Consider the following 70,974-nt stretch of genomic DNA (forward strand, 5'->3'; position numbering starts at 1 on the left):
TTGAGCAACTTGATGGTTGGGTCAACAGAAACCTCTGGAAATTTCATCAAGAAGCGTGAGGCACTTTGCACCTGGGTCAAAACAAACCCACTCACTGTTACAGGCTGGGAACTGTCTGGGTGAGTAGGGACCCACTGAAAAGGATTACAGCGCACACCAAGCTGACCTTAAGCCAACAGAGCACTCTCATCATGAGAAAGGCAAACTGCACGCTGGACAGCATCAGAGGGATCTTGAGAAAAGTTTTTATCCCCTATATTCAGCCCTGGTGAGCCCACACCTGGGGATATAGTCTGAAGTTTTGGGCTCCCAAGTTCAAAAGGGATAGGGATAAAATAGAGAGGGCCTGCAGAGGACCTGGTGCACATGGTCAATGGGAAGAGGTTGAGGGAACTGGTTTGTTTACCCAAAAGGATGCTAAGGGCAATCTAACACCACCCTACAGCTACCTTAAGGGTAGAGAGAATGGACCAAAAGTCTTTTCAGGCACAGCAGACAGCATGACAAGGGGCAACAGCCACAAGATGTGGTTTAGGCTGTTCAGGCTGGACACTAGGAAAAGCATTTTTGACCAGAAAGGTGGTGCAGCCCTGGCACCAGGGAGGCTGTGGCACCTCCATCCTTGGAGGTTTTCTCGGTCAAGTCAAAGTCATGGCTGCCTTCATCTAGTGTAGGTGATGGTCTTGCTGTCTAGATGACCTCCAGAGGTCTCTTAGAACATGTCTGTAATCCTGACCCTCAAGACAGGACAGTTGAGCTCCTGCAATGATAGATCTAGTGACTGCTTAAACTGGAGGCTGCATTGTACTGGAGAATGGCCACCACAGCCACATTAAAAACATCTGTATAAGGAGTGTCAGCATATGATCAAAAGATGCTGTAGGCCACAGATGAATTTGCAAGGGATTGACATGAACAGGATGATTCTAAAGTAATAAATCTGCACAAAAGCAGTTCCCAGCCTGGGAGACACTTCCCTGCAGAGCTATCTGTCTCTGCTAACCAGCTTGCTGCCTTTGCTGGAACTGGTGCCACCCACCCAACCTCCCTGCACTTTGCAAAGCTTCCTTGTAAGCTGGGGAAATAGCCTTCCCTCCTGTTTTGATTCCTGGGCAATTCTTACCAGCTCTAAAGGTGTTGCTCCATCTTCAGGTCTGTGGCCCCTGGTACTACAAAGTGCTGCGCAGAAACATCCAGTGCATTCAGTTCCTGGTCTGGACGTCTTTCTTATACCTGCCTTGCTGTAAATTATCTCCGTTAGCCTCCCTGGAGCACAAAGGAACAAGGCTGAAGAAAGTCAATGGAGTTATGGCTCAGCTGGCTTCATGTTAACCTCCCCTATGCAATTTACGGCTGTTGCCTGAGGCGTATCCTTAAGTGCTTTGTAAATTCTATTTGAAGCTGTCTCCAGAGGGGAAAATCTGGCAAAGCACAACAGCACAGGGTAGATTTTGCTGATGCTACACCTTCCTTTGCTTCCTTTTTTTTTTTTTTTTTGCAATCCTCCTACCTACCTGCCCCTTGCTCTCCTTCAAACCCTCCTCCTCCTACCTTGCTGCTGACAACCTTTTCATATTTCCTGGTTTTTTATCTCCTTCCCTGCTGACAGTGGGAGCTGGTCTTTCCAAACTGTCTCTCTTTTTAATCTTCTCTTGCAAGTCAGTCCCTTTCAACAGTGTTCTTAAAGAGCACAGAGGAGAGGGGAAGGGGGAAAAGTGGTTTTATTTCCCTCTATAAAAACTCCAGACCAAATTAATGGAAATTACCACAGCAAAAGCATAATAACAGGCCTATAGCTGACCACAAAGCTAAGACACACGATTTGCAATTGCCTCGGATGCTTACCTGCAGGGAACTCTCCTCTGCTGGAGAGGTAATAAGGAAAGGAAGAATTCAGGCTGTACCAGCTTGTACATTGCCTGAGAAAAATCTCTATACGATGTGATAGGAGTTTACCAAGTGGAAAATGGATGTAGAGTCCCAAGCCCAGCAGTGAGAACAGGCCATGCTGGGAGTGACCTGGCCAGGCTATCCTGCAGGTTTCTCCTGCATCCATCATGAGCCCAGCAGACGATTGAGGAACGGGGCAGCCCCCCTGCTGCCTGAAATAGCACTGCAAATCCAAGGGAGGTAATTAAACTCACTGGTTATTTTTGCATGATGCTGTTTGTGAACCAACTTACAAGACAAACTGCTGTGGAAGGGGTTATTTTTTTTTTTTTCCCTTCTCTGCTCTCTATAAGCAGCACCACTGCTTTGGTAATCGTGAGGATTAAGAAACAGCTGATGCAATCCAGGGGGCTTTCAGAAAGGCTGCACAGTCGTGCCTCTGAGGGTCTCACTCTGATTTATAACAGAAGTCTAGTGCTATGCCATCTGCTTTACAAGAACACAGCTACCCCCTGAGCCTGAGCCCACCACTGCTCAACGGCCCAGAGAGGCAGACCCAGCAGCACAGGATGAGCAAAAGGTCAGTGGCAATTTTGCACAAGGATTGTGCTGGCAGACCGTAACACCAAGCCCAGGACTCCAGGCTGTGCTGCTGTGGTGCTCCAGCATGGTCTGATCCCCCTCTGAAGTCAGCTGCCCTGATGGTAGGGAGGTGCAGGCTTCCCGACTTCATAAAGTCGTGCTGCAGCCCCATCCAAGGGGACTCCTGGCAAAGCACGTTGCAGCTCTCGAGTGTTCACACCATACAAACCCAATTGTGTTGTTATGAGTTGGCTCTGATTTGGAAAGTACCCTGCAGCAACTTGAGGTTGTGCTGAGGAAGGCAGGAAACGGCCTGCGAGCCGAGGGCTTGTGCTTATCCAGGAAAGAACCTCCTTCACCAGATCCAGCAAGGGTGCCCCGAATTCATGGGCTGCCCAGAGCTGGAAGGACCACTGTGAACATGGTGGCCTGCCTCTTCCCTACTCCTGTCCAAAGAACCTCACTCCTCTTTCTGTTTTAGGAACAGATACTACCTAGTCATGGCTTGAAAATGGAGAATAGTGCAAACCTCGCCCAGGTTTAGCCTTCCAATGCTCATTGTTAGCATATGCTACTCATCCTTTCTTGAACAGATCCACCTGTATCTCTTCAGCATCCACTCTCACATCTGTCTTCTAACATCTTCTTTTAAGCTAGAAGTCACTTCTGTGTGTAGGTACCTGTGAACAGGGGTGTAGACTCTTAACCATCTCCTCAATGAACAAAAGGCCCTGCATAAAAATATGCAACCTGCCCCCCCCCCCCCCCCCCCCCCCCCCCCCCCCCCCCTACAAAATGAGTCTCTCACTCTGAAGTTATGTTAATTTGGTCTCTCAAAATGGCTGGGCAAACAGACTGGTGAAATATCTAAACCAGCCACTTAACCACTGGCCTTTCTACCCTCCACCACCGTACTTCTCTGCACACCCCAGATCTTACCATAGGACTATTTGCCAGGGTGTGAAGAGTTAATGAATTTTCTCCACTGTGTATTTCTCTTCTCTTCTGCATATTTGGGCTGAACTTAGAAGTTTTGGTTTCATACCATTCCGGAGCCAAAAATTACAAGTTACCCAACAGTCTGTGGTTGCACACTGATGGCATGAGACCAGCAACACAATTTGTGCCTGGGTGGAAAGGAGCCCCGAGATGGGAAGAACGCAGAAAATAGAGGCAGCTACACCAAAATAACACCAGACTCAAGTTTCACCCAATAATTACAGCTGCATCTGACAGTAACCCCTTCAAGGAGCCCAGCAAGGCTGTCTGGCTCTGTGGTCAAATGGCTTAGCCACGAGTTCTGCCCAGTCTGCAAGAGGGCTGGGTTCAACCTTCCTTTCTGGTCCTGCATCCCTGGGAAAAGTTCTGCCTTTCTCAAACTGGAAACTGAAAAACACTCACATGCTTCAGTAAGATCGCGTGACAAGTACTGACAATGCAAAAAAAAAAGAGAATTATTATTACTATTGCTGCGAACTGTGGCTGTGCTGCCAAAGTGCTACAAGCCTGTGGGCATTGGAGTGTCTCTCCTCGGCTGGACCTGTGGTTTATTTTGATGTCCTCCCCTCCCCAGCATCCTCATCCCTGCCCCTCACTGCCAAAGCAGCATCTACTCAGCAGCTGGGTGAAGTGTGTGAGTTGGTCCTTGCAACGGTCCACAGCCTGGGACAAAAATCCCATCAATGTCAACGGGAGCTGGATGAAACCTTCAACGAAAAGAGACCATCTAACACTGCAAGAGCAAAAGGAACAAGCACAACTGACAGTTTGGGGGCAAGGACAGACCATCATTCATGGAGATGTATGGGTTCAGTACAAAACCATTTCTTAAAAATGATTTATTAAAAAACCCCACAAAACTCTTCAGCTATATGGTTAATGCTCAGTGCTGGCATCACCAAGACTGTCAACAGGAACAAATGCTTTGGAGGACATAAATCCAGAAGACTGCAGTGTCCAAAGGTTAATGTGTGTGGACTCATCCATGTGAAGGAGCAAGCTGCACCATTGAGGTGGAAGAGGCAGGCGTAGAACAGCGTATGGACAGACTCCCACAGCAGTACAGAAGTAGTACATCCCACCCAGAAGATGAGGAAGCAGCCCCGTCGTCCATCGCTCCAAGCATCCGTCCTTCACAGTTCAAGTGTGGGGTGATTCACATGGCTTCACCTCCCCCAACAGGGATCGCAATTCACATTTTTGGTGTCACACTTTGGATTCTGGGGTCTTTATGGAGTTCCCAGCCAGTTTCTCCTTCTCTGGGTCTGCCTTTGTCTCTGCTGCATTGCGGGCTTCCCTCTCCTGCCGTCTGAGAATGACATACACGGTCACGAAGCACAGGAAAGTGCCCACCTCAAAGAAAAACTGGAGACCGAGATACCTGTGGTGTGGAAACACAATAAATTAGGGTAGCAAGGGCATTCCTCTGTGCATGAAGCACCAACACACGATGTCCCCAGGCACCCAGGAGACACTGAATATGGGGATGGGCTCCCTGAGCACATTCAGCAGTGGGCAAGCAACTGCTGCAAGCCTGGGTCCCAAGAAGGGTGGAAAAAAGAGGAGGAGTAGCTGTCAAGATGCACTTCTCTTTGGTGTTCCATTAGGAGATCATCTCGCCTGGTAAGAAGGAGGCACATAAAAACATGTCTTGGGGTTGAGGGTGAATAGGACTTGCTGCAGCTACTGGTCAGTGAGTCATTCAACAACAATGAATTTGCAATGGGGGTGGAAGACCACCTACAGCTCCCTTCCAGCCTCCCCACAGTGCACAGGCTGCATTTGGTGTCTTCTGTGTGTTGAGCTGGGCCATTCTGTTGGAAGATGAGCCCCAGGTTGCAAGGCACCCTGCATGGACTCTGCACCACCCCACAGGCAGCTTTGAGGCTGGGGTCACCCCTGCTGCTGCATTCCCTCCATGGAGAAGGTGTCAGGACAGGCTGCTTGTGCCTACGCTGGTCAAATGAGTAACCATAGCATCACACAACAGTCCGTGTTGGAAGAGAGCTCAAAAGATCACCTAGTGCAACCTTTTGTGGGAAAGGGAGCTTGGATGAGATTATCCGGCACTTTGTCCATTTGCACCTCGAAAACCTCCAGTGATGAGGACTCTACCACGTCCTTGGGTTCCAGTGAATGACGGTTCTCACTATAATGCAGGGAGGGCTTCTGGAAGTGTGCCTCTGTGGTCTATAGCAGCAAGCTGGCATGGTCCTTGGCAGGGTTTTGGCTTGTGCCAATGACTTTCCAAACCATTCCTGGGCACTGCTGGGAGTCCAGGGGTCTGCGAGTGACCCTGTTTGCCTACCACGGTGTTTACAACAACTCCTCCCACGTTGGAGACGCCACGTTCCCTCTGGGTTTCCCTCCACACCCTCAGCCCTTATCCTGACCGCTCATCCCTACCTTTGCCTGAAGAGGTTGTTGTCGTAGTATCTGCAGGCTGCCTTCCTGTCGCACTTCTTCTCCCAGAGGATGCAGGTTGTGTCGATGGCGCTGCCGTACAGAACAGGCCCCGGCATCCATGCTGGAAGGAGAGGGTCAGAGGGGGCTTTGTTAGGGGAGTGCCTCTGCCAGGACAGACCTAACCCTGGTTACTTTCCTGGGGGCTAAGCGGGCCGAAAGGGGCTGGGGATGGTCTTCTTTGCTGTGGCCCAGGGAGCCATGGATCCTGCACAGCACACCAAGGGCTGGCTCTGTGTGCCTGCACCCCACCAAGATGCAAGGCTGACCTTCTTTCTCCTTGCTCTTTGATCAGGGACCATCGCTCATTCCAGGGATGAGGCCCACCTCCTTCATGTATGTTCCTTCCCACAACTACAGTGGCGTGTTCTGGGGGCTTCCAGGTGAATGTGAATTTTCACTACAGGAAAGATAACTAGTGGGATCGTAGGACATGGTTTGCAGCCACCCTGATACGCTGGAGGCAGACAGGGCAGTATCTGCACACAGCCAAGGGCTGCCCTCCTGGACCTAAACTTATTTCCTGCGTCCTTTTATTTAGCCACATAGATATACCCCAACAGATATAGCTCATCTCCTCCCCGCTGTCTGCAGCCCCCCAGACCCTGCAAGGCAGCATCTTTCTCCAGCTTAGGACAGGCTTTGGTCAGTCTGAAACTCTGAATAAACAGTACTTCTGCAGCCCTGGGGCTGCTCAGGGATGAAATCCTCAAGAGCTGCAACGATTTTCCAGGACGGCATTTCACCACGTTTTAATTTACCTAAAACCCTCAGCAGCATGAACTGTATCCCAACCGCAAACGATTTGTCTTCAGGCTGGATGCTCCTGAAAAACAAACCAGAAACTGTGTCCCGTGGCATTTTCGCACAGATGGATCTTTCTGGCATTGCACAAAGCCTTACGGCACCTCACCCAAAAAGTCACCCTTCAACCCAGCCACCGAGGACCCCAGGCAGGTCCTGTTTACGTCAGCAAAAAGGATGAAGTTTCATTCATTAGAGCTAGAAGCTTACCACAGCCTTTTCTTGGCCTGAAAAACCAACCAAACTCCGTAAGAGACAGGGAGGAGCTCAGCTACGTCTTTTTGCTTTTAATGTAAAGAATCCGTACGAGCAGAACGCAAACAGAAACCAATAGAGCTGCTGGCTCTGCCCAACACGAGCAACACAAGGGATGCTTTTTGTAACTGAAAGAGAGAAGTGATTTACCCATTGAGGAAGTGGCTTTTTTTTTTTTTTGAGGTGGGATACCTCAGTGTATATTTTGGTGGTACCCCAGTTTTCTGAAATAAGTGTTTCAGGCTGTGGTTCCTGCTGGGGTCACACATGGGAGAGTATCAGGTGGCGGGGGACCCCCAGGTCAGCACTCCTCAAGGGACTCAGTTTCCCTTTCCTCTCTGACTGTCTGGTGTACGCACAGCTCGCTCTTGGCATCAAAGGTGATTTAATAATGCCTCGGAGTCAAGGTAAAACCAGATTTTAACCACGGCTTTTCCCTAAAAAGCAAGTGTTTGGAGCGCTTCGACAACAGAAATGTGCTTGGAAATACCATTCATAGACTAACACAGAGATTCCCCCATGGCTTTCCCCCAGCCCCAGTCTCAGCCTCTCCCGCCCATCCCAGGCTCCAGCCCCACCAGCCTGGGGCTCATGTCGAGGCTGGCTCCAGCCTGCCACGGCCTGCCTCGTAGGCACCTTTCCAAGGGTGTGGGAAACTAGAGTCCTGATTGCTTCTCTGCACTGGGAAGGGAGGCTGTGCTCAAGCGAGATCCATCAGAAGGAGGGAAGGTAATTAAATTCCTTAACTTAACAGGGAGCTGCATTAAAAAGTGCCAAAGCACCGCCGTGCTAAATTAATGCTGAGTTAATGGTGCATCTCATTACTGAGGTATCAGCCGTGGGTGGGGAGGAGGAACAGGACGGCTGCCAGATCTGAAGGTTGTGCTGAGACCAGGAATGGGGGGTGCTGAGGGCGATGTGGGGTTCCTGTGAGCCCCACAGCCCCGTCGGTGGGTGGAGGTGCCACGGGGGCCTGGTGTGGTGTGGCCACCACTCACCCACCGGCTGGTCCTTGCCTGAGGCTGTTGGTGAATACCACGTTGCCTGCAAAAGCCATTGGCCACGCAGCACTGGTGGCTCCATGATAAAGCCTGAAATCTCCTGCTTGGCTCTGCAGGGATCAGCAGCAACAGGCAAAGAGACCTTGGAAGAGCCTTGGCAGTCTTAGGGCAGCAGGAGCTTTGTTAGTACAGGGTCTTCAAGAGCAAGCCCGAAAGGTCTCTCCTGCTTCAACATTTAAGACTGGAGATTGCTCAATGTTTCTGTCCTGCCCAGCCATGCCAAGTCTTTGCTAGCAAAGCACAGCCTGCTCCCTAGCCAGACATAGCCTGGAAGATGGACAACCACATGCACTGCCAGATGACAGGAGCAGGGAAGCCCCGTTCCCCATTCCCTGCACCAAACACACGAAAAAAACCATCTAAAAGCAGTGGGAGGAACAGGGCACGAGGTGCAACAGGGGGCTGATTTAACCCTCCCGTTACTCAGCTGAAGAAAATCTTCCTCCTCAATTCCAGGATCCCTTGGTTTTCCAAACACCACCTCTGGATGCCTTTTCTGGCTCCATCTAGGCCACGTCCAACCCAGTCTGCTCACCGGAGGATTAGCATGAAGGACGGCGTGTGTGATGTGCTGGCGAGGATCCCCGCCAGGCAGGACAGGACCACAAAGGGCAGGAAGAGGTGGGAGCAGCCGGTGCCACAGGTCCCGGGCTTGGCAAACCCGTTTTCAGAGATGCAGCTGCAGTTGGTGTAGTTCTGCAAAGAGGAGAGAAAACCCAGGGGCTGCTCATCTGCTCAAGGCTATGGAGATACCAGGGACAGCTGCCAGCTGTCATACGGAGGGAGGGTGTTCAGGTTTTGTCTGTAAATAATTAGCAGTAATTAGCACTCAACACTTCAGTGAGCAAGGGGGAAAAAAAAAAGAAACACATACAGTGAAGCTGGCTGGGGATAACAGACTGAGCAGATGAGGAAACACGTATTCCCACCCCTACTTCCAGCCTCCAACATGCTGCCATCTCTGAAAGGAGGTCCCAGTCCCACCAGGTCCCACGGGGCGAGCACGCACAGCTGATGGGAAAGCTGGGACCACTGTGGTACCTTGGTTCATCTCCATGGGCTTCCAGAGGCACCTGGAAGTGCTCCCAACACAGAGGCATCCTCACGTTGTTGGTGTGAGCCCCAGCAATGCCTCCCTACCCCCTGCAGAAACCCATGTTTCACGCCTGTTGTGCCCTGAAGATGCTTACAAACAGGTTTATTTCAATGTCATCGTTTGCCAGCTGAACGCTTTGGCATCCTGCAGAAATCCGGACTCTGGGCATGGAAAAACCTCACCCACAGCTGATAAAACATTCAAGCCTGATGTAAGCTTACTTGCTTGCGTTATATTTTTTGGAGGAAATCTCCAGGGGAACAGCCTGGGCTCCATCACCTGTCCCCAGCTTGTCTCCTGCTCTGAGACCCTTCATCCAGGGGCTACGGGTAGAGCAGAGCTGGCAATCAAAGCCAGAGCCCAAGCTCAGGGGAGTGTTAAATCAGAAAACACCTTCTAGGGGAAAATGCAAAACCTCACCTTTGAGAGAGGGTCATAAATAACTAGCACAGCGTTAGCAAAGGAGAGATGCCCCGGGGCGAGGGATATGGATGTTTTTTTCCTCCAGATTTTAGTCATAATTCTCTTTTTTTTTAAACAAGAAGCCTCTTTTTTTTTTTTTTTGGAACAGACCTTTAAATAAAATGAACATGATCTTATTGTTACTGGAGGGGGAACAGATTCACAGCAGGATGACAGTTTGCAGAAGAGTGATCCCAGAGGCAGGGGCATCCCAGGGTCTCCCAAATCCCCGTTCCCACATCACTGCCTGGAGATGTGGCACGCCTGTTGCCCATAAAAGAGACCCACAAGGAACTGCTCCCGACTGAGAGCACGGGGGGAGATTTAGGATGAAAGGGGACACAATCCCTCCTCCCACCCCTAGGAAAGGGGATTTAATATTGTAAATCAAGACTGGGTTTTATCGTCTTCAGCCATCTGAAACGAACTAAACCAAACTCATCATCTGGGCTCCTTCTGCAGTCAAGGAAGGAGAGGTGGGTCTCCAGAGGACCCACCACAGGGAAGTCCCTATGATAGCTGAGATTAATTCGGGCCAAAGCAGTTAACAAAAATGCAATTAGATAAATTAAAACTCGCTCGATCTGCGCGACTGCCACCTTTTATAGAGAATCAGAGCCCCGACATTGAGGGGACTTGCACAAAGCCAAATGGAGACAAAGGGCTGGAGAGGCACGCAATGGAGGCACGAGGCAGGGCTCTGCCCCTTTCATTCAAAACCTCGGAGGATTTTAGAGCAGGGGGCACGACCCCGGCTGCAAAACCCTCCGAGCAGCGGGGACAAGCCACAAAGCTGCCAGTGGCCCATCTCCGTGAGACGCACCGTCTCGGCAGCAGCGCCACGAGGCTGATGCAGCACCAGGGCTGGGAAAAAAACGTCTGGCAAAGTGGGGAGAGGAGAATAACCTAGAGCAGCCCTGAAACTGGGGCTGTGGTTTCCAGGCAGGACAGGCACATGGCCAGCCCCAGGTTTTTCAGGGTTGTGCATTAAACATCCCCAACAGCACCATTTAGCGATTGTTTTCTTAAGAGAGAAAGCCTCTCCCATCAAACTCCGCCTGATGCTGTCTAATTTCTTCTTTTTTTTTTTTTTTTCCCCAGCTGGGACCTTCCAGTTCCCTCAATTTTGAGGTGTGTGCTGACCAGCTCGGATCCAACCTGGCTAGCAGCACAGGGATGTCCCTGCTCCCACCCGTGGCCATGCACGATGAGAGCAGAAACTCAGGAGCCCCATGGCACAGAGATTCCTGCAGTCCTGGGAGAGTCCCCACGGCCACTTCACTTCAACAGGTCGCACTGGACCTGAACAAATAGCAAAGCACTAAAAGGTTGTCACTGCAAAGTCCTGCTCTTGGGCAAAGTTTATGGGCTCCTGCTGTTGCCCATGAAATTTGGGGGCATTGGGCGATGCAAAGAGCAAATTGCTTTCAGTGTAGAAGTTAAAATCAAGCTTGCACTTCGCAAGCCTCCTCTGGAAGTGCTGCAGCAAAGCTGAGTGAAAATGGAGGGTTTTCCTGTGTGCTGGGAGGGTTTCTAGAAGCCCAAGCTTTTGGGACATGGAAAGCAGTAAGCAATGAGCACCACAGGCCCCTGCATTGGCGAAGAGATGCTGCAAATGGTACAAAAAGTGTAATAGAGCAGAGAAAGCAGGAGCTGGAGGAACGCCACAAAATGCAATAAACTCATTTTTCCTTTCCTGCAACAGGTAATACCCAAACCCAGAGATGAACTGAGGTTGCTCTGCAGACATCTGAGCTCAGCTCCTAAGCCCAGCATGATAAAGGGGCAGAGCTCAGCGTCTGTTGCCACATCACTGTGTGCCCCGAACCCCCTGTCCCAGGGAGATGCAACATGCTGCGGTTACTACGTGCTGGAACATGGCTTGGCATTTATAACAGCGTGCTGGGTTACAGTCCCTGTGCAGAAGAAGCTCTCACACGACTTAAATTGGGTCAAACTGCATCAATAGGTAGAAAGGAGATTCTGTAAATTATCTCAGGGCTAAAGGAAGGGCTAATGTTGGTTTTGCAAAGCAGCATTTGCACGGCAAATGTGAAAACCATGATTTCGTTGTAGCTTGTGGCTACATCGATGTATAACAATAGATGTATAACAAAAGCAGGCGTGGGTCAGGGGATGTGAAAAGGCTGGAGGCACCTTTGAGGAGGAAGAAGCAGTTGAAAACGATCTGCTGTACAAAAGGCAGGCACAGGGATGCAGAAAGGCCCATTTGGGACTAAGCTCTGGCAGAAAACGTAGTTGTTATTAAAATGAAGTGTTGTTAATTAACAAAATGCTGCTAAAAAGTGCCCAGACAGTCCCATGCTGCCATTATACCCTGTGCCAAGAACACAGAGGAAAACTACTCACCCTGTATGGATTGCTAACATTTTTCAGGCAGGTATTCGAATTAGCAAAGATTTTCTTGCTGTTTATTTGTTAAACTGTATTGCCTGGAAATCCAATAGACAATTGGCACTGGGAAAACTCAGTCCTACCGGGGTTTTAGTGACAGGCAGGGAGCAGCAGAGGAGAGAGAAGCACAGGGCAGCACAATAACCCAGCCAGGTCTGCAAATCAAGGGAAAGGCAAGAGCAAACCCTATTTCTCTAGCCCCTCGCATTGGGACTCCCCCTCTAAATTATCCTCTCATGCAGACACTTGGCTTGGCAACCGCTGCTTATGGACAAAATGCAGCTAGATCACGACTTTTTAACCTGCAAATCTGCAAGCTGAAAGGTGCAATAGCATTGCTCTACCGAGGCCCTCTCAGGGCATGCAGTGAAGGTCTGATAAATGTCAGTGCTAAGTGTATTGGGCAACGGTTCCTCCAGGCTTGGCTGGCCCAGAGCATACAGCATGGCTCCATGAGGCCCCAAAAGCAGGATTTACCTTCCTTCTCTTCATCCCTATATATGATCTACAGGTGTAACAAAACTAGAGCAAGTTCCATGATGGAAACACCCAGGCTACTTCTGCAACTGTAGGTACCAGTTGAGAGTTTTCAGCTGGTATTTCCCTTGACTCTGCCGGAGGCCAGTTTAGACCAGTTGCCGTTTTGCACTTTGCTTCAGCAAACATAAATAAAGAAATAGTTCACTCTAGGCTTTGAGCAGTATTTTAGGTGAAGCCCAAGCAAATACAATTGGGTGAGAATTCTGGGTGATACCTGCTGCCAGACATTGAGGTATGTGAAAATGTGTACGACCTGCGTTGATATTTTGCCTTCACAGCCCTGCAAAAATGGGAACATTTGAACTCCATCCAGTTTCAGAGCTCTTCAGGCATCTGGTACCTAAATGGAGACCCTGGTTTTGGCAGGTCCCTATTCAAGGAACACAGATGGGGCAATTCACAGCAGGAGCCTGGAGGTGGGCTGACCCATCCTGTGGAGAAAGCATCCCTTGAGTACAAGAGGCATCCACGGACTTGGGTTCATGCTAGGTGCTGTGATTAGCCCTTCCCATACTGCATGTCCTCCTGTCCCACCACAGAAAACACAATTAAGAAAGGTGAACTTGTTGGACATCAGCTCAGGGTGGAAAGAAAGCAGAAGGTCTTTGCATCATCCACTCAAGCTGCTGGGTAGCACGGGAGATATTGAAGCTAAGGTTTGTGGAGCAAAACCTGACCTGGGGTGGAGCAGTGGATGGGGAAGGACAACTTGACACCCTAAGGAGGCCGGATACCTAAAGGTTTCTGCTTGCTGCCTTGGCCAAGGTTCTGTTCTGGCAAGGGCTGTGTTATACTGGAGAGTGCTAAGAGACATCATCTACAAGGGGTTTTCCTGGGATGTTCCCAGCCTTCCCCAGCTCATCCCAGAGGGTCATGCAGAGCTTGTCCAACACTAACCAACATCAGGAAACCTAACTGCCAGCCTTGAGCCCTGCATTGGTCATCCCTCCTTAGACATCCCAAGCCAGGACACTAGAGCATGTGGGAGTGACTCACCAGGACGGAGTTGTTGTCTGCATCGATATGTACAACTCTGCAGCCGGCAGAACAGGGTGAGATGTATTCAATGGCGTTAGAGCCGCAGATGGGGTTATAGGCTTTCTCGGGGCAGTCACACTGGAGGTTACACTCCAAGGCGTGGTGTCCAAATTCAGAGCTACAGCAGGAAGAAACTATTAATGCACGGTACTGAGCATCATTAATATGCATCTTACACAGAAAACACACTGCATGTATCTTGAAATTAGTAAAGAAACATTTGATTGCTTAAAAAAACCCTGTCCCGTATGTAAGTGAGGACCCACAGAAATTCCGCTATAACCCCCCAAGCCTTTGCTCTGCCTGGGCAAAGCATCCTGACCACACATGGTCAAGGGAGTCACCCACTTCCTTCACATTTGGCCCCAAATGTGGGGTCTTGGGGTAGTGCAACAGCACCCTGTGGGAGGTGGTGTGCTTCCCGCTAAGGGTTCAGACCAGCTTCCACCGAAACCACAGGAATGTGAATTTACAGCAGCTTGGATCAAGCCTTGAAGGAAGACAAGGTCCTGCCCATGTTTTGCTGCGTGGGGAAGCAGCCAGGGCTTTGAAGGTGTGATCCCAGGGCTGGCTCCTGCCCAAATTATTCACCTATGAGTAACGCACTGCACTTTCCAAGATGAAGGTTTAATCTCATGCTGTTTGTGCCAAAAACGCTTTCACTTCAGGTTTCACAACCAGTCAATGAAGTTAGAAGGAGTAAGGACGCAGTAGATTCAGTGCTTATTCACAAAAGCATTACTTTCTAGCCTTATTTTACCACCATTAACTGTTTCTCAAGAGGGAATAAACCCATTTCTGGATATTCTGCTTAACTTCCACCTCCGCCCCAAGGAGTGCAGCTGGGGATGGGGGGTAACCCCAGCCCTGGGAACGACCCACCCGTGCCCAGCCTAGCTGGAGCTGTCGGTACCTCTCGCTGTAGGTAACGCCCGCGACCTTCTGCGTGGGGCATCCAAGGAAGAGGAGGGGGAAAGCCACGAGCAGGCAGAGGAACATGCCGAGGACACACATGGCGCTGCATTGCCTCAAAGACATCTGGAACCTCTTCAGGATGGCACCACCCACCACGATCCCAACCATCGCCCCAGGGATGTTCACAGCACCTGGGGAAAGGCAGGTCCTTGTTTTCCATCCTCTGAGCCATATCGGTCCCTTTAGAGCAGTGCCATTATAGCAAAGGCCCAGGGGATTGGTTGTTGGATTCCTGTTTCTCAGCATCAGTGATCTGGAGGGCACCAAGGTTTTTTGCAGGACTGGTGGAATAATGCTAAGAAAGAGCAGTTTTGCAAAACCAGTGGGACCCCACATCAAACTGGCTCTTACGTATCCATGCATGGAAGATGTCGAGACCACTGAAAAGTTAACCTTAATCCAGCAAATGTGATTTTTTTCAGTGTAGACAGGAGAAAATATCAATGAAACCTGGAAAGGACATTTCATTTCTGTGTAATGCAGTAATGTGCCCACTTCTGTTGTCACCATTGCGACACTGTGAAGGTTTCCATGACAGACTTGGAGTTTTGCAAAAGCCACCTTACAGTGGGATACCAAAGAAGTGCTATCTGTTTAATTCAATAAAGAATCAACAGGGAGGTTGCTTTCAGCCCATAAATACCCACACAAGGAAGGGGTTTCCAACTACAGAAAGCTTTTTATCTAATGGAAAAAGGCAAAGCAAGATTCAGTAGCTGGGAACAAAAGCAAGATAAATTCGAACAAGAAATATGGTGCACGTCTCTAACAGAGAGGGTAAATCAAGCCTGGGAACAACTCAACAGGGCACATCAGTGGAGGACACCACTGCTTCACCATTTAACCTTTCTGCCTGTATTTAGCCTGGGTTGCTGGGCTTTACCAGTCTGCTCTGCTCACTTTCTTCTGATTTATTTCTGGCAGACTTCAGAAGACTCTTTCTCTGAGGACGCGTGCTGTTTGTTCAAAAATACACTTAAAATACTTCTGTGTCTAGATCTCTGAATCCTCCAACTGATTGTAAGAGTAGGGCTTTGTTCTTAATATTTTTATTACCATGACAAGCTCGCACAGGGAGACAGGACATTCTGGATATTGCAATACAAGCAAAAGCCATCTAATCTCATGAGCACGTATCCTGTTTAACACTCCTCCTAACAATACCAACAGCAAGCAATTAGCCTGACAGTTATAAGCAATTAGTCTAACTACAGCAAACATTTTGAAGAGTTTAAGCATGATTATTACACCAGCCTGACTGGCTTCTTGCTCAAAGTGTCTTCCAAATGCATGCATATATTACTGCAGCTTTAAATTTTATTTACCGTCTTCTTTTACAAAGACCCTTAAACCAATGATCGATGTAAAGTAACCCCTGCTACAGAAACGTGCACAACTCATATCTGAGGTTTCTTTGCTCCCTTGATGCAATGAGTGGGTTTCCTCTCCTTGATTATAGTGAACAGCTTTAGACAGCAACTATTTCTCCAGGTCTCAAAAGTTGCTATTCTAGCAAGCTCAGGCTGCAATGTAAAGGAAGGAAAATAGATAGCAGCTGAGAAATTGTATGGGCAAGGACTTGGTGCCACGTCTGTCCGTAGGTAATGGAAGGAGACTGGCAGCTCCAGAGGGAAAGCTGCCTCTTAGTAATCTCTAATTATTTTCTAAGAGGTGCTCAAAAGCCAGCAAGCCTTGATAGCAACACTTACCGATGATCATGTTGGCCAAGGATGCTGTAAGGGAGAATTGCCTCTCCAGGAACTTCCCCATGAACGTTGCTAAACCAGCAACCATGGCAGAGAGATTGACCTGAGCCAACACCACCAGCAGGTAGACGGGATGACGCAAGTTCCTCAACAGGACCAGAGGAAAATCTGAAAGGAAAAAGGGAAAGTTGTTTCATATAGAGGAGGTGTACAGCAAAATACACAGAAAGTGGCCAAGCTTTGAATTTTCTTTCAATTTTTGTGCAAAATTAACTCTTTAGGAGTGGTGAGCTCTTCTGAATACTCCATTTACGAAAGGGCAGAATGTGTGCTTTCAGGGTTCATCATTTCAAGGCTTGATGGCATGACCATTTGGATATTAAAAAGTGGGGATGAAGCATCAGGACTTGCAAAAATTAAGCACCTGAACACTGAGGTTTGTTGTAAATAAAGTCGATTTCATCTCAGCTAAGCAGCCGTCTAAGGAGACATGTCTTATTTAAGTTGTCCAGGGGGAGAGAGGGAAGCTGATGACCTTCATCCCACCTACCTCAGGAATCAGCCATAGGGTGGGAGAATCAACAGCAGAAGTGAGTTGTTGCAAAAGATGGAGCAAAAAAAGCAGGGTTTTCAGTGCAAAGCATGCCCAGCCTCAAAGTGAACCTGAGAAGACAGCAACTCCTCTCTGGACACGTCCCATCCCTGCAGAGCTCACCTCCGTATCTGTTAATTCTTTTGATTTGCTATCACGGTCAGTCACGCTTAATTTCTGCTGAAGCCCGTGCAGTTGAGACTGGGAACTGCTCTAAACACATGTGCACGCAGGCAGTGTATAAAAGGTCTGTGCCAAGGCAATGGCAAACGGTTGGAGGCATCAGCATCAGCAGAATAGAATAGAACAGAACAGAATAGAATAGAATAGGATAGAATAGGATAGGATAGAATAGAATAGAATAGAATAGAATAGAATAGAATAGAATAGAATAGAATAGAATAGAATAGAATAGAATGGAATGGAATGGAATGGAATGGAATGGAATGGAATGGAATGGAATGGAATGGAATAGAATAGAATAGAATGGAATGGAATGGAATAGAATGGAATAGAATAGAATATTTCAGTTGGAAGGGACCTACAAGGATCATCTAGTCCAACTGCCTGGTCACTCCAGGGCTGACCAAAAGTTAAAGCGTGTTATTAAGGGCATTGTCCAAAAGCTTCTCAACGCTGACAGGCTTGGGGCATCAACCACCTCTCTGGGAAGCCTGTTCCAGTGTTTGAGCACCCTCTTGGTAAAGAAATGCTTCCCAAGTAAACTCTAAAAGAAGCATCTTGACCCAAGAAAACTGATACCTCACGTCAACACTTGGGTGATGTGCTCAGATGATCCTGAACATCTGCTAATGGAGAGGACAAACCCGCCACCTTCTGCAGCAATACCTCCTGCTGAGCTCTTCTTCAGAGCTGCCGGGGTCTTATGGCGCCTCAGGAGAAACACAAGTGGCTCTGCCATAGCTTTTCAGCCTCAGCTGAACCTCTGTAAACACTGTCTGTATCTCCTGCCTTCAGCGGGTGGACGGTACCAGGATGGTTGAGCGCCAGATCGAAACCTGCGTGTCTTCCCCTAACACCCGTGGGCTGAGGGCTGCAGCACTGAGTGATTGTCACAAACACACGTGGCCAGAGCAAGCATGCCCTCAGTTCCTTTCCCTTTCCTTTCTGGCAAGGCTTCTGCTAAAACAAATACAAAAGTAGCTGGCAAGTCATTACAAGTTAATTTATTTGTTTGCTGCAGTTGCAATTTCAGCGTCCTTTTTGTTTCCATCATAAAAATGTATTTTTTGATTGCAGGCAAGAAACACTCCAGCAAATTCCCCTCTGGCCGAACCCTTAGTGCTTGAGAAAAAGATATTGTCAGCCTGCTTAGCAAAACCAGCTGCCCTGCTCCCAGTGCCTCAGAACTGGGATGCCTGACGCTGACACCCGCCAGCTGGGAGGCTGCAGTTCTCCAGCCTGGAGAGATTTCTCCTTCATGATAATCCCAAACCCATTTTCTGCTCCCCCCTGAACCATCACCTTTCCCCATGCTCTTCCTCCAGCTTTGCAGCACTCAAGCAAAGGGCCTGCATAAGGGCAACTTCCAGACAAACAGACGATGAGTTTCCCAGATGAGGGCTCTGAAAGCCAATATGCTGAAGCAGAGATAAGGAATTAACAGGGAGGATTAACGCAAGAGCCTGCCACAAATTAATGGTGTTCATTCTTAGCAGCTCACAAACAATCGGGACAATCTTTATATCTGCTCCAGCACAGAGGCGCTGGGAGATTGCAGCTGGGAGAACTATCTGGTGCTTGTCTAGGAATTGCCCCAAGCTGTGTGTTTGTTTTAGCTGTCCTAAAAAGTTACGGGAGGAGCAAAGTTCCCTCTGTGGATGCAAGTGGGACCCCCCTATACAAAGGCAAAGCTCTCACTCATGGGAGTACTGCCTCTCTAGCCTAGCACTCTGCGCTCAGGGTTAGGCAAGCAGCTAAAGACTTTGGGGAGCAGCAAATGCAGGGCACTGGAGAGGGTGCAAGCATGCAAGGCACGCTCAAAGACCCTGAAATACTGGCATGCTGAAGAGCTGGGAGGCTAGCAGTCAAGTGGAGAGGGAATGAGCTGTGATGGTGTCTCTGTGCTAGACCAAAAGAGGGGAAGGTGGTTTTGCTCCCAAGGGTCAACAGAGGTCTTGCTTTTCGAAGTGTATTTCTGCCTCGGTTACACACTGGAATATTGCAAATATCCACTTGCTCGCTAAAAGATCTCCCAAGATATCTAATCCAGCCTTTTGTGGGAGGTAGTGGGAATCTTTCACCCAAAAGATTTCTTTTCCCTAGAGTTCTTTTGTCTTTTCAATCAAACTACACCCCCTCTGCCACCCTAGATCAGAGCTATAAAGCTATAACAGCAAGAAGGTCTCCCACTTCATGGTGGGAGGCAGCAAGATTGCCATCCTCTGCAATCACCATCTCATTACTAGTTTGATCTTCCTTACAGCTCCAGAGAGGAAGCTGGGCAGATACTAAAAGCAAGTGGAAACTTTAAAATAATAATAAAAAACTATCCTTGAAACCATCTTTAGGCACCACAGAGAAACAAACAAGTCAGTGTTTTAATTGCTTTGAAGATCACCTTTAATGGATTAATTCTCAGTATGTGCAACAGAAGCTGCACATCCTCCCAGGTGTTTTCAGCAGAAGCCTAGAAATTAGCAATGGAAATTACTTCGGGCTAGCTAAATCCTGCTTTCTTGATTACTGTGAGCAGCTCCAATGCCTGCAAAAGGAGGACTCTGTGAGTAGAGGAGCAGGGTGCAACCCAATGTCACGCAGAGCATCTGTGCAAGAGCCAAGATCATTCCCCACAGTGCTTTGACTTTCCTACTTTTGAATAGCTCCAGCGAGTGGAGCCTGCTCCCTTCTTGGGTAATTGACCTCATTGTTTGGAAATGTCCCCAGTGCTTTGCCTGAGTATTTATCCTGTACACAGCTCCATCCTGTTATTGCTGATTGTGCATGGAAAAGCTCTTCCTGTCCTTGAAGCAGAGTTTCCAGGGCTTTGCAAACTGCTTTCTGCTCATCACACCTTGCTCCAGAAAGATTGAAAGCCCGGTGGCTTCCAGAGAAAGGAAGAACATGAAGCACCTCATGGGATGGGCTCTAACGCATCCTTATTTTGTTCCCAATAAGGTAAATGGCAAAAATTCCTGCAAGCCTTATTTTGCTCTCAGTTATCCCCATTGTGCATTGAACAGAACAAATGACAAAATGCATTTCCTTCTCCATAATCACGCTTCCTTTTGCATCATTTCAGCTGAAATAAATGACTGAACAGCATTTCTGAACACCTTCCTCCTCCAGGTCGGCTTAGTAATTGAAGGCTTGCCTCTGCCAAGCCCTTCAGAAAATGATGAAGCCCTAAAGGCACTCTTCAGCCTTACTCAGCTCAAAGAGCAGCCTCAAATGCTCTGCTGAACCGCAGCCTAACCAGGCAGTGCCTTTCTCACCCGGAGTTTCCCCCGGGCTTGTGCCAGGTTTGGAGCAGGAGCTGCATTTTCCCCACGCGTGAGGGACAGTCATCCCTGTTCCCTGCAGCTGATGGGCAAAGGGACACTTCCCAAGGGGAGACGTCGCTTTCCTCCCCCGTGAAGCGTTCCTGGTCCCAGGCTGCATCTGCAGCCATCCTGTACGGGTGGCCCCTGCGCACGTACGAGGCCAGTTGGCAAAATGCTCTAACACTGGTGATGACCCAGTTGTCCAAGTGTTGACTCAGTTGACTCCAACCCCAAGTGCTTTGTGTGGGCAGACCCAACATCCATGGTGCAAAGCACCTTCTAACTGAAAGTGGATGAAGACCTGCACATGAGTCAGATGCCAAAGTACAGCCCTAATCTCCAGGGCCATTTTACAACCTGCTTGAGGTATTCAAACACCCCAAGTGTGTTCCAACACCTCAAGTGTGTTCAAACACCTCAAACAGAGGGAGGGCTCTGTCTTACAAGGGATGAGGGAGGACCAGGACTGAAATCTGAGATCTTGTGTGATCCCTGTTCGATCCATTCCCTGCTGGCATCCTAATGCTCTCCTTCATTCCACGCCAAACAAGGGACCCATAACCACCAGTGACCTTCATCCCACCCTGAACAGAGGACCCACAGCCATGGGCAGGCCTGGGGCTGCCTGTCCTAGGGACAGCACCAAAGTACCAGGCAGCTCTGGGAAGGGGACCATCTGTAAAAGCTCCCCTTGAGATGCAGATGGACCAGCAAGCAGATGAGGTCCAATGGACTTCTTGCCGATAGCCATCTTCAGCATAACGCTTAGCCCCTTGCCCATAAAACTACTGTATTTTTTTACAAGCAAAAGGCCGAATTAATACACAGCTTGCTATTTCTCTTGTAAGGTGCTACAGGAATCTGCTTTGTGTTGTTTCTGCTGGTGGATTGTCACTGCCCATCTCCTAAATGCCCATCTCCTGCCTTTCTGCAGAGTGGGCTCCTGCTCCCCACACCGTGTGCAGAGATGCCAGATGCAATTCAAAAACCAAGTAGGAAGGACTTAAAGATTTCACAGCACAACCCCCTCAGTTCCAGCCTCCTGAGACCAGCAAAGTGGGACCCCTCTCCTCCAGGAGCCAGGTCATTCTTTTGTACTGGTGTGTGGTGTAAAAAAAGGCTCACTATGAACATGGTACGGGGACCACGCTGTCCTACAGCATTTCTCCATCATGTGTGCTTCATTCTGCCTCCCTTTGTAAACAACAGAAGGTATGAAATTGCAAGGTGATTCAGGCTGGAAAATCTCCAAATGCTGTTTTCATAAAGTATTGTACAGAAAAGAACAGTAAAAATAGAGAGGAAAGAATGCTTGGTGACAGAAAGAAGAAACAAAGTAAGCAGGACAGTCACAAAACGGGAGGTAAAACTCTCTTTCCAGCGACTTGTAGATGAGCTAGCACTAAAGTCTTCAGACTTCACCCAAATTGTCCCCACCTACAGCAACACACACTAGCTACCATCCAGTTTCTGGCTCTAAAACCAGTTTTGTAATAGAAATCCTGATGATTTCAGCAAGATTGCTCTTCTGTCAAAAAATACAGACAGTTCATTTCTTTCAGAACTGGGCTTTAGGGGATAAATCCTCAGAAATAATGAATTTATTAGCACAGCTCCTGCAGCCCTGACAAGAGCAACCCTGATGCAAACCCCGAGCCAAACCTGCAGCTTGAGCAGAAGTATGATATTTCATTCTCTCTTCACCCAGGAGCAAGGAGCTCATTTTTATTCTTTTTTCGGAGGCAAAGAGCAGAGTGTTGGTGTGAAAAACCCATCCGAGCGCTATAAATCTGTTCCCACGCAACTGCTTCCATCATGCAAGTTTTCTAAATGACAGTGCAACAAGGTCAGAATAAACCCCCGACTTGTTCCTCTGATATAGCATCAGGCTAGCAGGCAAATGGTGCAACGAGCAGAATAAAAACCTGCCCATGCTTGTCTGGCTCTGCCTGCTCTGCACTGACCTTAATAAAACAGAGAATTTCCAATAAATTAAAGGGATAATATTCAGGAAATATGGAGGAAGCTGACACAGATTGGCCTCAGAGCGTCACTTTTCTTAAGTATTTGCCAAAATGCAGAGTATTTCCTTCAAAAAAAAACAACCTTGAGAGGTAACTTCCACAGAATAAAGCCCAGCTGATTCCCTTCAGCACAAAGGGCCTACTCATTTCTAAACAAGGTAATTGCACTGGATTAAGATCAGCCTGTACAAACATGCATCTGATTTTAATTGCTCAGACCCTGGCTCCAGGCAGCCCCGTCCATCCTTGGTGGGACAGGGAAGGCAGCTTGCTCTGACATTGTCACCAGCCTTAAAAGAGGGGCTTTGAGGAGGCTTTTGGGGACGAAAAGCTGCCGGGGGTCTGATTCCTGCTATGACCTGGGAGCTGAGCAATAGCAGCCGCATGCACCCAAGCTGCAAAGCCCCCTCTAACTGGGGGACTCTTCTCCTTCCCATGGCTCTACTCCCGGTTCACACCTTTCACTCCTCTTTCCTGCCTGGCTTTGGGCTCCGATGAGGTTTTGGCCTCTGTTTCCCACTGCCCAGCCGAGCCGTAAAGCCACGCAATGGTGAGAGCTACCAACCCCAGATGCTTTGATCAGCGTGAGGTGGAGCGGGGTAGTCTGGACGTGATGGCAAGCATCTGCTGTGAGCAGACCAGGAAGAAATCTGCAGATCTGACTAAAATCCACGGTACGCCTAAGTTGCTTCTCGAGGGCTTATCTAGGGGGTAGGCTGAGCACGGGGAGGAACATCCTTTTTTTCTTACCAGCGTTGCAACCCACTGCATTGCCCCTCGCCAGGATGTATGTTTGTATAAGTGGAGAAACCCCATCCAAGCAGGAGGTGGAGGATGCACACACTTACGTTTGATGAACTGGGTTAGAGAGAGGTTTTGCACGTGGTCAGATGTTGACCTGAGCTGGCTGAGCACATCTTCACTCTTCTTGCTGCTCTTCTCCTTCCCACTCGCCACCTGGGGACAGATGAGAGGTTGTCACCGCAGTGACCATGCCAAAGTTGCCACTGAACTCGCTTTTTCTCTCCCAAATCTTGTTGGACGGCGGCCTATGCTTCTTGCAGACAGAGTCTGCAATGTTTCTGGGCTTGGCCAGCACTGTCCATGTCCAGCATGCTCTCCTGCCCACGGCTGCTGCTCTGTGCCCACATCATTTGGTCTCCAGCGGGGCCAAATCTCCAACACAGATGTCTGTGCTACAGGAGTAAGAGCCAACTTTCCCCTCTTGTCCCAGCAGTAATGAGACACACTTTGTAATATCATGCTGGGCCATTACCCAGGTACAGCACAGCGTGTGCCCAGTGCCCAGCTCACATGAATATGGAAATTCAGGAGGTGTAAGAGTCTGCATCAGGAAAGACGGATACCCTTAGGGAGATGCTTTTCTTCCCCAGAGGGTCTCCTTCACCCCTGTGTGCGGGGGAAGCAGGCACAAGGAGCGATGCACCTAGACCTCCACCCAAACCAGTTTTGGACACTGGTTTTGGATGGAGGATGAGCCTTTCCCCTGTGTCTACTTGTGTGAGAGCTGCTGTGCAGGGGCCTTTTCCCCTGTTACCAGCAAGGAGAGCAGGCAGCAACTGTAGGAGGAGATCTAGGTGAGGAGGGGGGGTCTGGGATGGAGGCAAAGTATTTTTCACCTCAGAGAATCACAGAACGGTTTGGGTTGAAAGGGCCCTTAAAGACCATCTAGTTCCAAACCCCCCCGCCATAGCAGGGACACCTTCCACTAGACCAGGGTGCTCCAAGCCCCATCCAGCCTCCTAAGCCAAGAGGGACTGACCCAGAGCCACCCGGAGCAGGAATGTACTTGCGGGCACAGGCGGCAGCAGCCACACACCCCTCACCCCTCCCATCCCCTTTCCAGTCTCCTCCTGCTCCTGGAAATCCCAACTGAATTCCTGCCACTCCTACTCTCTTTAATGCTTTTGATTTCTTTCAGCCCCATCTTTCCCACCGAACAGCAGCAGTATGGGAGGGCCATCCTCTCCCATCCTGGTCTATGGAAGGGGACACATCCTGCAGCTCCCCCTTTTACTCCTTCTCTGTTCAGGGGAACAACTCTTTGCAGGTGGAGGTCAGAGGGGTCCAGGCATCTCTGCTTAATACAGCCTCAGCTGGTGCTGACAGCTCTGCAGGACGTTAATCCAGGTGCTTGCAGGACCTGCGCCCTGGGCGTCACACTGCCACCACTGACAAGCAAAGAGGTCCTGGCAGAAGAGGAGAGGTGGAAGATGGAGGGCTTGGATCATCTAAGGTCCATTGCAGCCTCATTAGATGACTGCATGTCCAAGGCAAGTGTCCAACATCCCATCAGCAAGCAGGAGGCCAAGGGAGGGGAGGATTTCTTGGATGTGCATCCCATCCCCTGTCCTGCTGGCTTTTGGGGGAATCACTGCACGGAGGGCATTAATTAGAGTAGATGTGCCACAGTACATCTGTAATAGCAGAAAGCGTTCAGCAGGAGTGCGGTTTTCATGGAAAACCACAGCGTATTTTTAGCCAGAAGGACAGAGCCAGCGACCCCGTCTCTGACATCCCACCTCAGCTCAGCAGCGGCGCTGTTGCAGCTCTCGACACAAATTTAATCTGAGTCGGACAAATGAGTTCGTTCAACAGGAGTCAGAGGTTCTTAATTCACAGAACGAACTGGACAGCTCTTTGGCTAAAATGATCTCTTTTCCTTTGAAACCCAGACTGGTTATTGAATATCAGAGAAGTCAAAATGTCCCGTGCTGCGAATGCCACGTTCCCTTTTTGAAGAGCCACTACAAGGCAAAAGCAATAAAACTCCTTTCATGGTTTTTGACTGGTAGAGCTCAGAGATTAATATATTTTTCAAATGTAAAGATAAAATCCAGCTTCCTTTCACTTTTCAATTAAGTGACAGGGTCTGTTCTCCCTGCTCTAAAACTGCAGTGTTTTCCAAAAATACATTCAAGCTGTTACTGACTGGGGCTTTCTCAGCTCCCAGCTGCTTGTACTTCAGAGAGGTAACAGTCTGCTGGGCACTGTCTGCACAGCCAAAAAAAACCAAAAAGCCCCAAATCCCACCAAATTCCCCAGTCCAGGCCGCCTCTGTGTGAGTGTGACCCTCACACGGGGTGTTTCTGTGCACATCTGCTGGCTTAGCACCCACTCGAGGAGCAGATGCTGCCTGCACAGGGAGCAAAGCTCTTGAGGGAGGAAGGAAACTCTCCCCGTGCTGGCTTGGTCCCACGATATATTTTTTTGCTGCCTGAAAGGATCAGGAAATGGATTCCTCTGGGATGAAGCGAGCACGTTCACACGCCGGGAAAGCGAGGCTGCGGAGGGACCAGCACAAACCCTGCCTGCTCAATGTGGACAGGGAGATGAAGGATGCTGGCTTTATCATCAGAGATGCTCAAGCCCTGCCGGTGACGCTGTCCTTCTGCCGCAGGGGATTTCAGCATTCCTCGGAGCAGAGAGTTTTGCAGTCTGGAGTCGGTAGGTGCAACAGCACCGGCTGGTTGCTCAGCACTACCCCAGCTGTTTGCCACAGCATCGTGCCAGGGAAAAAACAAACCACTGCAGGAAATACCTTGCAAAGTGCCCCCAGGCTTGGATTTTTCAGGATGATTCCTTCAAGGACTCAGTTTCCTGGTACACGAATGGGCTCTCTGTTGCACCTCATAATTTTGCAACAAGATTTTATCTATCATCATCACTTCTAGCCTCATGGTGGGGTGGAAGGCTTTGGAGGAAGGAGGATGAAGCGTGAGAGCATCTCTAACCTGACCTCGACCTGGGGAAACCCCCTGTTTCCCTGCATGGATATAAATAAATCAGGTATGACTGAGCAAGGTTGAGACCCGGTCTGGCTTTGAAGGAAAGGCAAATGAAGGCAGCTTGCCTGCGGGCTGGGCTCCTGCTTCCACCCGCCTGCTATCACACCTGCGAGAAGGGCAGCCAGAGGTGTTGCCAGTCTGGTTTTATTCAAATACACCCCTGGAAAAAAAAGGATAAATGACCTGCTCTGGGACACAGAGGTTTTCCTTGCTTAATTTGAGGCTTCTGCAGAGTTTCCCTCTGGCTGTGCAGAACCTTTGCTGCTGAGCTACCAGCTCAGTGAAAAATAAGGTCAGAGAAGTTATTTTCATATTAAACAAACAGGATGTAAAACCTCATAGCTTGAAAAAGAATTATATCTCCCCTGACAAGGTCACGCTCCCTACAAACACTTCATTATGGCTCTTGCAGCAAGTGTGGGTTCCACCAGGGACTTTATTTCCTAGAGTGTTAAAATAACCAGCTGACAGGCACCTTACTCACACCAAATGGAATGATTATTTTTAGCCACTGTTTGTGCCCATCTTTAAAGCTCCCTGGGGAAAATCTGAATGTAGAGACCAGCCCATTCCTGTAACAGGCCAGTGGCACCACCACACCCTGCTACTTGGCTCCCAGTTGCTCCCCAGTTAATGCCTTTAGTCTAGACTGCCTTTGCTGGTGCTTTAGGAGCTTTAATGAGGCAGGCTCAGAGCATCACAGCCCCAGGAGCAAAGGCTTCCAGACAAAGACCTAGATTTCCCTGTCCCCACCCTTTAACCTTCCCCCATTAACTGATAACCCATCTAAGAGAGGTCCCCCTTGATTATCTTCATTCCAGCTTTTCACGTGCCCTGGAAGGGCACCAGGTCACTGCTGAACAAAAGTGGGAGGATTTGTATAAATGCAGGCAATCTGTCCTGAGACAGAACCTGGAGAACTTATTTTTCACTTCCCCACCGCTGTTGCACAATGTCTCTGCCTGCACAGAAGGGTCAAGCTGCTGCCCCAGTGCCATCCCACCATGCTGAACCAGGGATGTCCACTGGGACCCCTGGGGACAACCCCAGACAGAGCTGTCAGCTGTTTGCACCCTGCAAATACCCTCTACGGGTTGGAAAGTCCCCAGTGACCCCGGCAAAGGCCAAGAGGCTCCTTGCAGGTTCTGGCATGCTGGTGCAATCCCGTGATGTCGCTGAGAGCAGCACTAGCACCCATGGGGCCTCCTCAGGGCAGGGCAGGAGGATTCCTCACTGCATTTTACCTGCAGGAGCTTCTCCTTGTCACAAACCCTTCGGGACTGGAGGGACAGGCGTTGCCTGGACCTGGCCAAGCAATGCCACCTCCAGCAGGAGCAGCCATACCCAAGCATTTGAGATGGACATGCACAGCACAAACACATCTCTTTCAAGGTTTCTCCATGCTTGCAGCCCCCTCCTGCCATCATGCACCAGGTGCTTTTGGGGATGAAACCAGTTGATCCGGTCTGCAGCTTGTGGTCCCAATTTGCCAGCTCTCCCTGCTCCACAGCTTGAGGCACTGCCTAGACAGATGGCTTTTGTCCTGGGAAAAAGGGGGTGACTTCTTAACCCCTCTGCTCTGCCAGGTACATCTCCTCCAGGATGGAGCTGCACCTCCAGCTTGGCATTTCCCTCTTTCCTCAAGCGTCTGCTCCAACTATCCAGCACGGCAATTGGAAGTAAAATCTGGAGATACTGTACAGACAGCAGGGGACATGTCCCCCACCATCCCAGCAGAAAATCCCAGCAGATGCACTTTGCCAGGCCACCACAGAGCCGTCGCATTGCTGCACACCGCGAGCACTCCCACAGTTCACGTCCCTCCAGCCCTGCTGTGAAACACTCCCAAAAATCCAGCTTCTCTGTTCTGCAAAGGATTCCATCTTCTGGCCTCTCCTGGCTTCTCCATCCCACCCCACAGAAGATGACTTTGTCCCTTCCACCTCCTCCATTAGCAGCACTGAGGAAAGCATGGTTTCTTTCCACCCCATTTTTGCAATTCTCCTAGCTGAAGTGCCACATGTGAAGCTTTGAGATGAAGAAGGACCCAACACGAAAGAGCCATCATCCTCCTCATCTCTTCTTGTTGGCACCCACGTCTCCCCCATATGGATGGGTACCTTGGGTTAGGGGCTGATGGATCAGCAGCAGCCTGTTCTCTCTCCTCGACAGCACCGGTGTTTAAATAAACAAAGGGAAGGCAGTAGGTCTAATCTCTACAGACCTGAGCAAAGCAGAACACGCAGCCCCAAATGAGAAACCATTAGCTAAACATCAAAATTAGAAGAGTAAACATGACATGGCTAAATAGAGGCAAGAGAACGGAGCATCCCAGAGGGATGTACTGAGCTGCTGGGAGGTGATGGTGGCTTCCTTGGCAGTTTGGTGGGGAAGCCCCAGCTAATATTTTCAGTAACCCCCTTGGCATAGCAAGAAGACATGTACTACTTAACCTGCAGAGGAGAAGGAAGGTGGGAATTGTCCATACAGAGTGGGCAGGACATCATCTGGCAAAAACTAAGCAACTAGAGGGCTGAGATAACAGAACTGAGCCAAACCTAGTGCAAAGGGCACAGCCAGGCACTTAGGGTTTAAAATTAATTTTCTGCTGCACAGCTGGAAACGTTGGAAATGAGAGGAGGAGAATGACAAATAGCTCCAGGTCTGACTCTGCATGAGCATATGGTGCAGCCATGGAAGGAGTAAGTACGATGTGAGGAAGAACTGAGGACGGTGTTTCCAGGAGAGCTTGGGGAGTGCAGACCCTGCTGCACCACCACTGGAGACCAGACTCGGACCAGTGCAGCACCAGGAAAACCAGCTTGTGGCTGGGATGGGTGGTGAGCAGGGCTGCTGAGATGGAGAAGATCTTTGGCAGCAGAGGACTAGCACCTAGCAAAAGGGAGGCTTTCTATAACCACACCAATACAGCAATGATTAGGAAAGAATATTTAATCAGGATTAGGGGCAGAATAACCAACTAAAGACTAAAATATAGACTGGAGATTAGACAAAGCTTTGCAACACGCAGGAAAATAAGTTTCTGAAACCTCCTAGCAGTGAGGTTTAAGAGGAAACACTGATGAGACGGACTGATATCCGGAGAGGATTACATGGCAGCGAACCGGAGCCGCCAGGGCTTGGACACGACCAGGACATGTAGATCTGCTTCCCATAAAATCCATCTGAGCTTCCTCACAAGGTGTCTGTTTGCAGCCGACATGTGCTGACATTGCAGGGGAAGCTTTGTCAGGGCGAGGAGGAAGTGTCACTCACCCCCTTTGTATGGCATTTGGGAGATGTTTGGTTCTGCGTGACTTTGGAGCGTCACAGAAAGAAACCTGAACTGGGAGATAACCGAGTGTACAAGACAGATCTTGCACACAAGAAATGCTGAGCGAGGGCAACGCTCCTGCTTTTGTTTAAGGTGCTCCTGAGAGCGCCTTTCCCCTTTTCAAACACTTTTCACGTCACCCGCGGAGCTGCAGGGACCGGGGAGGTGCTTTACCAGCTGCAATGCAACAGCCAGGAAGCCTGCGAGACAAACAGGCACTGTGCCCAAGAAATGGCTCAGGTTCATGGAGGCAGGATTAAACTGGAGTTATCGGGAAAAAACTGGTCTTGCCTGGGAACAGTTTGTCCGGTTAACAGCCTCATCCTCTCATCCCCTGCCTGAGATCATGACAACTTTATAGCTTTGCTGTGATCGTCCCTCAAATAGGATTATTCAGGATGCTTCGGTGCTAGAACCTTACTGACAAGTATCAAAGCAGAGAAATAAAAATGTTCCGGGTCTGGAGTGATTGATTTATGGAAAAAGATGAAAAGAGCAAGCTGTTATTATCATTAATGTTAACATTAAGTGCACAAAGTCATTCCAGGAACTTCAAAGAAAGACGCTATCAAATAAAGGTACAGCTGAAATGCAGTTGCAGAATAAATAATCTATATCTGCCTTGGCTGATGGGAGAAGGCAAATAAGTCCAAATAGACAGAGGGCTGTGCTGTTATTCAGTGTTTGCTGGATGATGCCTATTGAGGAGGATGGTCCTTAGTCTGGAGAAACCACCAAGGGCTCAGAGGAGTTGTGTAAAGTGAGGCAAAAGAAAGAAAGGAAAATGAAGGCATGATGAGAATCAGAGAAACTGTGCTTTCATCAGCGAGAAGGACTGTTCCACATGCCAGTCTTTGCTGCTGTGATCTCGTTTGATGGACTCTCCAGCAGGGAAACATAGCGACAGCTTGGTGTGGACACATTATTCGCAGGCAGCTTCATCACCTACTGAGACATGCGTGGTCCCAGGGGCCTGCAGACACCAAGTGGCACAAGGACAGCTCGGCCTCGGGCACCTGGAGTTCCTTTTTGGCCTCCAGAAGTGAAGCCCACAGCTGGTGGTGCAGAAACATCTCTATGGACAGAGCAGATCTGTGCTGTTCCCACGTGTTATTACGGCTGCCACGCCTGGAGGTATTTGTTGTGAGTAAGACATCGTGCTGGGGCTTTACAAATATGAGGGAAAGCCCAGCTGATGCCTTCAAGTGCTTGCAGCTTGTGGTTGCTCTGCTGTTGATTGCTTTTTTTCCTGCTTCGGACAGGCAGAAACCCAGAAAATGAAGGCAGCCAAGGAAACGCCGACCGTCTTTGAAGCTGCAGCTGTATTTAGACAGGGGTGACCCAAAGGTTATCACAATGTCCATTCTTGCTGATCTGCTCGTCTGTAAAACCCTGTGCTGACCCCATCCCTCTCTTCCTCTCTACAGTGTGTCGGGGATGGGGCTTTGTGCTGCAGAGCTACCGTGGGGGTCCCACCTTTCCTCGCTGCAACGCTGCATCTCCCTGTTTCTATCCCAAACCGGAGCCAAGCACAAGAATAACCAACAGCTTTGCTCTGTGCAGTGAGAGGAAACCTGGAAGCAATCCTAAAGCCACAGCGTGAGGCACCACGGTGCTGGAAAGGGCAGCTGCTCCGGCTGGGGCAGAGGAAGGCAAAATTGTGGTCAGAGCTTTACCAGAGGTCAGCTTTGTGCCTGGAGACGCACATTTCCTTCCTGCCTTGCACGTCTTACCAACTCTGACCACCCCTTCTGCAGGGTTTTGCAACATATCCCTGGCTGATGCTCTTTTTTGGGGGGGAACCATGGCTCTAATGAGCTCAACAGTGGGTGCAGCAATTCGGTGACTTTAGGGACTCTGCTCTCTCCAGCTCCCTGGAGATGAAAGGGGGCTGCCCTTTGTGATGGAAAAACGATCGTGCTCGTATCCTTAGCCAGACACCAATTTACTCCAAGAGCAAGCAAGAGAAAATGAATTTTTGCGGGTTTTTTCCTGCTATACCTACAGAAAATCACCTGTGATAACGCAGATTTGCTACAAAGCTTCACGTGCTCCCACACCAGACAGATGTTTTACCCAGAATAGCATCTGGTGAAGTTTCTAAAGTGGTTTTTTGGTTTGGTTTGTTTTTTTTAAGCAGGGCCCCTTACTGATGGTGGCAATGCTGATACCCCCATGGGACAGGCATGAGTTGGCTCGGCCGGACCCAGCATCTCCTGTCCTGCAAGGGGGGAAGAATTTTGCCATCGCTTGGAATATTTTCCTATTATTATTTTTTACTATAAGCAGTTTCCAAAAGCTTTCTGGGGGAAATGGTAAAATGGGGAGAAATTCAAGAAGATCTGGGCTGCACAGGGATAAATGGGTGCTCAGCCGTGTGGGAGCATTCCTTAGAGCTAGCAGCCGGTAGAGCAGGGTGAAATCTTCCTGCTGCTTTTTAAAATCAGCATCCAACCAATCCTCCCTTAAACTCTTCAGAACTGCTCAGACGGATCCGAGTGCAGCACTCGCAAAAAAGCGCAGTTGTTTTAGTTCAAAGTACATTATTTTCTCTCAAGAGCCATTTATGAAATTAATATTCCCATCAGCCCTAATAAAGAACCTTCCTCCTAAGATGTAGTGTGCCACCCTTGCACACTGAGCAGGTTCTGCTAATATAGATCATCCGTAATGACTTCAAAGCGAACCAAGCTTCACGAGGATCAATCAGGCACATTGCGTTCAGTATCGCCCTCATCCTGCAAAACACCGAGCAGTTTCCACACCATTACCTTGCAGGACCACAGCACTTTTGCAAACCGCACAGCACACATCATCCAGGAATAGATCATTATATCCCCAGAAGTGTAACTGCCACAACAGGTCACATTTTCCCAGGCAGGTGAACCCCAAATCTCCCTAAGAATCACTCATTCCTGCAGAAATTCAGGTGGTGGCAGGAGAAATGAAGAATTACTCTGCACCAGACAGTGCATGGACTTGTTTAGACAAGAAAGTTTCGACGCTGCCCCAAGGTAAAATATATGTGACAGATGATTACACAGGCTAGAGTATGGCCAAGACATTGAGACGAGTGCAATTTCACCTACTAAGTGCATCCCAGAAACTTCAAAAAGTTTCAAAACCATAGCATGATGCCTCCTCTAAAAGAACAATTTGTTTTGTATTACTCCTCATGACATGCCAGTTGCCAAAAAGAAAGGGATCTGAAGCCAGCGAAGCGCTTGGGAAGCCAGCGAAGCAGTTTCACATCTTGGCATGAGCGCTGAAGCACTCAGGAGGGCTCCAGAGAAGTAAAAACCCTGGTAGTAAACACAAAGCAAAGTACTGTCCCACCAGCAGGCTCCAGCAAGAGCCAGGGACAAGCATCTCCTGAGCAAACTGCAGGCAGACGGACGTCAGTTTGGCTTGCGATAACAGGTTCAGGCTGCTAAAGGTTTTTCCCTTCCAGTTGTCTCTGAGGACTTTACAGAGCGAGGGTGTTTAGGGGCTGGAAAGTGTCTACAACCCTTTTGGCCACCAAAAGTCACAGTGAGAAGAGGTGGTGGGTGAAGCTGGATGCTGGAGCAGCAGCTAACCTGAACCCTGCGGACAGTGAGTGGTGAAAAGGGGCTTTTGCAGCAGAAACGAGACAAACCACCCTCCAGCCTCCACATTTCCAACACCCCCAGGGTGCTGAAAGGGAAACAAGGGTCATTGGCCCAGCATCTCCCACCAAGAGATGCAGCAGAAAGAGGAGGACCATTGCTTCCCTAGGGAAGGCAAGGAGTCCCATGTCCAGGTGAGCCAGAGGGGGGCTGCAAGAAGGACCTCAATCCGCGTAGAGCTTGCCCAGTGCTCTGTGTTCTTCTGCAGAGGAACCAACACGCAGGCGCTACTTCAGCGCCCCACCAGGGAAATTATCACGTGCGCAGCGCTGGGTTTCACTAAGCATCTGCTCAGCACACAGGAGCCTCTCACACGGGAGGTGAGAGCAAACCACAGCTCACATCCGACTTTGGGATGCAGCTATAAACTGCACGACCACTTCCACGGTCGTGTTTCCCAGCTAATGCTGGTGGCGAGGGAGAAACGTGCACAGAAATACATGAGGTTGGTGGTGTGCAGCACCAAAAGGGCGATCTGCAGCACCTCTCCTACCTCTTTCGGCATTTCCCGTGGGAAGAAGAAATAAGGCACCGCAGACAGGGCCACGAGACTGGCTGCGACCAGGAAACCAAGCCACCAGGCGCCGACCCACCGCGGGTCTTTGTTCGTGAGCTGGACTTCGTCTGCAAATGGAGAAACGATCGTTAAACCAAAAGTGAACAGAGGGACCCCAATGCACCCAAGGGATGGTGATGGGTGGCCTCAGTCACCTCAAATGTCAGCCAGCTCCAGCGTGGTGGCTCCCAACCTGGGGACCATCAGTTTTGGGGTCTGAGCGGCATTTGCCCCTGACTCATCCCACGGTGCTAAATCACATTTCATTCTTTGTTATCCCCAGGGTGTCTAAAAACCCATTCAGCCCTTTGGATGGAGATAACTGGGACAGGGATGTCCCAGAGCTGGAAAAGCAAAGGAAAGCATCCCCCTCATAGCTCTTTCAGAGGAGAGGTACCCATGTTGTGAAAAAAACTTGGGAATACTCCCTCAAGGGTATTAAGTCATAGTGTCTGTCAATATAGAAGGAAAAATCCTTTCTTAAGGTTAAAATGGAGTTAACTACACTCAATTTTTGGCATTAGTTCAGTTTTTTAGTCTGGCTACCCACACAAGGACCCCCTGTTCACAGCAGGACTTGGGCCCCGGAGCTGTGCCCACCAGTCTGGTCCATCAGCCAGTGCCTGGTTTGCAGCTCGACCAAGGGAAGCCAATCTTTAAAAATGCTTTAATAAGGATTATATCCCTTTCTCCTGCCTGTCTTCCTTCAGTCTACCCAGCCTCCTCTCCTGTCGCCCTCAGGGCACTCTGCCAAAGATAACATTTTCTGTGGGGAGGGTACCTGGCATAAAGAAAGTGGGATACGCAGAAACCAGAATGTAAATTCGCAGCAGGGTGAGTCTGAACCAAGAAATGTTTCTACAGAAAAAGGGGATGTCTGTGGTTAGATAGTGTTCACGAGCAATCCCAGGAAACAAGTCCTCCCAGAAACCTCTTTCTTAATGTTGAGGTTTAACACAAGTGAGCTATTCTCACTAAGGGGGTGTGCAAATAAAACTGCAATCAGTTTACTGGATTTTGGTACAGCAGATACTACAACATCTAATCTCTCACCTCTGGAAATAACAAGTGATAAGTCAAAGAAATTTGATAATCTCCTCCTTGCATGATGCATTTAGCAAGTTGGAATTTTAAATCCCTTCCTGAATAAGCGCCAATTTTTCTGGGAAACCATGAGGTTAGATTAGCAGCCACAGCTCACTAGCTTTCCCCAGTAGGCTGAAGACATCTTTAGGCTGAAGGTAGCTCTAAAACTGAGTGTTCTCCAGTTCTGGCTACCCAGGCACATTTCTCTTTCAACATCTATCTGCAGAAGAACTGAGCACCAGGGAGCGCAGGCAGACAGCAGGTCTTGATCCCATTTCTTCACCCTTCAGAGGCTGATAAGCCAAGACTCCAGACACCTCGCCAAGGTTAACCCACTGAGGAGGATCAGCAATAAGCTTGGACATCGCCTGGAAGAGGCAGTGTCAAGACTAAAGCGTGGTCTTGTGTTTCAAATATCATAAATGTATATAGTGACAAATTCCAGGTGAAAAAATGCCCGGTGAAGTCAGCGAGCCGGAATAAGCTGGAGGCTCTGAGAAGGAGCCAAAGCTGATGCATCTGTGGTGTCAACACCCGCTGCTCATCCAGCTCCACACCTGATGCTCTCTGGTCACCGCCCAAAGGAGCCTGTCCATCATCCTTTTCCTCACATGAGGACATGCTCAGCTGTATAATGTGTGTCTGCTCTGTTAATAACTGGGAAATAGCCTCTTGTTTTCCAGGCAAGAGCAGCCAAAAAGGAGACGACGACAAATGCTTTAATAGCACAGGTCAGGAAGAGATATTTGACAAAGAAATCCTTTTCATGCTCTTTTCTTGCCCTACCCAGCATTTCTCTTCTACTTCCATCCTACCCTTCCCTCTACTTCTTCATGTCTCAGGGTCCTGGTACCTGCTCTCCATTCTTTCTCTCTTATTGCTCCATCTTCCTCTTTCATGTTTCTCTCTGGGTTCTGCTCACCCTCCACATCCCCACTCTTCCCCAGTGCTGGCTGGCAGCAAAATGCTCCCACTGCTGCAGCTGGTGTACGGCAGAAAATTCATAGAAGAAAAAAAAATCAGGTCTGCCATAAAAGCACAATGCAGACGGGCATCCCTCTGACCAGACGAGGCAGCAGCCCAGGCGTGAGGGACCCCCAGGTCTGAAGGGTGATTAAAATAAGGGATTCCAGCAGCCACAGGGCCAGGTTTAACCCTGCAGATGTGTGTGTGACACTGAGCCGGGTGGGAAGGACGCATTTATTTGGGCCATCCACCTCAGCAATGACAGGACCAGTGTCCCAGAGCAGCCCCAGGTGATGGAATTGATTCAACAAGGGAGACAGCGGGCAAAGGGAGCCAGCCTCTGCCCCACAGGCTGCACCCTCATCCCTTGGAGGTTGGGATGTCTAGAGAGGGGCTGGACCACAGCTGGTGAAGGATGCTGGCTGGCTCGCCCAGGGCACGTTCACTCACCTCCGGCGACTTTGTCAATGTCAACGTAAAAACGCAGCATGGCAGAGCCCAGCATGAAGGCCACTCCCGGCCCGATGACGGTCACGGAGAACAAGATTCCTACAGAGGGGTGAGAGTGGAGAGAGGCTCAGCCCTGCACAAAGGGACCACAGCGGACAGGAGGTGCCTTCAGGCAGGAGGACCAGGGTCCACCGTATCTGCCTCCAGCACCAGCTGTTTCCCTGGCAGCTTTCTTATCTCACACCTTTCAAAGGATAACAACCCCACGCTTTCCATGCTCCCTTCATAGGAAAGGTTTTACAAAACTCAGGTCTTTCCTGTCAATTTTCTTCAGCCTCCTAGAAAGACTGAAATACACCCAGGAACAAGTTGTGCCCCTTGGCATAAGAAATCCGGGAACTGCCAAGTTTTTTTACAAGGTTAGGGAGATAAAAGTTATCAGCAAACTCTCCTATGTGAATTACTGATAATAAAATTAAACACATGTTAAGATTCAACTCCTATCTAACAGGTGATCCTTTCAAATATGGTTCAGAGGTTTGGAGGATCGACCAGAGCAAATTTTGATGCAGTACTTCCAGTTTCTTGACAGTAATGATCTGCTTTTGAGCCACCTTTGCTTCCCATTCAGTTCAAAAGGTCATCACAGATAAAAGCTGGAAAAGGGCTAGAAGGACCCTTGTTATCCCACCACTCTGGGACATCCCTTTTAGGCACGTACCCAAGCTGTTCTCCAGCCTCCCAGAGGGCTGATCCTGCTTTTTTAGCTTCCTACAATTTTCCCTATATCAAAACAAAGTCTTCATTGATGCATCTTAAGCCCACAGCTGCCCCTTCTGAACAAAGAGATCAGATTATTCCTCTTCTCCTCGTTGAAGCCTTTTTGGAGGAGGACATGGTTATTGTGTCTCACTCCAGCTTATCACTCTTAGGCAAAAAGTCCCAGCATCTCCCCTAAATCGCATTTTCCAGCACTCCTGGTCTATCTGCAGTTTGCCCAAGCTTGAAGCAGAGAAAATATTTTTGCAAAAACCTTCTTAGCACTGGGGAGAGCAGAAGGGCTAGAGCAAGCTCAGCTCTCATGAACGCAAATTAGTACCGTCCGACCTTGTCATCATCATAATTCTGGATTCCCCTCTCCCCACAGCAGCCCCAGCCTTACCCAGATAGAGGGGGGAGTTCCTCTCACTGGCGAAGTCGTCAATGTAGGAGATCCCGAAGGGCTGGATGGGGACGCCTCCGATGCCCAGCAATGCCTGGGCGATGAACATGACGAGGAGAACCTCGTGGTTCTCCTTGGCAGCATGGGGGGTGCAGCCAGCATCGCTGAGGTTCCCGCGGGACCCCGGCACCCCAGGCTGGCACAGGTCAGTGGTGTTGCTGAACATGCCTGTGATGACAAGGGGAGCAGGTCTAAGGAGCCTGGTCTGGAGAAAGAGTTCCCCTACGATGGCAGCAAGCACATAGACGTGAGCTCGGCACACGTCAGGTGGGAAACGTCGGTGAAAGAAAATGCAAAGAAAGTGCAAAGATACTCTGCAGATGTTGAGAGTGAGACGGATGCACATGCCATGAAATGGGACCTCTGTGGAAAAAGCAGAGCTGAGATCACTTCCAGGACCTTCGCTAGATCTTGCGATAAAGGTGAGTGAGCAAAACTGCAGATTTCACGAATAGCTGCTCAGGTAATTAGAACGCATTTTACCCAGAAATGGATTGCAAAGCTGCCTAAATGAAAGCGCTGATTCTAGCACTTATCTTCCTTAAAATAAAAAAATTAAAAACCAAATTTTAGAAAAAGCACTTATCAAGCACCCTTATCTTCCTTAAAATACTGGGGGAGGGGGTGGTGGTGTTTACAGCAGGATTTCCACGGTTATGCCCCAAATGATATGCAACTCCGAGTGCTTGACACAGGCCCACCTGCACCAGCACTCCTGAAATGCATGGCTAATTGTTTCCAAATTGTCATTAGCACCTGACCCCTGTTTGCATCCGTGAATTATTCACCCATGAAGTCTTCCTTTGGTGGCTGCAGCTGTGTGAACCAGCTGTGTTGTCTCTCATCAGCCAGAGAAAAGCTGTTTAGAGGAAGTTTCTGAAAGATTTACTGGAACTTCATGGCAGTTTTTGGGAAGGTAACAAGAGAGTGGGTTTCTCCTTTCTTTTCTCATCCCTTCACCTTCTTTCAGGGAGAAAATCCCTAATCCACGCTGACCTGTTCCTCCGTGAGTGATTTACACCTGCACATTTCTCATAGGAGGTTGATTTTCTGGTGGGGTCTAAAATCTCAAAGCATTCCCTTAAAGACAGCTCAGCTAGCCAGGGGAAGACAGGTGAGGTGCCCCACAAGAAGGAGAAATTAGGTGTGAAACCAATGCTCCCTCATTGCAGACAACAGCACTTCACCCCCAAAGCTGCCCCGTTGGGTTGATTCAAGCTCTTTGCTGTACCTCTTGTTTCCTTCCCATGAAGGGCTTCAGTGTTCATGAGACCTTATCTTGCCTACGTTATGAAAATAAGGGAGCAGTTCATGTGCATGAGGACAGTTTGGCTCAACGCATGGAAGATGAGAGCCCTGGTGGCTGGGGAAGACCTTCCTGCTACCCAATGTTTGTCTCCTGCGTGGATGTGCAGAAGACAAGGGGGGTCGGAGGCACCGCCTACGTTTTGATGGTTTTCACGCCCTTTCTTGTGGTTCCAGCTGTCCCCTGTCTCTGCTTCCCACCATCAGCTGTTGCCTCTTGGGACTAAGATTATTTCATTCTCATAAAATTAAAAATTCCTTGAGGACAAACGTACAGCTTGCAGCTCCCAGCCCCTTGAGGGAAGGTAATTTCCTTTATCTGTCCCAAAAGGCATAAAATAAGTTCCTAGAGTACCTACTGGCAACGGACTGGTCATACTCGTAGGGTCCGGTTATGAAGTGAGGGAGAGACATGAGGAACCCGGCCAAGGAGACGAGGATGGCACCACAACCGATGAAACGGGGCCTGTGCACTCGGCTCCCGAAGTAACTTATGAAGACGATCAGCAACGTGTTCCCAACCTGCAGCAGGACACACAGACCAAGAGGTCCCACAAGGGAATGACAGGAGCATGGGGAGAGCATTTACCAGATAGACTAGGAGAAGCAAGCTGGTTTTCACCTCATTGAAGGAAGCGAGCAGCCCTGACGTCTGGCTGGAAAGGCCGTATCGTCTCTCGATGGTTGAGATGGAGCTCTTCAGGTAGCCAGAAACCAGGAGCTGGGAGAGCTGCAGGAGGCCATGGCAGAAAACGAAGAACTGCCAACACAAAAAGAGAGCACCCAGCATGATTACTGCGAGCTGCAACATAACAAAAGGCATCTCCTACATAAAGTCACGATTATTGAACATGAACCTTCAACCGTGAGCCTTTGAAATATTAGCCCCACTCCTGCCATCAGTGGTCTTCTGAAATTAGGTCAGGGCCATTAAATAGTCCTCTGCCAAAAGTGACAATAGGGTTAGTATTTGCAAGGAGAGCGTAGTTTCTTCAGCTGAAGACAAACAGATCATTTCGGTTGGGATGTTGCTAGTTTGTGTTGGCCTTGGCCCCGAGATCTAGCAGCAGAAGTGGGAGATTGCACAACCTTCCCGTTCCCGTCCAGCCCGCGGCAGGCAGCCATCCCCAGTGCTGGCAGGAGCTCTTCTGGGACAGGAAAGAGCCCTTCCGAACACAGCAACAAATAGCTTTGTTAGAGAAAGTCAGGAGAAGGTCAGGGAGAATAATTCAGTCTTTCTGTTTTCCTCTCCTTCTTGCAAAGCCCTGGATGTAAAGGACATATCTCCTTTGGGAAAACGGGATGGTTCTTTTCCACTTCCAGAAGGAAACCTTGTCAAAGACCATCATCTCCCAGAAACTCATCCTCCAGAGTTTGGGACATACTGGTGCTCGGCTGCTCAGGCGAACATGTGGCTGGAGCTGCCCCACTGTTACGGAGGGCAGCAGCATCCCTCTTCCTGCTCCTCACGCAGAAGCATTTTGCAAGTGCCAAATGAACTGTCCCAGGAGAGATGGAGACCACCTCCCCTTCACCCACAGCTCTGCAAAGTGCTCTGCAAAAGAAAGCAGCTGGAAAGCAACCTCCTTCCCTGCTGCCACATGGCTTTCCACAGGAATCCTTCCAGTCCCCAAACGCCTTAAAATAAACTAACCAACCCAAACCGTCGCATGCCCTAAGGAAACGGACCGCTCATCTCACTGCAGGACAGGCTGAATATCCCTGGGTCCTTGCAGAGCTGCTGCCTTCAGCCCTGGATTCTGCCCAAAGCCACCGGGTACTGATTTTGGCAGACATTTTCCCAGTCGCCGGCCAGAGCCGGGCATGCTTTGGCTCTGCGTGTTTTGCAGCCAGCTCCCACCAGGCAGGAGTCTCGCCCGGAGGAGCTGCTCAGCCTGGCCTGGGTTTCTGCTATGCCTTGTTCTGATCCAGGGCTGAAGTGGGGTCACTGCCAAACTGGACTGCTCTTGAGCAGAGCGACTATTTACAGCACAAAAAGGGAAAAAGACAATGGTCAAGCCCCCTCGGCTCCCTGAGAACTGGAGCACCGGGGTATGAGTACCCCCACCAAAAGTGCTGCGTTGGCATCATGCAAAGCAGGACGCAATCCAGGACCTTCCCACTTCCAGGCTCATGTCACCACCGAGGGTTGCAACCGTGTTTGGACTAGGAAAACGTCACCAGCCAAAGCAAAGCTTTCCCAGAGTCACCTTTGCTAACACTCCTATGCTCCTGCAAGACACACTGGCTATGTCCAGGCACTGTTTCCTGAATACATGAGTTCAGATGGAAATGCTGAAGCCAGACTCATTTTTTTCCCAGGAACACAAAACAAGCAGCCCAATGGGTATCCAAATCCAGGACTTCATGGCATGTTGGTTTACATCAGCTCAGCAGCTGCCCACCACTGCCCCGCATCCTCTTCAGAGCAGGAGATCAAAATGGGTTGGGAATCTGGTATTTTGTTATCCTCTGTCTGGGCAGACTAAAGCACAGAAAAGAGAGATGGCCCTGTAAAGGACTTGCAGTGGCTTGGTGTCAGCACCGGGCAAGGACCCAAGTTCTTCGGGCTCCAGGGGCTGTTTGCTGTTAGCCATCAGATCACAGCTCGGCTGGTGATCTGCCAGAAAAACAACGAACAGATTCATGGACTTTAGATCTTCTGGAGTGTCTCTCTTTGTTTTTGGCTGGACACACGATGCTGCATTTTGTCCTGCAGCAAAAATCACTTGTTTACATTTCTGTATCTGATCAAGACATCTGGCTCTCTAACCTGCATGGTCCGGAAAGATGCTCTTCGCGCCTGGAAGGAGAGACCATTACTGACACCAGCGTGACCCTCATAAACAGAAGGTGAGATTTCTCGGAGGACCAACTGCCGGAGAGCATAAGCTCAGCTCTGCTCCAGAGCCGCAGCTACAGCATCTCCAAGATGCCAGAGGTCATATGGACATGCACACCAACATACGCTCCTCCTGCCCCAGGAGATCTCAGCAGAGCTAACCCTACAGACAGAGCCTGCTGCTTTCATCTAAATCCTTCCCTGCCAGCAGAGCCTGCTTCTTCATACTCCCAGCAAAAGGAGCAAAAAGGCAGCAGACAGTGGTGTTAGGCAACACACTAAAATCAAATTACGTCTGCTTATCAGCTCCCAGGAAACAAACCTCCCAATCTAGAGCACTCCTTTCCATCCTCTCAAAGTACAAGCTGTGAATGCTTTCCACATTACAAGCGTAATGTGGGCTTGAAAGAGAGGGGTAACACCAAGAGGCACAATTCAGGTCTCCATGCATTCAAATGCAAGGCTGCAAGCCTAGGTTGAGTCTCAAAAGTTGAGTCTATACTTGTAGATGAAATAGGATGGGGGCTATTCTCTGATGCCAAGGCCAGTGGGAACAGAGTAGCCTGCATCCATCCTACCAAACTCACTGGGCCTTCAAAACAGAGCGGTTTCACCCAAAATGCTTGCTGGGAATGGTACCCAGTCCTTGTCTTCCCAGTTTTTGGGGAAAGTAGTAGCTGGGCCAGGGCCAAGTCGTGGAGTAGGTGATAATTCAGAGGTACAGCCAGATGAGCTGTAGTGCTGAGGTCTGTCGGGGTCTCACTTTGCAAAATGTCTCCTCCATCCCTGGAGGAGCTGATCCAGGGGCCGCTGTCAGCATGCCTAGCCATGCTTCCCCAGCCTGTGCTGGGGTGAAGGTGCAGGGCAGGCTCGGTCCTGCCTTTGGGATGTGCCCAGGCAGGCAGCCACACCACGATACTCATTGTGAAAGGGTTTTGGTTTTCTCCTAGCTGCTGCTTACAGTTCCACTCATCCAGAGCAAAACCCTACACTGGAAGAAGGATCCCAGTCTTCCTGAGCAACCCACAGAGCAACCACCACCCGTGTCACGCCAGTCTGCTCAGGTTTGGGGGATGTCCTCCGTGCTGCGGCCTGGAGGGCAGGACTTCAGGGGATGAACATTCAGACTCGGAGTGCAGAGAGCTCATTCCCTGAAATCTGCAGTGTGTTTTTATAGGCTTATCTTTCCCTTTTCTGGAAGAGAAAAGCATTACTGCAAGTGCTGGGGAACAAGGAGAAAAGCAAAAGCCTGGGTCAATGCAAGGGTATGAGGACATCATTGGTGGCAGGACATCCTGAGGGGATTGCAGCAGCTTAAGGAAAAGAGAGGTGGAGGGCAGGAGGCCTGGGTTACACCAGGAGCTGGTGGGGTGGTTGAAGACAGCCCAGCAAGAGTCCTCAGGCATGCACCGTGTCCCACCAAGGGAGCAGGGGCGGTGAAAGAGCTGCAAAGGCATCTGACCACAGTGCAAACAGCAGGATGAAACGAGGGGAAGGAAATCCCCATGGGCTGCCCGGCAGAGCTTCCTAAGATCAAGCTATCGATAGCCATTTTTAATTAAACATTTTCAATCTCTTTTCTTCAGCACGTGCCTTTTTAAAAAAAAATGACTGCTAAAAACTGAACAGAGTGAAGGGGCCAACACCTAACATTTCTGCACTCTGTGTGTTGAAAGAGCAAAGACCAAGACTTACAAAAACCTGGATACCCAGATGGTAACTGCACTAGTTGCTGCACAGAAGTTTTTAGACACAAGTCAGAACCCTAGATCAAGCAAGGGAACATTTAAAAAGTCCAAATCAAGACAGAAATGATTGAGAAGGAAAAAAACAACAGGAATGTGAGGACCACTGCCTGCATTTTCTCCAACTTCTGCACTGATTGTAAGTCAACTAGTTCTGGAAAAACATAATAGAAAAACTCATCTTTTTTCAGGAGCTGCCAGATTTTCTGTGCTTTCCGTTTCTCCATGATGGTGATTTGCTTTCCCAAGGTAGCAAAGTGGGAGGTCTTGCAATTAAAGCTCTGCAAGGCCAAGTCTCCTTCTTGCTCTTCAGGGAGTCATTGCGGGCAACCACCCTAACCATGGGGCATTTTTAGGCTGGGGAATATTTTAATGAGTGACAAATAGAGAGCTGGTAATTGCTAGTGTGTGATTTCCAGTTTGCCCCATTGTAACTGTGATGATGGTGGTGGGTGGTCGAGCCCCAGCAGTGTGTCTGTCATGGGGCTCCTCTGTGGTCTCCCATGATATTTGGTGCAGGGCTGACCACGTGCAGACTCAGATGCCACCCTCCACCTTTCTCAGCTAGTTCTGGGAGACAGCCCATGCCACAGGGCAGGCAGATCCTTTGCATCATCTTTCCATCTAGGACTTGAGGCTGGGGTCCCTCCTCCACACTCGGCCATGGGACAGGTGGGATCAGCTGGCCTGGGTCTGATGGGCTACCCCAGCAGCAGGAGAAGACCAGAAGGTGACCTGGGTCTGCAGACACCAGCCTTTTCCCAAGACCTGGGTCCTGACAGCGGGACGCACCCACAGAAAGTCAGGAGCAGCCCCAAAGCTGGGTGCTCCCAGAAGCAAGCCCAAGCCCAGCTGTCTGGCACCTTTTTCCCACAAAGGGCCAAGTCACGCTCACATCCTTTCCCCTCTACATCGGTAGAAGTAAAACAACTCAGAAAATCCAAACAAGCGCTTGCACATGCTGAAGAGGAAGGAAGGGAGAGGTTTTTTAATGGCTTTTTTCTTTTTATAAACATCTGTGAAGCATTATTATAAGAGACTGCTCAGGCTGTGTGTTGGGATAACACCAAACATTGCACCAGACCAGGGACAGAGAGTGATAGGTACTGATGTACCCCTGTCAAAAACAACCCCCTTGCAGTGCCAGGGTACGGAGCAACCTTCCTTCTCCAGAGCTGTGCCACCACCACTTCCCACCACCAGTGAGGCATGGAGAGTGCCCAGGACATCTTCCCAGCACCCCAAAGGGAAGAGCAGCATCCCTGACAGGTCTTTGGTGAGGTGCCCTCACCCACAGGCCGTGATGTCCCAACCCAATATCTGCACCCTCCACAACCAGCACTCCACAACCACCACCCTCCACGCTCATCCACAGATGAGTGTGTCTCCGCTTTACCACACGTTGCAGGAGGAGCTTCTCTGCAATCGTGCACTCTTGGAGGAACTTGCTGCTCTTCTGCTTTTCTCTATATTTTTTTAACATCTTTTTGCAGGCTTTCCTTTACTAAGCCTTGCACGTGTCGGCAAGGTATTGCTGCTCCCACTCCATATGTGTAAGAAAACAGAGAAATGTACTCAGTCCTAAGCAGCCCACAAATTGCAGACCTGGGGATTAAACACCAGTATCTTGTCTCTCGGTGGTCTGGGAAAAGCTTCTTACAAAGCTTCCACTGTGTTTCTAGTGTTGATTGTGCAGTTTGGCAACAAATCCTCCCTATGAGGACTCTGAAAGCTGCACACGCAATCTTGCCCCAGTTGTCATAGGGAAGTCCCTATCACGCCATTTCCATGTGTCTGGGAGACTTTTGCTGCTATTTTAAGAACGAGTTTTGTGCCTTAGCATGTGATAAAATCCCCTGCACTGGGCTGTGCTTACAGAGAGGAGAAAATGGGTCTGGGAGGAATCAGCTTGTTCCAGTCTAATCAAAACCAGTCGCATGTAATTGGGCACAAGTCCCTACCACTGCACAGAACCACTTCTCATAAAGGCACGGGGCAGGGGCAGGTCTAGCTTGTTCTTTGTTGAACTAAAGCACAGACCAGAAAGCTCCCACAGACCGTGAATGTCCTCAGCCAGTTCCTCGATAGCTTTAGGAAGTAGGAATGTGCATGTCATCCCTTCAGGAGGGGCGTTGGATCCACAGTTGTGTCTGCAAACGAACCTGGAAGCCACTTCTGGGGCAGGAAGGTCATGGGGCACATCCTCAAGGTGCAGGATGGCAACAGGCAGGGTCTGGCAGGGATGGGAAACGTGTGTCCATGGGACCACAGCATCCCCCCTGGGGCTGCTCACCTTCCCACACGTGTGACTACCAGGAAGGGTCTCACCGCCCTTGTTAATGGCACGATACCTGAAAACACATGCACCTCAAACAACCCAGCAGTGACTGCATTAGCAACCACAGTCTTCAGATGTCCAAGCGGCCCTTCAGGTCCTCCAGGTATCCCAGTTTTATTGGACAAAACCTCTTTATATGGACTACAGTGGATCACGCTATGGACCATGCTTTACTGCCAAGCAATTAATCGCTCTCAGCCTGCTTCCTCTTCATCTGCAGGAGAGCTGTTGCCATAACACACATTATCTTTCCAAGAAAGTTTCTCCTCCTGTAGCAGTCTCTATCAGAGGATCCCAAACTAGTTGTCCACCTCTTTGCATCAGCAGCTCTTTGGCAGAACCGCTCTTCCCAGACTCGTGTGTCCAGCACGGGATATTTGACGCTCCTTGAAGCCCAGACAAGATGTTGGAGTCTAATGGAAGCCGCAGCAGACCTGATTTAATCTGCTCTGATGGACTGTAGGATTTCATACCAGGTATCTCTAAAGGCTCAAGGACCATCAGCCCCAGGAGCATTCCCCAGAAAAACAGTTTTGAGTTACGCCTCTCAGTTGCATTTTGACACGTGGCAACTAGTTTTTGTGACATGCTCTCTCCCTCTCTGGAGATATAGAGAGATATATATTAAAAAAAAATTGCAGTGCTGTGATTTTGGTCCTTCAACCACTTTAAACACATAAACCACATTATGCAATGGTTTTGTGTTTCTGCAAGAACCATCCAAACCCTGGTCTCAAAGTTATGTTTTCTGAGGAAGTCATTTAGAAACCGGACAGGGTGACTTCTTGAAAGCAAAAAAAAAAAAAAAAAAAAAAAAAAAAAGAGAGATCTGGGGAAAACATCCTGTACTAATTGTGTGCTTGGTGACATGCACGGTCAGGTCAGGTCAGCTCTGCCTTAGGGATGCAAACAAGTCCTTCAGCAGTTTTGTGTGAGAATTGGAAGAGAGGATTTGCTGCCTCCAGGGTAACGCCTGGCAATGGCTTTGCTGAGGTTGGTCCCAGTCTGCTGCGATTGCAATCACCCCTGCAGCCTCCTGCAACGCTCTGACCTGGAAGGATCAGTCAGGGTTTCCCTCCTGAGTTTTCCAAGCAGCAACCCAGCAGTAAGGTGTCCATCAGGAGCAGAACTGGTCTTCACCAAAATCCCTTACTTCTGCTCTTCTCATGGGGGGCTCCAGGGACCCATCAGCAAGTAACAGACTCCAGCGGACATGGGCCATTTCAGAGCTGCCCTTGCCCTGCCCAGGCCTGGCCTGCAATACTCCCTGCCAAGAGTCTCGACATCTACCTTCACAGGTACCTTTGCTCAGCAAAATAGATGTTGATTCTGTGCACAGACCCGAGCTGACTTTGCACCTCAATGGCTTTAGTCTTTGAAGTTTCAAACCCCTTTGAAATACATCCACAAGGAAAAATCTATGGCATTTTATTTTTAAAACTAATCTTGCTGGCAAGTAAAAAAACCCGGCTGAAGAGACTGAAAAGGGGACCAGGGGAGAAACCTCAGGACTGTGTGGCAATGAGCTCTGTGGCCCTCCTGTGCCTCCAGCCTCTGCAGCTCTGGTAACCCTCTGCCTCGGTGACTTCTTCTGAGCTCATTTCCCCTCTGACACAAGGGATGAGGGTGATTAAGTTACCAGCATTTGTAAAAAAAAAAACAAACAAAAAACAAACCCAAACCCAAAATGTTCCCCACAAAAGCGACAGGGAAATCTTAAGCCTTTAACACTTTTGCCTTACAGCCTGGTAAGAGTCTCTTAACAAGTCACCTAATTGGCTTCCAACTACACTGAATGTAGCAATAGACTGATGGTAATGTTTTCATTTCTGATAAAGTGCAATTATTCAGCTGCAAGAAAACAAACCAGATGCTGCAGGACAGAGGGAGCCACCCTAGGTGCAGCCCATGGTTCTGCAAAGAGGTCCTTAAACATTCAGCTGGGGAGGAACTGAGGTTGCACCGAGTCCAGCAGGACACTTACAGCATGGCATTGCCATAAGACTTGGAAGAAACAAGGTCTACGTTACTGGCTCTGGCTTATGTTAAAATTAAATTAAAAGAGAGAACGGGGAACCTGGTCTCCCAGCTTACCAGGTCACTAGCAACTCTCTTAAGCAAATAAAAACATCATTTCATGCAGTCACATGCTAAGAAAAGCCGATGTTAAATCGTGTATGTATGTCCCACAGGCATACAAAGAAAATCCCAAAACCTGTTGCTGCCGCACAGTAACAGCAAAAGCGTTTTCCATCTGGTTCTCAATTTATTCACCCCACAGTTTTTGGTCTGCTCTCACTTCACACGGCCTTTGGCTCCCCCAGACCTCCGTGTCTCAAGCTCCCACTTCACAGTAGTCTGTTCCTACAGCAAAACACTCCATACTTGTCAGCTCTGGTTGTTTAAACAAGAGTGTCTTGAAAGCTGATGTTCACAAGCCAAACGACATGCTCCATTGAACACAGCAATTGCCATCCAGCTAGACCAACAGCTGGCTTAGTTTTAGTTTCCTGCTCCCTTGTGACACGTGAGAAAAGGGCACAACACTTCCAAAATGTCCTTTTTGTAGAAAAGAAGATGGAAATATGAACTTGATTCTGATGCAAGATGAGCACTCGCTTTTTCTGACATCACTGTGGCCAATGCTGATTATTACTTCCACTTTGCAGATGCTTATCTAAGTGCTTATACCTTTTTTTTTCTTTTGAGTGTTGCTACACTTCTCTAATAGTACTTTGCACAACTGGTGTTACCATCATCATTACGGGCAATTTTTTAAAAATGCCATTAGCACTATGCAAAGAGAAAATGATTCCCCACCACCTCCAAAGCCAAGGGTCATGGATCCTCCTCTGCAAACAACTGAGCATGCAAATAACAACCTGAGGAGCCTCCCTGGCACATGGATCCTCCTACAGTCACGGGTAGGAGGCCATGTGTATCTGCAGGCAAGCTCAAGGTCAATGTGCTAATCCCAAACAGGCACCACTAGAAGATCTCAGATTCTACTGCATCCAGCCTCATGCCTCTTCCCAGCTTTGATAAGGGGAGAAAAAGAGATCTTCACCCAGGGTTCCCTGTGATTTGAGTGCTCCAGGACAGAGGAAATGTGGCTTCACACGTATATTGGCAAGTCAAGCCAGTCCTCTGCTTTCCCTGGGCAGCCCTCTGACGCTCAGACTGCCGTGCAGAAGTGACCACCACCTCCTGCTGTCCCCACCACAACCAACTTCTGGGGCTTCTCCAAAAGGCTTCACCAAGTCCACTCGTCTGGCTGCCTGCACTGCACCTGGTAGAGCTCTTTTGGGTGAAGGTGTGGAGGAAGCACCTCCCCGCATCACCCCAGACACCCAACGGCAAAACGAGGAGGCCCCGGGTGAACTTACCTCAGGGACAGGCGGCATTGCAGGCCAGATGGCCTCAATCACTGCTTAGGATATAGGTTTTCAGTGAATAAATTCAAGCAAAGGCAGGGTTTAAGCCAACTAGATGCAATTCCTTGCCTAAATGGGGACTAACACCCAAAGCTTTGCAGGCTGCTGTATGCCAGGCTCCCAGATCGATTCCCCGTTCCCTCAATCTCTGCTGCTCCCGTTACATACAGGCATTTATCATGGATATCATAAAAAACTTATTTCCATGCAGGCTGAGGCTCATAGCTGCTTCAAAATCTGGGATTTGTTTTTCTTGAAGGTTTGCTTTGGGCTCTGGGAGTTTCACTGACAGAAGCTAAATGCTGCAGAAGCTGAAAGTTAAACTTGCATTGCGACATTGCTGTCCCACTGTTTGCTTTTGGATGGAGACGGCTGCACATCCGATGGCACTTCTGCCATAGGGAGCACCCGGAGCATTTTCTAAATGCATTCGGTAAACAGAAATCCTATCAATGCCTTCTGCAGAAAGCTAAACTCCTCTTTACCAGGCCAGTAATCCAAGGTGGGATTATAGAAAGCGGGAGGTGTTTACCTTGATACTGAGAAATGGGTTCCTGCAGAGCGTTTTCCGGGCCTGATCCGGGTAGCTGCTCTTCGTAGCAGTACTCGTCATCCTGTCAGGTCTGCTTTATCCGCCTGCCAAAACAAACCATTCAGCACACTGCCAAGTTGCTCTGCCTGTATTCGCCTTGCTCAGCACAGCAAAATCCTGTCGTGCTTTGCCGACACCCACACAGCAGGCACACGGTCGTTGTAAGCAGCTATTCATTATTCCTGGTTTTCGTTTCCTCTCAGCACTTTGCTTCTGCAAAGCAGCAAAGCGGCATGCAAAACACTGAACGTGCTAATCACCAGGGCACCTGAGAGGTTAAAAATTATTAATCGTTTCACCTCAAAGCAACAAAGCAGTGCTTGGCCAGGCTCCTGGTATTGCCAAATCCCAGCCATACCAGAGCGTAACTGGGACCAATGCTGTTCAACATAATCAAGGACAATATTGTTTAAATATCATCTGGGTGAGCATTGTTTAACATCCTTATCAATGACCTCGGTGACGGGGCAGAACACAGTCAACGGGAGATACAAGACTGGGAGGAGCAACCGACACAGTCAGTGTTGGTGCTGCCATCCGGAGGGACCTCAGTGGGCTGGAGAACCACACGAAGTTCAACCAGGAGAAGCACAAAGCCCTGTCTCTGGGGAGGAACAACCCCAGGCACCAGCACAGGCTGGGGGCGACCCGGCTCTGCAGAGAAGGACCTGGGCTTGAACACAAGACCACAACACTCCCTCCCAGCAAGGAAAGCCAGCTGGGCTGCACTGGGAGCAGTGTTGCCATGATCTCCAGAGGTCCCTTCCAACCTCAGCCATTCTGTGATCCTGTAATAATAATTTCAATACCTGTAGGAGGAAGGTGTGACATTTTTACTGTCCCAAGCTAAGGGACTCCAATTGCTCTGACCAACCCCTTCATACCCTTGAACGACACAAGACATCTTGGCTTCTTTTTCTTCTGATATCTACCACACACCTAGACTGACCATCTCAGTTAGTAAAAAGATCTCCAAACCTCCCCTTATCCCACCCTGAACCTCAGCCACAAGGAGCATCCTAAGGGTCTTCATAGAGTGCCTGGAGCAGGCTCTGGTCTCCACTGTGCTGGTGCAAATCTCCTTGAACCTTATTCTCCTTCCCTTGGTAGTGCAGCTCCACAAACCCCAGAGCAGCTCCTCTGATTTGGTTGGATACAGGTGAGACCAGGATCCAGCCTCTGCGTTACATATTGCACTATATCAAGCTGCCTGAGCTTTCTAGGCGTGTTTGCAATATGCATTACACAGTGACGCTGTCGTTGAAGGTCCGTGCCATGGAGTGAGAAAAATACCCGCAGCATTGAAGAGATGGGAAAAGGGGATAAGAGGAAAAACCCCACTGAGCATTAGCTCAGCTCTTGAACGGTGCTGGAGCAGCCTTGGGCCAAGTGTGAGGGATCTTCCCAGACATGAAGATCCCACCAAGGTAAGCCAAGCTCACCAGCTGTGCCCGAGATCATGTTTGCTGCTATATATCCTCATATAGCAGATCCCCATCACACAGGGCTGATGGTTGCACCGGGGCACAGCGTCTAGAAGTGTATGCACGAGATCAAGCAGCTTTGGAGACGTTGGCTGGTCAAACTGCCTTCCCAGGAGCAGGCTATAGGCAACCATTGCTCTGCCTAAACGGCGGTGGGCTTCGGGGACCTCCCTACAGGCTCAGAAGCAGGAGCTCCTGCCTGCAGCAGGGGGGGCTCAGCAAGCCCTTCGCCATCCCTCCACACGCTGGGTCTCTGGCACATTAAAGCCCTCCCTTCCTGCCTCTCCTTTTCACCCACAGCGGTTTTGCATCTCCCCTGGAAGAGTCCTTCCCCGCTCCCTTCCTGGCTCCCAACCACCCCCGAAGTTTAACCACGCAAAGAATTGGAAATCTGCGGGAAGCCACCGTCCCCCTCTCTGCACCGCTGACCTCCTTCCCTTTGGACCTGCTCGCCCTCCTCCCTCCTCCCCAGCTACATCTGTGGAGTGAATGATGTGTGGGAGGACGATGTCGTTATTGGGTTTTTAGTACCCAGGCTTCCTGCTCAGGAAGCTGTGTTGTTTGGAGGCACGTTAAACCCATTAGGCTTTAGCTTGTTGTTCGGTACACTCTAACAGATATTTCCATCTCAGCGGCATCTGCAAGCTCTACAGCAAATGGGGTGAAAGGCTTTACATTATTATTTTGCATCATTTTATTTCCCCCATGATGAGAGGCAAAGGAGCAAGTACCGCAGCCTCAAACAAATTAACAAACGTAAGGGTTGGTGTAAATTCTAGCAAGAGGGGACTGTCTTAACCGTGGCGTTTATACAACCCTGAAGTGCAGCGCACAGGAGGGGTAAATTCAAGGGGGGCGGGGGGGCTGCACACCGCTGAGTTACAAGCTCCACAGCATCCTCTGCAAAAAGCCCCATTTCGAGAGACGAGATATTGCTACAACACAAGACGGGATGGGATCAATAAAGTAAATTTGATCATAAATTAAAGGGTCCATGAGAAGCTCCCCTGCACCTCTGCAGGGTTAAGCGGTGCAGCAGCCGAAGCACCTGTCTGCCTCCGGACCGCGGCGTCCAACATTGCCTGACTCTGGGAGCAGCGCTGTGATGAATTATTTACAGATACCGAGTTTGCTGCTGGAGCCTCTTGAAAGCTCAGAGGTGACACAGGGGAAAGAAAAAGGGTCCCAGGGTAGCAAGGGAAGAAACCAAAAGGAGTTTGAGCCCAGATTTCCAGGGATGGGCATGTTCACGGAGCTGGTCACCACTGTAGGCTTAGTGTCCTTCTTTCCCTGGTTATCTATAGTCACGTCTTTGCTAACCCTCCCCACCAAAGAAGTGCTCAGTTAGACCTGCAAACAACAAAGCCCGTGGTCTGTAGGAGTATTTTGGTCCCCCTGCATATGCTTTCCAGGCCCTTCTTTAAATGTGTGCGTCCTTTAACCTTTCAGGGTGCCCAGGAAGCTGCTACACCCGGAATTAGTCCAACTTCTTCCCTAACGAGCTTTCATAGTCTTCTTGGTAGAAGAAACTGGTAGGAAGCGCTGGTAGAAGTGTTTTCACTAATCCCTGCCCAAGCAGGGTGCAGAAGCCCCTCACCCTTTGCTGCGCACCATAATCACCCCAAATTTCCCACACCGCCATGGAGGAACTTGCTGCTTCTTTCTCCAGGGGTGTCCTTTGCACGAAGGACAACCTGCATCACCTGTCAGCAGCCGGTGGCCAAGGATGCACAGCCACGTCTGACTCCATCCCACCATGCACACCTTCGTCTCACCTTCAGCGAGATTTCCTACTTCCTTGTCACTATTACCTGAGAGCGTGCGCGGCCCATGAACGAGGGAGGGCGGGTGAGCCGCCAAGAGACCCGAGGAGAAAGAGATCTGAAACGCTGCCGAGGTGGCCAGCAGTTAAAAATGAGAATAACCTATTGCATTTAGACACCGTTCATCCACAACGCTTCCTTAAGAATAAAATGAAACAGAAAAGTACTTTGATTCAGCATAAAGGATAACGACCAGAGCAAATACAAAGACTTCACTGATTAAAAAATAAATAAATTGGATTAAGATAGCAGCATGCTAAGGTCAGTCTGGTTCTGGTTTTCTTCGACTGGGTCGAGCCCAGCCATGGCAGCATCCTCTGGGGATGGCACTTGCTTGGCAAAAGCCACGTTTTTGTCCTAGAAGCTGGACACCTCCGGATGGTAAGAAAGATTATTTTCGATTAACGCAGTTTCTCCTAGGTAAGGTCAAGAGGTCTCGCTGAATCCGCTCCTCTGCAGGAAGGAGGCAGAACAACGGGTGCTGCAGGATTAGTGCTGCAGGCTGGGTACAGAGGGGGAAGGAAGCAGAAAGGAGGGATGAGATAGCGAATACCAGAAGATACACCCGCATCAGAGTAAGGAGAGAGGAGAGTAAAATGAGCAAAACCCAATGGGACTGGGGGGGGGGGGGGGGGGGGGGGGCGACACTTGCCTGGCTCAGGGTCGCAGCCCCCAGGTCCCTGATGGTCCAAGCCCCCTCCAGCACCCCAGGAAGAGGATGCAACAGGGGGAAGGGCTATTCCTGCCTTGCTCCAGGCATCCCAGCATCTTCGCCGTGGAGCAGGCAGGGACCACGCCAGCGCAATGGGAAAAGGTGAGAAACAGTCACTCCCGGAGTGCCACCCCTTGGTTTCAGAGAGCCTCCCCCAAACCAGCTCCCAGCCCAGCCCTGCAAGGCCAGGACCAACAGCACCCAGCTCCCAACCTCGACTCCACAGCAAGCTGCTTCCCGCCTTCATGCCTCAGTTTCCCCAAGAACAAGCCAGGGAAGAGATGCCGCCTGCCTCTAAAGCGTTTGGGGAGCAGTGGGTAAACTGGGACAGGCAAAGGCTGTGGGCTGCGACGGTGGGGGCTGACTTAGCAGGGCAGGCACCATTCCCCAGCCGTGCCGGGGAGGAAAGGGTGCTGCAAAGAGCCTTGTTTACTCCTCCCCGAAACTTCTGCACCCCGCACCCCGCTGTGCCCACGAAAAGACCTTTGTCCTAAACAATAAAGCACAAGCTGAGATGCTGCTACAAGAGCTCAGACTTTCCAACGACTTCCACAGCATCCTTGCAGCCCAGCCTCTGCTCCAGGCCAACCCTCCTCCTCCTCCAGCTCAAAACTGCATTAGGAGGGTGTCGGACCAAGGTTACCCCACACACAGCCGGGGTTTTAAGCCAAGCAGCCAAATGTTGTATTTGGTTTTCAGGGTGCCGTGAAGGGGGCAGTTTCAGTGCCTCTCACAGCTGCGGGAGGTGAGTAAGGTCCTTCCCCCCCCCCCAAAAAAAAGCATTTTGCAAGGCATTTTTGCAAGCGATGATATCGCATCCGCAGCACTGCAAGGAAGGAACTAACCCTCCTGCAGCCCCGGAATGCAGGAGGCCAGCAGGCTTTACAAAGAGCAAGCCCAAAGTGGCCATCCCACTTATCTTAATTAGCTACCCGAGAGCAATTAGACTGTATCTGCACAACACACCATGATTACACAACGTGCTTAATGAGCGTCAGAGCGTCAGAGGCTGTTTTCGAGCTGGGGAATGCTGCCTAGGAGGCTGGGGTGGTTGAAGAACCAGGCTGTGGCCACGGGCAAATCTCCACCTGCAGGAGCGAGGGCAGAGGTTGCTCGGAGCTGCCCTCAGACTTGAGGGCAGCCGGGCAGCAGCCCTCCCTCCTTCCCAAGCACCCTCCAGCCAACCCCAGAGACATGGTTTTCTGCACGTTGGGCTGCTGGCGCTGGTGACAGGCCATTTCTGCAATGCTGGAGTAGAGGCAAAGCTTGACTTCAGTCCTCTGCTCCTGGCAAGGTGACCAAAGGGATGAGTTTGCCCCATGCATGGATGGGAAGGGACCTCTGAGAAACACAGCGGTGGGGCAAGGAGTGATGGCAAAGACATGTTTCTCCCTGAACCTCCCAGTGGAGGTGCCTTAGCATCGGGAGGGGGTCTCCTCCTCCTGGGATGGTCTTCACCATGGATGGCAAGTAGAGACAACGCAGCCAGCATCTGCTCCCCATCGCACCTTCACATCTCGCTAGCCTGCAGAGCAGCCCAGTGCTGAGAAACTCCTCTGAGCAGCTTCATCCAAACACTTTGCTACTCGTCTTCCCTTCTCCTCCTCGAGGAGCAAAGCCTCGCAGCAAAGCAGCTGCTGGAGCTGGCCCTGGCATTTCTGCTCTGCTTTCTTGTGTACAGCTGAGGTCCGACACAGCTATACTCATTTCCACACATCATCAGAGGGGAGAGGTGTTATCTCAGCCCAGCGAGGTACTTACGAAGCCAAACGCTGCTCTGCTAAAGCTCTCGATGGTGCATTTCACCTTTTCTCCCCCAAATCACAGGAGAGTGAAATTCATTTGCTAGGAAGACGCAGCCACCGAGAGGCTGGTGTCGGGCGGGATGCAGAGCGACAGGCAGAGGTGGAAGGATCCGCGACTGCAAGCGGTGTCACTGACCCTGGCACAAAGCCCTTTAGAGCTAGCACTGCACCCTGATGGAGCAGAAAATTGCTTCCTTATACGCCTGCAAGTAAACTCTCCAGGAAAATTGCTTCTCCCATAAAACCCAGAGGGACTTTCCGCGCTGTACAGCAGCGTTTGGGAGTCTAGCAAGGTGCATGGGTGGCCAGGCTTCACTGGGAGACCTCTGGGAGACGATGGTTTTGGTGCAGGGGCTCGGTGGAGCAGCTCATGCAGCAGGAACCCAACCAGCAGCTGCCAAGCGCCCACGGGATTTACTCATTTACTTCAGGGAAGGTGATGGATGGATTTATGGATGGTCCTGACAAAGGTGCCTGACGCTGCAGATCCATCAGCCGATATTATTCCTTCAGCTACAGTTGAAGGATTTGTCGTCAGAGCTCTGGTTTTTCCACGTTACTGTCCTGGGTGACAGCATCCCTCGGGAAGGCAGAGCCTGGCACAACAAGCCCTGGGTACAAGGAGCTGAGCTTGGATGCGCCAGCAGGTCAGTCCCACACCAACTGATGCCACCAGGCTACGATAAAATATTGCCATTAATTACAGCCTTGCTTGCCTGACGTTTCATCCCTGCTCCCAGGAGACAGCGACCTGCAAAGTGGCAAAGCAGGGGCCTACGATCTGGGGAATAACCCCCCCATGTACAGAGCATTGTAGCACAGATTAAGATGCTCCACTCGTACCCAAGCTGTCCTTTCTTTGATACCAGGGCAGCAGAAGTACCTCCAAAACCTTCCAGTTTCTCCAGGACTTGCTCAATGGCCCTGGTTGCGATAGCAGGGGACTGGGCTCGGTGGCAGCAGCGTCCTGTCCCATTCCCAAGGACATAAATCTATCACAGAGCCTTTATTAATAGCAGCGCAGCTCCTGTTAGCTGAACAAGGAAAAGCAGGCGCTGGGCTCAGCAGAGCTTGAGTAAATAACAGCGAATGTAACAGCAAATTAAAGCCCAGCAGGGGAGACAAAATGCCAGCAAACATCCCGTAATCTGTCTTCTTCTGCTGAATTTCTAGATAATTCACGTTCACCGGGGATAAAACTGGAATATTGTCAGTGTGTGTGTGTTTATGAGCACGCCTGTGTAAAATGGGAAGCTGGTTTGGGAAATGTGGGTGCAAAGATGCTTTATAATAGGAGGTTATATAGGAGGTTCCACATGGACATAAGGAAAAACTTTTTTCCCTGTGAGGGTGGCAGAGCCCTGGCACAGGCTGCCCAGAGAGGTGGTGGGGTCTCCTTCTCTGGAGACATTCAAACCCGCCTGGACGCGTTCCTGGGTGACCTGCTCTGGGTGGTCCTGCTCTGGCAGGGGGGTTGGACTGGGTGAGCTCCAGAGGTCCCTTCCAACCCCTGACATTCTGTGATTCTGTGATTCTGTAACACAGTTATACAACAGAAGGAAAAGTCAATGTATACACATCATTCCCTTCCTGGAAAAAGAATGAGAAATAAAAGGGATGTGTGATGTGCCCAAAAGCTGTTTCCATCTTTTACCCACTGGCAAAAAGAAAGTGATTATGAGATCAGCCCAGCTTGGTGATTGTTTGTAATGAGAAATGTATCAGCAATGAAACATCCCAGAAACCTCACAAGAAGCTAAGCAACAGGAAACCAGCCACTGAGGAGTTAAAAGATCAGAAGAAAGAGAAAAATTGGTGTTGAAACCCATGAAGCGCAACCATGGGTGATGAGAGAGGAACACCAACCCTGCTCTGGCACAGGGCAGGACCAGCAGCTCCCCGGAGGTCCTTGCAGCCCTGACCCCCTCTTGACTTGGGAAGGACAAAGCCCTCCTCCTCATTTTTATGATGAGCTCCCTGCCTTCTGCGGCACGCCAGATGTTGGAATCCTCCTTGGAAGGGTCCTCAACCTGCTCCGGCAGATGTGGAGGAGCTGGAGCTGTCGTGCAGCTGCGGAGTTTACCTGACCCTACATCTGCACTGGGGACATCTGCCCCTGAACAACCTCCTGGACTACACTGGCAGTCAACAGAGAGAGACCACCACTCCCATGGCCCGACCCAAGCCGCCATGGCCACCAGAAGAAGTATGACAGGCAGTCACATCCTCAGGGCCTACTTGCTAATGGCAAAGGCAGCAACACATCCAGCCTGAGGACACGGTGCAAAGTCTAGTGGTCTGATGTGAGGTGAGATCAGCCACAGTCGAATCCATTCCCTGGAGGCGGACACGCATGGCAGGATAAAAGGGAGAAGGTCTCCTCGCTGCCAAAAAAAGATGGGTTGCTTTTGGGTGGTCATTTCTGAGAGAGCTTTCCTGCTGCTCCGCAGATCGAGGCCAGCAGAGCCATAAGCACAGCACGGGGACCGTCCCCATGGGCCGGATGACCTCCGTGGTGGCAGTTGCCGTCATCGTGCATCCTTGGGAAGAAGACAGCGCCCATCACACAGACTGGGGTGGCTTTGCCGGCAAGAGGGGAAAGAGCCCGAGAGCAAAAGCGGCTCGGAGCGCAGAGGGAAGGAATCACAGAGGTTACGGACGAGGGAGGTGTTGCGGCCGAGATCCCCAACCTCAGTGAGTTACATGAGCAGCAAGGCTGGGAACTGCATAACGACACGAAGCACTCGGAAAGTTTCATTTTCAAAAGCTGTTGAGGGCTGTGGAGCTGTCGGGGTCTGGTACCCCCCGAGACCTTCCACTCGCCATCTGGCTCCTGCTGCTTCCCAAGCTCTTCCCAAGCATCCGCGTAAAAGCAACTTCTCGTTAAACCTCGCCGCAGCTCTTGTTCTTGTTTCTCCTCAAGTGAACTACGGGTTTGGTTGTGCTGTGGGTGAACACAGTTCAGCTCAAGGACATGTAAAACGTTTGCCAGACAGGGATCTCACAGTTTTACTCTTTCTCTGTCAGATTTTATGCGATGTATTAAAATAAAAAGTTAGCCCTCCCCTCTGGATCATGGCAGATGCTGAGCATACTCTCGTATGGGGGACGAACAGATGTGAAGTGGACTACAGAAAAGTAATGCCTTGTGTCCTTGGTGGGGATTTCTATTTCAGCACCACCTCCTGTGTGTTTGACAGGGAAATATTCCCTGCTTCAAGCAGCACAAAACCCCAGGATAGGAGTTAAAATGATGAATGAAGTATGAAAAGCCCATTCCCCAGAGGGGAACCTGCCTTTCTGTAGGCTGCAGACACGGTGCTTGAGTCTATGGAGAAACATCTGCCAATAGAAGACTAAAGGAAGGTGATCCCAAAGCAGAGTTTTTCTAATTTGGGGTTTTATACACTGTCAATACCTTCATGATAATTTTTTTTTTCCTCCATACTTTACTCATGCTTGGACAGGAGCGAAGACTGAGAAAAAGATAGGCTTTTTGCTGAGTATTTCTAAAGAGCTGTAAGGAGCAGCTGGAGGAAATGTATGAAAGCAAGAAAAAGGCAGCAGCCAGAGGGGCTCCAGCGACCGACAGATGCAGAGAGATTCCAGTGAGAAAAACTAACTTTTCAAAGGGGAAGCTATTGCAAAATGAAAAGCAGGAGATGCTGCAAAAGCCTCGCGTCTTGTACACACAGCCTGAGTGAAAACCACAATAGCTCCCCAGAGCACAGTCTTCCCGAAGCAATCCAGATGTCATTTGCTGTATATTATCTATAACTTCTAAAAAAACCACCAAAACCAGGATTTTCTATCTGCAGTCATGGTCTGCCCAGGACCATGGACCTGATCCCCCACACTGATGCTGAGTATTGCATGAGGAGCATCAATTCACTTGCTTCCTACCCATTTATTTCCAGGGGGTACTCAAGGGCAGCACTTTTCTCCCTCCAGACTAACCCATAGATTAGCAATCAAAGCGTCCCCAAATTCTGGGGGGAGACCAATAAGATTTACTTCACCAGGAGCTGGAGACAACGTCAGCAACCCACATGCAAGAGGGTCGGTGCAGAGAAAGGCTGCTACGATGAACAGGGAACTGAGAGTAGAGCTTTGAAGAAGTTAAAAACTTCCTTAGCCAGCAAAAGAGAGGCAGAGAGGAGCTGGTTATAAACACCCAGGAGGAAACGCTGTGGGAAGAGAGCTGGTGACATTATGGAGCATTGTTGGGTCACTGGCACGGGAAAGGGAAGAAATGCTGATATTTTGGGCAGCAGGGGGAATTAATTAATGTAACAACTTATTGTCCTTCCATTATTTAATATTAATGGACTGCAAAAAAGTTGTCTTTATTACGGAGGGATGTTGCTTCTTTTCTTTTTGCTGCTAAATTTTTTTACACCCTTTGGAGAAAGCATCTCCTGCTCACCCCAAGAGCAAGCACGGGCTGGCACACTCAAACAGACCAAGGAAGCCCAGTGAAAAAGGAGATTATTTTCTGGAAGTCCCCAAAACTGCAGCTGGAGCCACATCTGGCCCTGGCCAAGCTGCCTGTTTGCAGCCCAGCGCCCGGCAAGCCCTCTCCTGCATCCCTGGGAGTGATCTTATCCCAGGGTTTCTCCAGCCATCCACCCACACTCTATTTCTCCCAGAGGATATTTCACAGCCTTGCAGTACTTGAGTCATGTTTCAAGCCAGAAATACCCCGTGTCGCTCGCTGCTCTGCACCATCTTACACTCCTGTCTCCATTTCTTTTGAAAATTAATATTTTCAAAGCCTGGGGGCTAATGACAGGCCCTGACATGGGTAACGAGGCTCCCAAGCCATCCCTCAAGTCCACATTTAGCAAGGTAACGGCTTGAGACACCAAGAATTTAATCCATGGGATGGCTCGAGCCAGGGCACACGCAGCAGATTCAGGGTAAATCTGGGATGTGCTGCTGAGCTACAGCGAGACCAGCATGGTGCAGACCAGCACACCCCCCCTCCCCGGGAGGCGCTGGGACCAAACTGGGAGCCAGAAACCCCAGAGAAAGGGGGGTTGGGGTCTATCTTTGACCAGACCAAAGTCCCCAGAGACCCCTGGGCTGCTGCAGGAGAGGCAGCAAACCAAGCAGCCCAGCAAGGCTGAACGACTGGGCGAGGACAAAGCATTTCAGAGCCTGCAAGTGCCGCTCACACCCAGCCGCACGGCTGGCAAAAGCAAGAAAACTGGAAGAGCAGGAGGGAAAGCAAAGAGAAATTAGAGTATTTTGCAAAACAACCAAATAATAAATAACAACCAGGAGGGTTGGGAGTCAGGAGGGCTCTCGCAGCCAGCTTGATGCCGGTGGTTCCCTCCAACAGCCCTTCAGAAACTTTGTGAGGGATTTGGCCAAAGCAGAGCGCAGCTTTGTACACGTCTGTGCAAACAAGGTGAGGGGCGAGCCCTCGCTCAGGCTGCACGGCTTTTTGACAGCTGCTGACTCTTAGTGGATGGCAAAGCAGACAGATACCACGGTGGATGGGTGCCACAGCAGGGAGGCGATGCTCCTTTCTAATGTTTTTCACCTTTCTGGCATCTTCTGCTTGAGCACAAGACACCGTAGACGAGTCCAGAGCAGGGAAAAAAAAAAAAAATGCAGTCATGATATTTCTGCAAATAACTGATAAAAGGCCCTTTGGAGCAGATCAATACGGCTTGGACCTCTGGTGAGAAATCAGATCCTGATGGGAGCTTTGATAAAGGACGCTCCATTGCCCACCGGAGCTGTACCAGCAACTGCAGGCAAGCTGCACTGCACTGCCTCAAATGGATGCTGTCTAAGGTTATATACAGCTTTTAGGGTGAAATATAGACAAGAATTTTTATAAGCTCCTGAAGCAGATCAGCTCTGGCCTATGTCTACAGCTGGGTATCCTTGCTGCTGCTCATAACCAGCCCTAAGTGTCTCTTTCTTGCCTCATTTGTCCTTGTTCTTTGATTTACTCCAAAATCCTTGACTGGCATTTTCCTCTTTGCTGTGGACCTGCAGGACTAAGCGCAGCAGTGAAAAGCTCAGAGCCTGCTCGGGTCGGACATGAAGCAGCAGGACCTGATGGCACCACGGTCCAGAGTTCCCACCCTTTTCCCAGAGCACTGCAGGGGTTCCAGCTGGAGAAAGCCCACGGCACGGCTGCAAACCCATGCACACTGCGAAAAGGTGCCTCGAACACATACCCAGGTGAGACAGGAGGGAGGGAGGGATGTGCCCTTCTGACACAGAAATTGCCCAAAAGCACCAGAGATACAAGAGATCCAGGGTGCATCCGTATGCACACCCTGCAGAGAGCCTTGGGCATGACGTGCCTCTTAAGCAGAGAGAGACCTGCTCAGTAACTGGAGCAGTAACTGGTTTTACAGCCTCTGTAGATGGACACAAAGCATCCCTGAGCAACCCCAAGTCTGTGCCCTGGATAAACCAAATAAACCTCTGCTCCCTCTCCCTACAACCTGGATGTTCCGCTAAGGATGGGGCAGCCTTGCCCCTGGCTGACCAGATCCGCAGGAGCTGGAAGCAGAAGGGTGCAACAGCCCTCACCCAGGGTGGGACGTCTCCTCCCCACAGCCCTATTGTCCCCATGCCCACCGGGGACACTGCAGCTAAAACCTGACAGAAGCAGCAAGCGTGGACAACGTGATCAGCTGGGCTGTGCAAAGCACGGTGCCTTCTTCCAGCATTTAATCTCACCTTTACCCATCAAAAATCAGGTTTCTCAGGGAGGACAGGCTGGTCCCACGGCTGACTGACTCCCAGGAGGCTATGCCCACCTCCAAGGCTTTCATGGGACACACCAGCTCCATCATTTGCAAGATCCAGGAGAAACCAAGAAGCCTGCTTCACCCGAGCCTGGTCCAGCTAAGAAAAACTCAGCAGGATGCTGGCAGGAGCAGGCAGAGGCAGCAGCTCAGCCCTGAACGCAGGGCTTGTCCCCAGGCTAAGCCCACACCTCCCCAGAGCACCAAATGCACAGAACAAAACAAGAAGGATGCAACCCACCACCTTGGTCACCGGGCTGTTTGCATCCACAGCCTGCAGAGCTGCACAGAGGCTTTCCCTCCCTGGCCTTAACCCTTTCCTCCTTCCCTGCCACCAATTTTCTCAGAGCCAGGAGGTCACATCAGCTTTTTGTAACTGTGATCCTGCTTTGGATCAGCGCGAATCGGCTCCTCTCCCGAGCAATGAACTGCTGGAGAAGCTTGGGTTTGGCCAAGGTCCCCGTGTGGCACCAACAGTGCGCCAGCCCAGGTACAGGTCAGGTCCTCGCCTGCCTGGCATCCTCCCCAAGAGCCTGCCAAGAGCTGGGGTGAGAAGAGGTGCTGCCATAAAAGAAGAAGCAAAACTGTAAAAGAAACCAACCGTGGCAGCCTCGGAGTCTGGGAAAATTCCCTGCAAAGGGAGAAACAAGTGGAGCTGCCTTATTGGGAAAAAAAAAAAAAAAAAAAAAAAGAGGAAAAAAAAAGACTCAAATCAAGTGCAAGGAGAGAGGAAACTACAAAATACATGTGCAGAACATTTGTAATCCTTTTTTTTTTTTTTTTTTTCCCCTTTAGCTTTCAAGCTGCTGGAAAAATCCAGCTCTTGAGTCAAAGGGGTTCAAGGAGTCTTGCAAAACCACGCAGGGAAAAGCAGCGTGAGAAGCTTCAAATCTACCAAACCCTAACCCCGTCCTGCAGCTCGGAGGCAGACCCCGAGCGAGCTCGGTACCGAAGTCATCCTCCGCATCTCCTCGCCGCGGGCAGGTGCCGCCATACTCACAATTTCAGGACTCTCCCGATCCTAATGCCACTGCGCTTGGGAGCAAAAGTTTTCCTCTGCCAGCGGCTGCTGGGGCCATTCACTACTTTTACTTCCCAGCCCGGAGGTGGGGATGGGTGTGTGGAGGTGGGGCTTAGGCTGCAATCTCAAAAGCCGGAGTACATTGTAACCAAAACTTTTGCAATCTCTTTCAATATAATTTTTTTTTTTTTTTTTTAAATCTTCTCCTGAAGTTGCAATCCAAAAATGACAGAGCTGCCCGTGTGGTTTGCTGAGGCAGGGCTTTGCAAACCGCTTACGCAGTCCCAATCCAAACTGGTCTTTGCTTTCACTCCCTCTCCTGGCTCCCGAGCCCTCTCCCCTCCCTGCAAGGGTCCCATCCCTCCAGGGCTTCTTCTTTACATTCATTTTCTTATTCCATCTGCTTTATCTACATTTATGTCTTTAACTTTCAGAGGCTGTGGTGTTAGCCTGGGATTTGTGATTGGGAGTGTTCGTTTATACAACCTCAGATTATTTATTTTTCAATAACTCTCCCCATTGCTTTTTCACACTAACCACTGAGGCATTTCCAGATAAGAACCGGAGGAGTTAAAGAACAGGCAGTCCCAGTTAAAGCTGCCAAAGGGAAACTGGGATTTCTCCCTTTGGGGTTCTTCTGGTGCCTTTGTGTGTTGGGGTCGCACGCAGGGGGGCGGCTGTGGGTGGACATCAAGGATCTTCTCTCCTTGCTTGGACCCAGGTGGATGCTCTGCCTGGCTGCTGGCACGACTCATCTTCAGCCCCACCAGCCTCTGCTGTGTGTTCCTCCTCCTCACCCCTGGTTGTTGGGTTTTTCCTCTGTCTGCTGCCGGCTTGGCTGGGGACAGTGACTCGTGTGTGCCTGCAGTGTCCTGGATGGAGCTGGCCCTGGCCCTGGCCGTCTCCGTGCCGCAGAGAGATGAGGGAGGTGAGCTGCTGCCCGCACTCAGACACCATGAACAGGAGCGTGAGGTGAAAACACACAGAGCTACCGACTGATCCTGGAAATGCCTCGGCAAAGAACAACTCGGTGGCCCCTTTTGCATGAGCAGGGGTGCAGAGGTTGTCGTACACCCCGGGAGTCACCAGGACCTGCTGCCGAGTGCCGCGGGCGAGGCAAAGCAAGATGGGGTTTAGCTCGCCATGAAGACACCTGCAGCCTTTGGGTGGAGGCACGGGGATGGATGTCGTGTGAGGATGTGGTCGCCACAGGGAGCTGGCTGGAGGGACTGTGCTTAACCCACGGGCTTGGAAGTACATCCAAGCACCCGGGTGAGGACATTCACCTTACCCACTCTGGAAGCTCAATCCACTTCAGGAGGCTCTTTTTGGTCACCCCTGCAGAAGGAGGTGATGGAAACTTCATCAAACACTGCTGAAGATATTGCAGGTTCTCCAGGGAGCAGCATAAACCGCCTCTCTCAAAACAGGTCCTTGGATGTGCATCCCCTGGTCCTCTGGCCCTGCTGGCCTTTTGCAGCTTCAAAAATCAGCATTTCCCACAGTTTACTGGGAAACATGGGTCTCCCCACCAGCCTTAACCCTGCTCATGTATTTCCCTGCTCAGAAAATCCAGGGACCTCTCCAGCTCCGTCTCCTCTCGCGCTCTCTGCCATGGCAGTGGGAAGCCCAGGGGCTGCTCAGGGACCTGATAGCTTCTAAAAAGGTCATGAAGGGAAAGGTCTTAGCAAATCAACCTGAGTTATGGATCCTCCGAGTCTCAGACATGCCTTCGGTCCAGGGGAGCCCAGCTTTGGTAGCACTCCTGGACTGCTGTGGCTACCGTTGCCTCCCTTGAGATTTTGATGGGATGAAGTGGGCAAAGCAAGGCTGGCAGGAGGTATTGGGCCTGGACAATTAATGCTAAAGGTGGTTTACTGCTTTGCTTGATAACCCACAGTCTCTGGAGGAAATATTTTCAGGACCAAATGCTGTGAGACTCCATAAGCTGCTGCTCTCTCAGCGGAACATGCACCCTTATCCTGCACACACTGTCACATGTTCACTTTATAGCCTCCATAAAAGCCATTCACGTGCAACTTTTTCAAAAAAAAACCCAACAAAACCCCAACCAAAAAGGTTGTTTTGAACCTTTTGGAATACCTGGATTTCAAATTATTTCAAATCTCTGAAGGATCCATTTTGCCAGGGCAAATTAACACTTGGATTTCATGAAGTTGCAGCTTGGGGACCAGGACAGCTGCAAAGTCACATCCAAGGAGAAAGAAAGGTACCAGGGGAGATGGAGAGACTATTGGTGGGTTCTCCATTCTCTTTTGATCCCAAAAGCCACAACAAGCTCCCAGATGGAAACTCCAAATGGGATATTTTCCAACTCAGGGTCGTGGTGCAGCAGCAGCCGAGAAAGACACAGCCATGTTTTCCTCCTGGCATTCCTTGTTGGGGTCTGACGGATGGAAGAACCAGCCATGGGAAATGGGGCACGCTGGGCAGAGGGACTTTATGTTTCCAAAGGGAAGATTATCTGCTTTCCCTGCACAACCTCATTAAATAATAATTAAACAACCACTTTATTAGCTCTAGCAGCAGAGATACATTTTGCTAAGTAGGAGACAGCCAAATCAGTGTGTTCAAAAGCACTCTCCACCCAAGTGACCCTGAGCTGTCCTCCCAAGCAGGGCTGCATCAGACAGATAATGCACTGCAGAGAAAATAAACTTTATCAGCTCCCGTCGGCTCTGCGGTATCTCAGGAAGGCATTATTAGATCTAAAAAACATATTATTAATACTTTACAGCTGCATAACTCCTTTCTTTCCAGAGAAGCTGCGCAGCGTGCACAGACAGCCCCCTGGGACCCACAAAACGTGGTTAATTTGGGAGTGGGATGTTGTAGCTCCTTGACAGGAGGGAATAACCTGGTGGGAAGAGGAGACCCTCCAGCTGCAAAAGAGCAAGAAGCAGACTCCCAAAATGGCCCAGACGAGGGGACCCTCACCCCCTCACGCCTAGAGAGCAGCAGGAAAAGGCGGAGACCCCTTTCAGCAGCAAGATCATGCCGCGATATTGCACGAAAGAAGAGCACCATCTACTGACTCCTCTTCCTCAGCACCTCATTTCTAGCTGCTGTGAGCCAGCAAGAGTTTTACAAGCACACAGGCTGCTGCTCCATCCCAGGCCCCGGGTGTTTGCCAGAGCACCCTCAAAGGCAGAGGAGCATCATCTCCTTGCAGCAAAACACCCTTGTCCCGCTGGTCCAAGCTGGCTACTCGATGGCACGGCACCAAGTTGCACCTCCATGGTCAGATGGACACGTCCTGCAGCCTCAAAGGCTGCTCGCCCGTCTTTTTCCCTTGTGGGATGCAAACATCTCTCTGCAAATCGTTAGAGCTGAAGGGGGATTTGGCTCTAAGCTACTGGATGCCCCGGGTCGGTGGGTGCATGCAGCCCAGCCGTGGCCATCGCACACCCGCCCTGCGCAAGGGGTGTAACAACAGCCACCAGCCCCTTGGGCTGCAGGAATTCAGTCAGCTATTTATTCCGCATTAGCTGTATATAAATTAGGAATATGAATTGTTATTGCATCATGTAGGATGTAGGTGAAACACTGGCACAGGCTGCCCAGAGAGGTGGTAGAAGCCCCATCCCTGGGAACACTCAAGGCCAGGTTGGACGGGGCTCTGAGCACCCTGATCCAGCTGAAGGTGTCCCTGCTCCCTGCAGGGGGGTTGGACTAGATGGTTGAAAGGTCCCTTCCAGCCCAAACCCTTCTATGACTCTAAAAAAGCCTGTGAAATCCTTGTAAGGAAAGTTTCTCCTGGTGCACTAGCCCCATGGCTCCCAGCTCAGAGCCATCTCCTGCCTGCTGCTGCCACACTCTGACCGAGAGCTTTCCTGCAGCACTTTCAGCTTTTAGATCACTGTCAGCCTTTGACCTTCAAATATTTAGACAGGCAGATGCTCTGTGCATTCCGCATCAGTGAAAAGGACAATTCCTATTAAAAACTGAGCATTAAGAAAGTCCCAGTGACTAAAACCGGAATGGGCCACATGAAGTGCTTTAATACCGATCTCATGACAGCCAGTTCAGTGGTGTTAAATCCTCTGGAGGATGTGGCAGAAGGACTATTTCCTGGAACAATTAAAACCAGTTTGCAGCAAATGGTAACAGCACTTCTAAGCAAAGAGCTTATAAAATCTCACGTGTCTGAGATTATAGATGTTCACAACTGAATAAACTGGGGCTTCCAGCCTGGAAGAGGCCACATGAGCGAGGTCGTATCTGCCCAGGCTCTGCTGGTTACTCCAACTCTGTTCTTGGTCCAAGAGTTAAGCTGGGTTTGCAAAGGAGCAGTTCAGTGTCCTGCATGGGAAACAGGACAAATCTCCACTAGTGGGGCTCAGGCTGATCCTTTTCTGCATGTGGGGGTTCGGAAAAACCAGCTGGGTTAGGGATAGGATTTTACATCTGAGCTCTGCTGACATCTTACAGAGAGCCATCCAAAATCCGAGATGCAAATGCTTTGAATTCTGCAGAAATTGTTTGCAGAGCTGGGATCTAAACGGGGTGGCTGGATTCCACCAGTGGTAATTAGCCGCCTCGCTTCTACGTTTTTTGGGGCTGCTTTCTGCATCCCTGCCTTGTTTTTTTAATGCATGTAGGAGCTGCACTGAGAGCTGTCAGCAACTGTGGCACAGATGTTGATGCAGGCTGAGTTTAGAAGAGGAAAGCCAAAGACAAAAACAGAGGTTGAACTCATGGTTCCCTTTCCTGTCCCTCAACCACGGGACTTTCCTTCCTGTCCTGAAGAAAGAGGAATCTCGTGGGCTGTGCAAACGCAGTGAGAAGTACCCTCATTATTCTGCTGCTGAACTCCATCCTGGAATTCTTCTATAGCAGCAGAGGAGTGAAATTTCAAGGCACATATTCAATGGAAATCTCAGTTCTTATGAATGGGCCGCACTACAGAGGCACACAGGAGAGCAAATTGCAACAGAGCTGGGTTTCAATATCTGCAGCAATTGCTGCGAAGGGCCAGAGAGAAATCCCACGCTGAGTAAGGAGGAGGAAAGCAAAAGAAAGGGAAAAAGCACAACTTTCCCCTATTCTGTTCTTGCGAAACTGCCAGCCTGCTTCCTTGGGTATAACTACTTTGGGACAGCGTCGCCTGCCATGTGTGACATTACTTCATGCTGGGAAAATCTTTCTAAATATGAGAATGGATTTTTATGAATAACACAGAAGGAATAATATTTCCTGGAGAATGTGCTTTGGCTTGAAAGTGCTCCAGCAGGGGATTAACACTGCACTCAGAGGCTGCCTGAGTCAGAGCATTTATGGTTGCTGCATAATTGCACAAGATGCACTTCTCTCAAGTCTATTAACTCACTTCACTCCTCGGGGACATGGTGTCAGACAGACTGTGATTTATGGACAGAGGCCATCACGCTGTTTGTAACTCAGTTCAAAAGAAAAAACCAACCAAAAAACCCCAAAACCAAACAAACAGCTTGCAAGTCATGATCCTTTGCAGTTTGGTCCAGATTTCCACCCCTTGCTAAATCTGAGCGCTAGTTGTTAATTAGGAAACTTAATGGCATTATGTAAAGGCAGGTGGCTAAAACCTGACTTTGCACCTAGCAGGAATGCACTGAGAGAAACATCTGGTTTTCTGTTTTCTTACAAAGCACATCACACAAGTCGGAGCATCGTGGAAAACAAGGTCTTTCCTTGGTGGAGGATGTCAGCTGGGTCAGCACTTACACCCGCCGTCCTTTCAGTGTGGCTTGAAAATGCAGAAGGTTCTTTGCAACACCTTCATTGTCCACACGGTTGTTCTGCTGAGCCTGCAGATGGATACTAATCAATGGCATTGGTGATGGCAGCAGATTGATTGAAGCTTAATGTATAGGAAACAGCCCCCTGATCATGCCCAGTGCGGGCAGTTTGACCCACATCTAACAGGGAGATGCAAGGTCCTGCCATCTCCTGCCATTCCCTAAAGCCTTTCTATCATAGTTCAAGGCGGGCAGCACTGGGTGCTTAATAATTCAACGAGTTCCTGCTTCTTGGGAGCGTTTGTAATTTGCAGTTGTTACAGAAGTAAAACTTCACATGAATTTATACACAGAATTCCTTAGAAGAACTGTGTCTTTGTTAGCCTTCAAAGTTATCTAAATTAAAATACATTTTTGCTAGAGTAGGCTAAATAAATTGCTACGTAAGCAAATGTTATTATAGTCCTGATAAAGCACTGCATCCTTCCCATTTTCGCCAGTATCCTTTTTCTCTTTTCTTGAAGATGTTTACTATCATCAATTAAAATATAATCCCACCAATCCCAGACACCGTCAGATCTTAAGGGATGAGTGTCACGATTAGAGTACGTGTCTGAGGGAGGCCGCCACGAGGTTCAGAGAGGACCCCCTTGCTCTCCACATTCCTTCAGAAAGTGCGGTTAGATCCTGGCCTGGTCCCAGACTCGGTCAATGGTTTATGACTGATGATGCAGAGAAAGGAAAGGGGTATTGTGTTAAGGTCAGGAGCTGGTTATGTGATCAGGGAGAACCTCCCGCCCGGTCCTGAGGTTCAGAGTGGACCCTCTGCTCTCTAAACTCCTCTGAGAGGAGCCTAGGTGCAGCTAGATCCATCCCTAGTCCCAGACCTGCTCGATGGCTTATGGCTAAAGGCAGATGGAGTGTTGGTGTCTGACTTCCAGACTCCTCTTTGTTCGTATCAATCTTACCCCAGAACCCTCAAAGGATTTCCACTGGGACAGTTCTGCAAGCCCCGGATTAGAGACAACATTTGCCCGTCAGAGCCCTCGTAGGGACTTCCACTGGGAGAGTTTTGCAAAGCTGCAAAAATAGGTAATTTATTAAGGCGAGAGATGTAACAAGCTGGGAATTGCCCTTGATAAATGCACTGACACAAATGGAAATGTCACCCCAAAATATGAACGTCTCTTTCTATTGACCATACCTACGCTATAGCAAGTAAGCACCATGCTAAGCGAGCACAGGTTAACACTTTAGCGCTATAACTGACTCACAATTCTCACCAAGAAGGAGTCCCTGCTTGGGGAGTTGAGAAGTCCAGGCCCATCCACCCATGCGGTAGCTGGAGTCCTCGCCCTCAAAATGGGGGATTCTAAAGACCAATTTTATACCTGTTGATGAGGTGGGACTGAGTCACTTATCGTGTTGGATGGCTCTTAACAAGGCTTGTCATGGTGTTGTTGATCAGAAATGAAAGCGGGGTTGGGGGCTGGCGAGTGGCTGAGAACAAAGCTGTTCTGTACAGAGGTGGGGGGTCTTTTCTGGCTTTATGGGAGCTACACGGGGCTCTGAGGCTTCCCCCTTGCCCCAGGCTCACTCTGCTGATTCGAACAGACCACCAGTGCCACATCTGTTCCTCTCTTTGCCAGATAAGCCAGCTGCTCAACCCTTGCCTTTGTGCAGGTCCCTCCCGTACTTGTCATTCAGGTTGGTGCTTAATGGGGCAAGATAAGTGCATTGTTCAGCCTCTGCTCTGGCTCAAGTTGACACCCCTCACCCATCTCCATCTGGCAGTATTTCAGTGAAAAATCTGAGGGACTGAGAGATACCGTCCTTCAAGAAACGCAGCCCATGAAATAAATGAGATGTGAAAAACTTCAGGGG

The 70,974-nt window shown here is 49.9% G+C and overlaps 1 protein-coding gene across 1 annotated transcript; it reads right to left on the minus strand.

Annotated features, from left to right (window-relative positions):
- Nucleotides 1–4,677: 4,677 nt before the first annotated feature.
- On the minus strand, nucleotides 4,678–49,752 carry SLCO2B1 (solute carrier organic anion transporter family member 2B1). The gene is made up of 14 exons (XM_009953612.2): nucleotides 49,672–49,752; nucleotides 39,403–39,540; nucleotides 39,140–39,302; nucleotides 37,416–37,643; nucleotides 36,254–36,352; nucleotides 33,689–33,819; nucleotides 23,254–23,362; nucleotides 16,290–16,454; nucleotides 14,519–14,711; nucleotides 13,564–13,723; nucleotides 8,590–8,750; nucleotides 6,696–6,760; nucleotides 5,878–5,998; nucleotides 4,678–4,852 (listed from the first exon to the last, which is right to left on the minus strand). Exons 1-14 carry the CDS (start codon nucleotides 49,750–49,752, stop codon nucleotides 4,678–4,680), a joined length of 1,989 nt encoding a protein of 662 aa, XP_009951914.2.
- Nucleotides 49,753–70,974: the final 21,222 nt, after the last annotated feature.

This window comes from Leptosomus discolor, chromosome 1 (genome assembly GCF_034619465.1).
Source record: "Leptosomus discolor isolate bLepDis1 chromosome 1, bLepDis1.hap2, whole genome shotgun sequence".
Classification (NCBI taxonomy): Eukaryota; Metazoa; Chordata; class Aves; order Leptosomiformes; family Leptosomidae; genus Leptosomus; species Leptosomus discolor.

What these genes read in the sequence shown, in the direction of transcription:
- SLCO2B1 (XM_009953612.2), bottom strand. Translation starts at nt 49,752, where the DNA reads ATGACGAGTACTGCTACGAAGAGCAGCTACCCGGATCAGGCCCGGAAA. An exon ending in CAGACAACAACTCCGTCCTG is followed by an intron (nt 8,751 to 13,563) that starts GTGAGTCACTCC and finishes TCCTCTTTGCAG; the next exon opens with AACTACACCAACTGCAGCTG. An exon ending in TCCTTCATGCTAATCCTCCG is followed by an intron (nt 6,761 to 8,589) that starts GTGAGCAGACTG and finishes TTTGTTTTTCAG; the next exon opens with GAGCATCCAGCCTGAAGACA.